We start from the raw sequence: 71901 nt of genomic DNA, 5'->3' as shown, positions 1-71901 counted from the left end.
AACTCAAAGATAAAGATAATATAAGATAACTAACTTATCTTATTTAGAAAGGTCACTCTACAACTACTATAAATACACTGGAGCACCCAGGTATAACTCATACTCTGATTCTACTAAAAACCTGCCTAATACCCGTGCTAACTTAAGCATCGGAGTCTCTTGCAGGTACCCCCCACCCTCCGGTGACGAAGGATCAGTAGTGCAACCAGTCAACAAGTCGGACACCACCGCTCCGGCCGCCACTCACCGGCCAGACACGTCGGCACCGACCGGTACAGAAGATCTCATCCGAGATCGGCCTACAGTTTCAGGGAACCCTCGGAATATTGGCGCCGTTGCCGGGGAACCTGGAAGTCATCCCATCACCATGGCGGACAACCATGACAACGATCACGATTCAGGTCTGGAGGATCGAACACCGCACAAAAACGCGAATGTCACGCTGCAAGACACTCCGGAGACCAACCAAGACAAAGACTCACCAAATTCAGGGGCCATAGAAGCACTCCTAGATCGCCTAAAACAACTGGAAAAAGAAACCCACCAACAAAGAGAAATCGGAAGAGATCTACAAAGAGAGATGCGGCGACGTCGGGAGTTGGAAGAAAAACTGCAGCAATTGGAAGCCGATCTCAAATCAAAAGCCCCTCGCGCTAATCTCGAGGAGAATTCACACAAAGAGCAAGACCCCTTCACTAGGAAAATCATGAAAACCAAAATTCCAAAAGACTTCAAACTCCCGGATATGGCCCTATATGACGGCACCACGGATCCTAACCACCATCTCAGTAACTTCAGAAGCAGAATGTATCTTACTGACGCCCCAGACGCTGTTCGCTGTAAATCCTTCCCAACAACTCTGACAAAGACAGCTATGCGGTGGTTCGACAACTTACCACCAAAATCCATCTCAAGTTTCGACGACTTAGCTAAGAAATTCTTAGCCAGATTTTCCATTCAAAAGGATAAAGCTAAGCACGCCCCCAGTTTATTAGGAATCAAACAAGGAGATCAGGAAAGCCTTCGCAACTATATGGAAAGATTCAACAAAACATGCATGGACATACAAAGTTTACCCACGGAAGCCGCAATCATGGGACTCATCAACGGCCTACGAGAGGGACCTTTCAGCCAATCTATATCAAAAAAATACCCGACTACCCTCGACGAAGTTCAGGAGAGAGCAGAAAAATATATCAATATGGAAGAAAACGCTCGTCTAGGAGAGTCCTCAAAATCGGGAGCTTCCTACCATGACAGAGACAGAGAATCCAAAAGGAAAGACGACAGACAAGGAGAGAAAATTAAGAAGTACCATAACTACACTCCTCTTAGGGCATCACTGGTCGAAATATATAAAGAAGTCTGCCACACGGAAAAAATCCCCCCAGCTCGGCCACTTAAAGGCAAAAAGGGAGGAGGAAACCGAAAAGAGTATTGTGAATATCATCGGGTCCGAGGACACTCCACTAACGAATGCTTCGATTTAAAAAACATCATAGAAAAATTGGTAAGGGAAGAAAAACTAGATCGATTCCTGGCCACCCGAGATGACGAGCAAAGAAAGAGACGAATGGATGATGATACCGAACGAACAGAACGATCACCTCGGACGCCAGAAAGACACGTCCATATGATACATGGCGGTTTCGCAGCAGGAGGAATCTCCAAATCCTCTCGTAAGAGATACCTCAAAGAGATATACCATGTCGAAGGAGAGGAAGAAGCACTCAGCATCCCAGCGATAACATTTACTAAGGAGGATGCAACCGGTATCATTACCGGACACGACGATCCCATGGTTATCACCATCATCTTGGCAAACGCCAACCTACACCGGACATTAATAGACCAAGGGAGTTCTGCCGATATTTTATTCAAAACAGCCTTCGATAAGCTCGGCCTAGAAGAAAAAGAACTTAAAGCATATCCAAACAGTTTGTTCGGGTTAGGAGACACTCCGGTTCGACCACTAGGATACATACCACTGCATACAACCTTTGGAAAAGGAGACCAATCAAGAACTCTCAAAATAGACTACATCGTAGTCAACGTAAGCTCAGCCTACAACGCTCTCATAGTTCGGACCACGCTCAACCAACTCGGTGCAATAGTCTCGACCCCACACCTGTGCATGAAATTCCCAACTCCAAAAGGAATAGCTACAATAAAAGCAGACCAGAGGATGGCGCGTCGCTGTTACAACAAGAGCCTCAACCTCAGAGGCAAAGGAGAAGAGTTCCACACAATTGAGCTGGGCGGAGTTCAACGACGAAAGGAGTTCCATCCCCAACCAGAGGGCGAGATAGAAAAAATTCAGATCGGAGACACCTCGGAAAAAACAACTAATATCGGCACAATCCTCAAAGGAGATCTAAAAGAACTGCTAATACAATTTTTGCGAGATAATGCCGACCTGTTTGCATGGAAAGCCGCAGACATGCCAGGTATAAACCCTAAGCTAATGTGTCACAAGTTGGCAGTCTATCCAGGATCTCGACCAGTACAACAGAGACGAAGAAAGCTCGGGCCAGAGCGATCCCAGGCTGTGGAAGAGCAAGTGCAGGCACTATTGGAAGCTAGATTTATAAGAGAAGTCAAATACCCACTATGGCTAGCCAACGTTGTCTTGGTGAAGAAATCAAACGGGAAGTGGCGAATGTGCACCGATTATACAGATCTCAACAAAGCTTGCCCAAAAGATCCATACCCACTCCCGAGTATCGACGCCCTGGTAGACGCTTCCTCTGGGTATAAATATCTCTCGTTTATGGATGCGTATTCAGGATACAACCAAATCTCCATGTACCCACCGGACCAGGAAAAGACTTCGTTCTTAACGCCAAAGGCAAACTACTGCTACATTGTAATGCCTTTCGGCCTTAAGAACGCAGGAGCCACTTATCAAAGATTGATGAATAAAGTCTTCTCGGAGCACATCAGGAAAATCATGGAAGTTTATGTGGACAACATGCTAATTAAAACGAAAAGTGAACAGACACTGTTGACCGACCTAGCCCAAGTGTTCGACACCATCAGGAAACATGGTATGCGACTCAATCCAGCTAAATGCACCTTCGCGGTAGAAGCAGGAAAGTTCTTAGGCTTCATGCTCACACAACGGGGAATTGAAGCAAACCCAGATAAATGCCAGGCCATATTGAACATGAAGAGCCCAACCTGCGTGAAAGAAGTACAGCAACTCAACGGGAGGTTGGCCGTCCTATCCCGATTCTTAGCAGGAGTTGCAATAAGATCTCTCCCCTTCTATGCAACTTTAAGAAAAGGAAAACAGTTCGAATGGACGACAGAATGCGAACAAGCGTTCCAAGACTTTAAGAAGTTCTTAGGACAGCCACCTATCCTATCCCGACCTCAAGAAGGAGAACCACTCATACTATATCTTGCAGTAGGAGAAAAGGCAGTAGCATCAGCATTGATCCGAGAAAGCGAAAACGGGCAACAACCCATCTACTTCATTAGCAAACCACTACAGGGATCCGAGCTAAACTATCAGAAAATAGAAAAATTTGCCTACACTCTCGTCTTAACATCTCGGTGACTCCGCCCCTACTTCCAGGCCCACACCATCAAAGTTCGAACTAATCAGCCCGTAAAAGGAATACTACAGAAAACGGATTTAGCTGGTAGAATTCTACAATGGGTAGTCGAGCTGTCAGAATTCGACCTCCAATATGAAGCTCGGACCGCCATCAAATCACAATACCTAGCCGATTTTATCGCCGAGTTCACAGATGCCCTAGAGGCCCCCATAGAGTGGAATTTGTATGTGGATGGATCTTCAAACAAAACAGGAAGTGGCGCAAGAGTGATAATAGAAAGCAACCAGGGAGCCCAAGTTGAGCTTTCCCTCAAGTTCGGATTCCCGGCTTCAAATAACCAGGCGGAATACGAAGCGTTGCTAGCTGGCTTGAAACTAGCTGAAGAAGTGGGAGCGCGAAAACTCAACATCTATAGTGATTCGCAAGTGGTCACATCATAGATAGCAGGGAGCTACCAAGCCAAAGATCCCATCATGAAAAGATACCTGGATAAAACCAAGCAACAGCTCGAACAATTCGGGGAATACGAGATCTGCCACACACCCCGCGAACAAAATGCTCGAGCTGACGCACTCTCAAAGCTGGCTAGCACCAAACCAGGAGGCAATAATAGAAGCCTCATCCAGAAAATGCTACAGAACCCATCAATCTCGGAAACAGAAAAAGTCCTAAACATAACAGGCCAGGACCAAGACTGGATGATCCGCATAATCAACTACCTCAAGTCAGGAACGCTCCCCGCAGAAGAAAAGGAAGCAAAGAAGCTAAAAAGGGAAGCACAATACTACACCATTATAAACAACACCCTGTACAAAAGAGGGATATCGGTGCCATTACTAAAGTGCGTGCCGACCTCCCACACCAGGGAAGTGCTAGAAGAGGTACACAGCGGCATCTGCGGCAGTAATCTCGGAGCGAGGGCTCTTGCCAAAAAGATACTCCGGGCAGGGTTTTATTGGCCAACTCTATAGAAAGAATCTACAGAGTTCGTAAAGACATGTCCACCATGTCAGAAGCATGCCAACTTCCACATTGCCCCACCAGAAGAACTCATCAGTGTAACCGCACCTTGGCCTTTTGCGAAGTGGGGACTCGACCTTCTCGGCCCCTTTCCCCAGGGATCGGGGCAAGTTAAATTCCTCATAGTAGGGGTAGATTACTTCACAAAGTGGATCGAGGCAGAACCCTTAGCCAACGCCACTGCCCAAAGAAGCTGGAAGTTTTTATACAGAAAAATTGTCACAAGATTTGGGGTCCCATATTCAATAACCACAGACAATGGCACCCAATTCACAGATGCCGGCTTCAGAAAACTAGTATCCGACTTGAATATAAAGCACCAGTTTACCTCTGTCGAACATCCTCAAGCCAACGGACAGGCCGAAGCCGCCAATAAAGTCATATTAGCAGGGTTAAAACGAAGACTACAAGATGCAAAGGGAGCTTGGGCAGAGGAGCTTCCACAAGTCCTATGGGCCTATCGAACGACGCCACATTCTACCACAAAGGAATCCCCATTTCGGTTAACATACGGAACGGATGCAATGATTCCAGTAGAAATTGAGGAAGGATCGCACAGGGCAGTCCATTATAATGAGGGAGCAAACCCCCAACTTCAGAGGGAAGAACTCGACCTACTACCTGAGATCCAGGAAAGAGCTCGGATCAGGGAAGAAGCGCTAAAACGTCGAATGGCTTCCAGATATAACCAAAGGGTAGTACCAAGGAGTTTCACTGAGAACGATCTCATCTTAATCCGAAACGACATAGGAACAACTCGATCCGGAGAGGGAAAACTGGCAGCCAATTGGAAAGGACCATACCGGGTCACAGAAGTACTCGGGAAGGGCTACTACAGAATATCCGAACTCGACGGACGGGAGCTTCCAAGGTCATGGCATGCCTGCAACCTAAGAAGGTACTACAGTTAGAAAGGGTAAAGGATCTCACCAGTGGATGCGCTCTTTTTCCTGAAAAGGTTTTTTAATGAGGCACCAGGTCGAGACCCAGACCCAACTTAAGAGGATGAGAAAAATCCCACATGTATATATTTGCATTTTTCTTTGAATAAAATATTACCTAGGTATCCTACAAAGATTTCAAGACACATTATTTTGAAGCATTCATCGTCCGATTATAAAGCTACAGGTCGGCAAAAAGTGAAAAACAATTTCACTGCACGACCACGATAAAGACAAATCGTCCAATAAAGGTGAAAACGCGATTCACCCAAAGGACGAGCTCGATATGCCAACCACTTTCTACAAATCGGCAAAAATGAACACAGAATAATGTAAGAAGTTATCGAAAGCAATCTAAAAAGAACCTGACGAGGTCTTACGGATAGCTAATATAATTAACTTAAAGAGACTGGCCGACATCAAAAAGTCGGACCAAGTCAATCCAAGTTATCAGCGAATCCCTGGAAAGAGGTCTGGCCAACCCTATTAAAGAGGAATTGCTATAACTTAGAAGAGATCGACCTAACGAAGTCGGTTTCCTACAAAAACAAGTTATAAAAGTAATCCCTGAAAGAGACCTAACAAGGGTCCAAGAAAGAGGATTACGAAATAACTTAGAAGAGATCGACCTAACGAAGTCGACCTCCTACAAAAGACAAGTTATAAAAGTAATCCCTGAAAGAGACCTAACAAGGGTCCAAGAAAGAGGATTACGAAATAACTTAGAAGAGATCGACCTAACGAAGTCGACCTCCTACAAAGGACAAGTTATAAAAGTAATCCCTGAAAGATACCTAACAAGGGTCCAAGAAAGAGGATTACGAAATAACTTAGAAGAGATCGACCTAACGAAGTCGACCTCCTACAAAAGACAAGTTATAAAAGTAATCCCTGAAAGAGACCTAACAAGGGTCCAAGAAAGAGGATTACGAAATAACTTAGAAGAAGTCGACCCAACGAAGTCAATCCACTACAAAAATCCAAGCAATCCCTGAAAGAGACCTCACGAAGGTCCAAGAAAGAGGATTACAAAAAAGGAGTCTATCAGGGGACCAACGCAAAGAAGTCGGTCACAAGGCACTAAAGAACACACGCAAAGCAAGAAAACTAAATTAGACCCCTACAGCTACAAAGAGTCAAAAACTCAAAGAAGTTCAAATTGGGAGAGTTCAACATCAGCAGGTTTTATATAAAGTTATAAAGGCCTCGAAGGACCACCAACACTTACTACCCAAAGGATAGCAAGCTACTTGTCTGTTTTTTAAATAAAAAGTTGCTAGGAAAGCAACTAAGAAGTCAACATCTTAATAAAGTTTCAAAAAAAAAAAAAAACGCCCACAAGCCGGGCCAACTACAATCAACAAACATCAGAAGTTTTCTCGGCAGCATCATGAGCTTTCTTGGCGACATCAGGACCAGGAGAAGGAGGGCGAGCTTGAATCGGCACCGCATCAACAGTCCCATCCTCCCGATTCAGGATCTGGCAATCCAGGTCAGGCACAACAGGAGGAGCGGAAGAAGCCGGCGCTTTGGTGGAAGACACAAGGGGAGGAACAACTTCATCATCATCACCCTCATCATCAGGGACAATCTTGCCATCTCTGACAACATTATCCAAGCTAAAAAGGGTGAGATCGGCCTCGGGAGCAATAATTCGGACTTGTTCTTTCAAGTTCTCGTAAGCAGCAGTTACACTGCCAACAAGATGACCTTGGAGCTCAGCATAATCCTCCCGGGCATTGTCAAGCTCTTCCCTCAGGCGCCTCCCCTCCCTATAAGAAGTCACATAGCTGTCCTTGTGCATCATGGCCGCATCCTCAGCCAACCTCAAGGAAGCAGCTAGCGCCTCAGAACTCGCCTTCTCATTTTCGAGGTCCTTCTCCAATTTGACCACCTTCACCTCGAGCTCCTCATTTAAACCCTTCATCCGGTCAAACTCTCGTTTCGCCTCCTCCATAAACGCCTTGGTAGCGTGGAGAAGAAGATTCTGGGCAGTACGATGAAGTGCAGCCGACATAAAGGCCATCCTCACATGATTCTGAGCCATAAACTCCAAATGATGGAGAATGGACACATCATCCATGAGAATGGTACCATAGGGCCCAATTTGTTGATCTATAAACTCAATGGCGTTGAAGTCAGGAGCGTTGAGGTCAAAAGGCTCAGAAGTCTTTTGCTTTTTACTCGGAGGAGCGGCGGATGGAGCGGCAGAAGAAGAAGGAGGATCCACCAAACGAACCCGAGGTATCGGGATCGCCTTCTTCACCCCGGGAGAGCTCGGCACGGCCGGCTTCTCGCGGGGCTGAGAAGACCCCTCCCCAGCAGCCCGAGCGGCAACATTCCTGGCAGCAGTCGCCTTCTGTGCCCTTTTAAAAGCTTTCATAGACTCATTGTTCTTCATTGCCTCTGCAAATAAAATAGAAGTCAAGCTACAAATCAAACAAGTCGAAAATACAGCTACAAGCATCATAAGACAAACAGCAAAGGAAACACAAGATACCCAGTTCAGATTGAAGAAGAGAAGGATTGGTTAGAAATTTCTTTGTGTCAAGATGGGGAGGCTGACCCCAACGCTCCTCTAAAATAGTCACAAAGGCTCGCTCAGCCTCATCCAACATGTCCCAAGAGTACCTAGAGACCCTAACATCCTTCTGCCACTCTAGGGGAAAGGCGGGCTCATCATTTTCATCCAAGAAAAAGGGCCGAGATCCTTCAACAGCTCGGACCTTGAAGAAATAGTTTTTAAAATCCCGAAATGATTCGTCAAACATGGAAAAAACTTTCTTTCCTTGGGTAGAACGGAAGGAGACCCAAGCTGACTTCTTTTTCACCACACCAGGCTTAGTCAAGACAAACAAATAGAAAAAGAGAGATTGGGAAGCAGGAATACCAAAACTATTACACAACAATTGGAAGATTTTAATAAAACCCCAGGAGTTGGGGTGAAGTTGAGAAGGGGCAACATTACAAGACCATAACAGCTCGATTTCAAATGGAGTAAAGGGAAGAGTAACTCCGAGTTGACCAAAGAAAAAATCGTAAGCATAAAAGAAAGGGCGATTGTCAACAACTCGAGTCGAGAAACAGACTCTCTCGTCAGAGGAAGGAGGAACAAGCTCATAATTCTTCTCATCACCAGAGTTACTACAGACGCTGTGAAACTGCCTAAGCTGAGAACAAAACTCAGAATCAACCAGCGAGACACACATGAGAACCATGGAGTCCACCCAATCGGCCATACCCACAGGGACATGGGAAGGCGTCGCTACGACGTTATTTCGGGAAGACATGAGGTCAACTAAGATCCTACAAAAGAAAAGAAGAGCGGATTACTCAAAAAAAAAAAAAACATCTCGGGCACGGGTCAAAACATCTCGACGGACGGATAAACAAAAGGAAAACCCCAAGACTAAAGCCAAAAAGTCCTGGGGCATCCTTTGGAGGCAATAACAAAGCAATATTTCTAGGAAAAACCTACACCCCAGTATCTCTCAAAACAAGGAAAAAAGACCTAAAGCAGCAAGCATTTCGTCCATCAAGTTAAAAAACGCAAAGTCATCAAAGCAACTATCTTTCTACAGTCTACCAACGAAAGCACTGTCAACGTCAACAATGCCAAACAGAAAACCATCAAAAAGCAGAAAAACAGCAAAGACGCAAACTTTTTCGAAATCAAGCAAAAAATCATCAGCAGAGAACAAGCACCAACATCGAACACTCCCAAAATCGTCAAAGGAGCAACATTTTTCAGAATCAAACAAAGTCATCATTCCAAAGCTTCAAATACAAAAGCATTCACAAAACATGCAAAGTATCAAGCAACAGAGGTAGAAACTACAAGACACACAATGATCAGCAAAAAGACAGAAAAACCCAAACTTTCTCAAAACAGACACAAAAATAGGCATAGAGAAAGGTAGAAAGAAAAATCGAACCTGGAGAAATAGAAGAAAGAAAAATCGAACCTGGAGAAATAGAAGAAAGACTGTAAAAGAAAGCCGAAGAGCAGAAGCAAAACCACCCTCGAAGCAGAAATTACGAAGATTGAAGGAGAAATCTGGAAATCGCCCCTTTCTCACAGAAAGCAGTAACAGAACAGACGTTGCAGGAGAAATTGCGAAAGAAACAGAAAATGAGATAGTAAAGGGAGAAGTTACGAAGAGGAGCGAAGAAGAGAAACCGTTTTTTGATTGAGAATTTCAAAATAAAAGCCAAGAGAGAACGAGGGCAATTAATAACCAATTAATGAAGGCATTAAACCCTCTCATGTTCCCAAGAACAAAGCGCTGATATAAAAGTGCGCGTTTTTAGAGGAAAACGTTCTACATTCAAAAGCTCTACGTAGAAAGGAATCGACAAAATTGCTCGAGTTCGGCTTCGCTGTAAAGAAGTTCGAAGTCAAAAAACTCGACTTCAAAGCAGAAGACCGAGCTCAAGCAGGGGCACTGTTCATACCCTGGGTCGAGCTATCCGACCTGGGATGATCGACGACAAAGCGACCGACCTCTTCAGGTCAAGCGGACCGACTTCTTCTTAAAATAACTCGGCCAAGTTGACAGGAAAGCCCATAAAGGGCCCAAGTAGAGGAACACGACCCAAGTCCAAAGGCCGTCCAAGCCTATAAGAGATAAGGGCAGTTCCCTTGAAGATAAGCTGACCTCAACTCAAAGATAAAGATAAGATAAGATAACTAACTTATCTTATCTAGAAAGGTCACTCTACAACTACTATAAATACACTGGAGCACCCAGGTATAACTCATACTCTGATTCTACTAAAAACCTGCCTAATACCCGTGCTAACTTAAGCATCGGAGTCTCTTGCAGGTACCCCCCACCCTCCGGTGACGAAGGATCAGCAGTGCAACCAGTCAACAAGTCGGACACCACCGCTCCGGCCGCCACTCACCGGCCAGACACGTCGGCACCGACCGATACAGAAGATCTCATCCGAGATCGGCCTACAGTTTCCGGTATCATTCTTGAAGAGGATACATAAACTATCATCTTTCCGGTGAAAAATCACCCTACTTTTTTTTTTCAACCTCCTCCCATAATAAATAATTCGGGCCTGCTACACATACAAGCAAAAAGGCCCTACAAGTCATACAAGCTCCCAGTCCACACTCCTTGCACATGCGCACTAAATTACTTTGAATGGAGCGTAACATTCACGCGCTCTACTCAACACTCACGCTTCACAAAAACCGCTCCTTAATGGCGCACTCTTCTACTTCTCCAAGCCATTCGAAGAAAACACAACCGTTCCATTTTCGAGCAACATTGCAAACGGCAGAGATAGCAATCGTCGCGAAGATTCGAACTCTCCATCAACACAACATAGAACTCTCGATCAAGAATCTCCAGAAAAAACAAAGTTATAATACTCAAGGTACGTTACGTTACTATTTTACTCATCCTGTATTTTTCACATTTCGAAATCGAAGAACTAGGTTTTACTGTTCTTCTACGTTGTTGTAGGTTTTACTGTTCTTCTAGGTTTTACAGTTTTTAATGTTCTACTTGTTCTAGTTTTAGTGTTATTCTTGGTTCTAGGTTATAGTGTTCTTCTTAGTTGTTCTAGGTGTTACTGTTCTTGTTGTTCTACTTCTTCTGGTAACTGATTTTTGGAAGTATATTGCTTGATTTGGTGGGTGTATATGGAGTATTTTGTTGGGTGTATATTTCTGAACTGATATACTGTAATATAGTGATCAATTGCAACTGTTCTAATATTTGCTTGTCCATGGGTGTATATTGCTTAACCTTGTAATGTTGCTTGACCTTGTATGTTAATGCATGTTTGAGTAATATCTGACTGATATCTATGGGTGTATCTGACTCATATGTATGGGTGTATCTGAGTCATATCTATGGGTGTATCTGAATCATATGTATGGGTGTATCTGAATCATATGTATGGGTGTATCTTACTGATATCTATGGGCGTATTTTTCATTTCAAAAACAATGGCAGGCAGAAACCAAGCTGGAGTAATGCAATAAGACTGTCCAAGCCATCCTCAGTATTATTGAGTCTATTTTGTCAGATAGATTCTAATGATATAGAAACTGAGTAATGTAACTGCTAGCTAGTTTGTAAATTGAACACATGGTGTAAAAATTTGCCAATTATAAACAACTTCTTTTCAATGAAATTTTTTTCCATAGTTAAACTGTCTGTGTTGTTAAACTGTCGGTGCTATATTCAAAAGCTCTGTATTACAGGTGGTAAAATATAAGGAAAACATCAAACCAGATATAAACACAAATTATAAAATTTTACACCCAAGGAAAGTTTAATATACACCCAAGATTGCTTAATATACACCCAAACTTCTATCCTCCTAAACCCTAAACCCAAAATCCTAAAAACCATAACCCAAAACCCTAAAAACCAAAACCCAAAACCCTAAATCCAAAACCCTAAAAACCCTAAAGACCTAAACCCTAAAACCCTAAACCTTAAAACCCTAAACCCTAAAACCCTAAAACCCTAAACCCTAAACCAACGAAACTACTATACACCAAAATCAGTAATTTTTTAACATAAACAGCAGATTGTGAAGTGTGTGTATATATATATATATATATATATGTAAAATGTCAAACATAAGAAAATTCACAAATACACCCAAAAGAACAGTTCCTTTACACCCATATTCTGTAACTATACACCCAAAGAGTTATCTGCTGCTGCTGGTACCCTGAACTGATAATTCATAACACGTCCTTGATATTGGCTAGAATTTGAATGCACCACTGATCCAGCATCAAAGAGGTTTAACTGAATGAGGCCTGCTACACATACAAGTCTTTTTGACTTACAAGTCTTACAAGTTGGTACAATCCCAACAAAAAACACGCATTACACTCCCACATTCAAGAGTAAATAAACGCACGTTATTCAACCACTTCCTGTTTTCAAAGCGCGCTACTCATCATGCATTATAAACGACTCTTCTTCTTCCTCCTCCATGAAAACGAGTTTCTTGCCAAATTTGAAGATAATGAAACTTCAGAAATACACCCAAACGATTACAGAAATACACTCAAACGATTACAGAAATACACCCAAAGGATTACAGAAATACACCCAAACGGTTACAGGAATTCACCCAAACGATTATAGAAATACACCCAAAGGATTACAGAAATACACCCAAAGGATTACAAAAACTACACCCAAAGGATTTAAGAAATACACCCAAAATTCGTTGAAGTACACCTTATGCATAATTCAGAACTCTTTCTCTTTCTCTTCCTCATCTTCTGCTGCTTCTTCTTCTTCAAAAACGATTTCAGAGCTTGATGTCAAAAAACAATGGAAATTGAGAATAACGAAGAAAGAAAATAGAGAGAAAAGTACGTAAATGAAGAAGGAGAAAGAGAAGGCAAGAAACGAACCATAAACTATAAATACACAGGCTGCAGAATACACCATGACAAAAAATAAAAATACACCCAATCATGTCTGATATAATACACTCGAACGACAACAACTCAGCTAAAATAACAAAAAAAATAATAAACTGTAAATACACATGCTGCAGAATACACCATGTCAAAAACTAAAAACACACCCAATCATGTCTGATATAATACATCCGAACGACAACAACTCAGTTAAAATAACAGAAAAAGCCATAAACTGTAAATACACCCACACTTCCCACAAAAATACACCCAAAAAGTTCTGATCTACACCCGAGCGTCTGCTATAAATTTTAGATAATCAATCAAAACTAATACATTAGATTCAATCCACAGATTTATATTCACGCGTTAGTTTCACAGTCAATGTTCACGAATTATTCAACTACACAATGCTATACAAATTACTGCAACAAAATTCAGAGTAATCGTATGTAAATCAAACCTCAGGAACTTCGTTAGATTCAAATTCATAATCCATTCCCCCTGATTTAGCTGACAATCTGAGGTTGAATCATCCATTATCTTCAAAACGAGTTCAAACTTTGATTTCAGAAAACAAAAAATCAAATAGAAAACGAAGCTGGAGTTACAGAGAGAGAAGAACGAGAAGAAGAAGAAGAACAAGAAGAAGAACGAAGAAGGAAATAAGGAGAACGAGCAAATCTAGAAAGAAAGAGAACGAAGAAGGAAACAAATATTTTAAATTTGGTAGTTATATATACGTGGGATCTTTATATAGCGCGTGTATGGGACGTAACCCTTGCAGCGCGTTTTGGGTTTTTATTCGTTAATTAACTTGTAAAGCATACAAGCCCTAATGGCTTGTATGCAGAGCTTTTCTGTAAATAATTAATCTTCTAATTTAGCTCAAAATCCAACCAATCTCTATTACATTCATTCAAGTAAAAATCCAACACAATCTTGATTACCCTGTTATAACAGGCGACAACAGTCATTCATAAATAAAATAGTCACTATGGCCTGGCTGTGCCTTCTTCCATTTCTGCAGTCATGTCTGCATTCTATTTAAGCAGTTGAATTTGCACTCGTTTTAGTAGTTCCATCTGCAGTCTTATTACGCTCCACGAGCCTTTTTTTTTTTTTAATCGCGCTCTACGCACCCTCTTTTATTGTGCTCTTTGCGCCCTAAAGACTACTTTTATTGCGCTATACGCGCCCTTTGAAGATCAACTTATTGCGCTCTACGCGCTTTTTTTAGATCGCTGCTCAAGCACAGCATCTCTTTTTATATTTTTTGCCGTCGGCAGCTGTAGCTCCGCTGCACGCATCTCCCTTTGCGTCACCACGTCAGAGTCTTCTTCAACAATTTCATCGAAAGTTATCCAAGCTGTGGATTATTGACATCTTTCATCCACCAACTTGCGGGAGCTTATTAAACTACTCTTCCACCTTAGACCATAACAACAATAAAAAAAGTCTTATGGTCCACAAATTCAACCCAACAAAATACACAAATTCAATTATAATTTTAGTCTTTATCTTTATATTATCTTTATTTGCTTTGGCCAATGTTCTATATTTAATTTTATCTTCATAGTTTACGATTACAATTTTATTATCTTTACTTACTCTTTATATACTCTTTCCGTTTTATTAAAATTCTTAGACACATTCTCAACAAACTGTAAAACTTCTGAGAAACACTTTCTTCTAACATTTGTTGATTGTGTTATTGTTGGTTATATCGTGGGAGCGTATTAATAGTTTTAAGTAGGGTGAATTCTGAGTCCATTAAACTAATCATGATTATATATGAGCTTGATTGAAAGTCATGATTTGACCACCAATTAAATGTTCAATTAATCAATTTCATCTTTCAAATTCATAACTATGATTCAACCCCAACTCCACTTACTTTTTTCTATTAACCCATCTATGTCCTAAATAACAAGGTTACATATAGGTTGGATTTGCCTTTTTTTTTTTTTTTTAATTTTCCCTCAAACTAGTTCCTTCTTTCCTATGTATTCAAAAATTAATATTTTTAGATACATTTTTATTTTAAATGCATTATTATTTTTAATAACATTAAAAAAATAAAAATAGACAATTAATTTTTTAAATATAATGTCTAATTTAGTAATTGATTTTTTTATGTACATAATATTTTTATATTTTTTTATATTATTTCTAATATAATTTTATTAATATTAAATAAAAACTAATATTTTTTGTAAACCCCGGTTAAATTAGTAGATAATTAGTTAATAAATTATTTTTTAATAAGGAGGATTAGAAATGCGAATATTATATCAAAATAGGGTAGAGCTCATCGAAACGAGAATTTTGACACTAATTTTGAAGAAAACGGTCCAAGAATGGACCGAAAGGACCGAACCGGTTGAACCGGACCCGAACCGGGCTATCGGTCCAACCGGACCAGCCCATTAAAAAGAGCCACGGGCTCTTTTTCCCTCATTTCCTCAAGGACGCAGCTGAGCTCCAGGGAGAGGAAAGGAACGCCGAACCTTTACGGCAAAGTTCCAAATCCCGTAATTCCTCCGTTCGAGCTCCGATCGCCGCACCGTTTGCGGCCACGCGTTCACCGCGTCGAGCTCTACATTTCTACCGGAACAATTTCATAGGTAACTTGCTATTTCACTCTCAGCTTCATCTTCCCCCAATTTTCGAATTTTAAGTGGGAATATTGAATTTCTTTGATTTTTGATGTTTTAGGATCCAATTAGCTTGAGAGAAACGTTCACTCTTGCTTATGTGAAGCTTGGGTAAGGTGAGGATATGATAATTCTATTTTAATTTCATTAAATTTGAGCTTTGAGTATTAAATTGGGTATATATGTATTATGAATGTGTATTAGGTTGAAAATAAATAATTGGAGCTTGAAATTGTGAATACTGGAACTTGGAGGAAGCGGATTAGTTGAGTTTTGAGGGGCTGTTTTGGTTTTGAATAAATAGCTTTGGTCGTTACGTGGAAATCGGCTAAGGTATGGTTTAGGTTTCTTACATTTAATATATAATGTTCTGTGAAAACTTAGGCTAGATGACCATAGGATAAGTTGGAATGCAGGTGTATATTTAATATTTAGTAATTTGTCGATGAATATATTTGGTTGAAGTTTATTGGATAATTAGTTTTTAATTTTGGATGGTGAATGTTGTTATGTTAATTTGGAGAGAATTATGGTTGAATGTTATTGTTGATTAACTAATGATTTGGTGAATTATTGATTTGAGGTATAACTATTATGGAGGTTGTTGTGATAATGAGGTATTTTGTGTTAAAAGCCTAGGATTTGTGAACTATGATCCTTAGTTGAATTTTGGTTGTTGGATTTGAATATTGTATGAGTTTAATTGTTGATTTGAAGTAGATTTATTGTGGTGATTGTTATGATGATGAGGAAGGGTATGTTGAATTGAAAAGAAAGCAGGTTTGGACCCGAAAAGGGTGGCAAAGTCCGAGTTTTAGAGGAGATGCTGCCGAAATTTTATAAAAAATTAGAGATTTTATTTAGATGATTATTTAAAAGAGATTTAGATTTAAAGGTTATATGGTTTGATTTTGAGTTATTAAGATAGTGAGTATGTTTTAAGTTTGAAGTTTGATTCTTAGAAAAGAATGAATTATGTTTTGAATTGAAACTATTGATGGATGGAATGGGAGGTGATATAATGAAGGATAAGGATTGAATATGTTTAATGTATGATGATGAATGAGATGCAATTGGGAATGATGTGGATGTTGATGAATTATAATTGAATTATTTATATGGCTTATGAATTTGAATAATCTGAGATACGAGATTCCCTGGATTAAGTGCCGTGGCTTGCCACCACGTGTACCAGGTTGAAAACTCGATACTCTGTTGACCCTACGACGTAAGTGTGACCGGGCACTATATAAATTCCCGGGAATGTTACCCCCATTGAGCAATATTGATTATTTGAGAAAAATCTATGCATAGACTCTTGGGGATGCACGTCGGGGGACAGTCTAAGGACAATTCAGACTTGTCGGGCTGGCTGGATAACCGACAGATGAGCCTCATCAGCCATAGGACAGGCATGCATCATATGCATATTACTTGAATTACTTGCTTGTGCTCTAATTGGGTGTGCCTATTTGTATTTGCCATGCTAAATGTGTATTTGTTACCTGCAATAGTTATAACCTTCTTGTGTTTGCCTTTAACTGTTTATTTGTCTGTGAAAATGCATGATGGAATTGGAGGTATGGAGGAATGGTAGTATAGGACTTAGATTTAAGGTTAAGTTAAGTTAGGATTAAATATTTCTAGGAAACCACCTTTTATGGCTTCTGTTTAATACTTTAAGCTCTACAATCTGAGTGTCGGCGTTCTAGGATTGCCTCTGGCATTCCCAGGACCTTATATATTATGTGTGTGGCACCTTTACCATACTGAGAACCTCCGGTTCTCATTCCATACTATGTTGCTAATTTTCAGATGCAGGTCGAGAGGCATCTCGTTAGGCGTCTGGACTCTTGAAGCGGAGTGGTTACTGGGATATTTTGTTATGCTATGATGTATATATATGTACTTAGTTTTCTCTCCGCATGACTTATTCTTTTTGATCCTCTTAGAGGTTTATGGAGAGGCAGGATTGTGTATATGTACTTTTGGGTTTTGGATATGTATGTATATATATGTGTAAATATTCTCCGGCCAGTCTTGACTTCGCAGGCTGAGTTAGGAGCTTGATATTTTGTATCTTTGGCACTCTATTCCTACTTCTGTTATCTTATGTTTGACAGTTACAGTTTTCTTAGCATGCAAGTTAACTCGTTCCTTGAGCGTTGCGCTTTTATCTCGCGATTTTTATTTTCCCTATCCTTCAAGGCTCCTAGCATATTATAACTCTTCTGCTATTATATGTACTTATTTTATTTTAGAGGTTGTAATACCACATCACCTTTGTTTTACGACTTAAGCGTAAAGCTTTGTGTGATAGGGTGTTACATTATGGTATCAGAGCAGTTCGTTCCTATAGAGCCTGAAAGACGGACTGATTGTGCTTCTGTGCATTCTCTATATCTGTGTTTATGTGCTATTAGGATATCTGATTGATATAAATGGCATAAACGTTTGTGAGCATGCATTTGGAACTTAAAGCATTAGACCTGCGATATTGAGACTGATCAACTTAATATCACTTGTTTGGTGTGTATAGGGACCAGATGTCGACTCGCGGACGCGGTCGCGGGCGAGGTAGAGGTAGGACAGGCACCGTTACTCCTGTACCCACAGGGACTGATCCAGTAGACTTTATGGCTGCCTTGGGAAATATGGCTGCAGCTATGCAGGCAACAGCTGAGGCACTGGGTAATCAGATAAATCAGGGTAATCATGGGAACAATAATGATGGAGACGGTCCTATGACACTTGCTACATTTCTGAAAGTTCGCCCTCCGACTTTTAGGGGAACCTCAAATCCAACTGATGCAGATAATTGGATTCAGGCTATGGAAAGGGCGTTACAGGCACAACAGGTTCCTGAAGAGCAATGGGTTGAATTTGGGACTTATCAGTTGCAAGGTGAAGCTCAGTATTGGTGGCAGGGAACACGACGTATCCTGCAGCCTGATGGTGCTGCGATTCCTTGGGAAGTTTTCCGGACAGAGTTCTATAAGAAATACTTTCCTAATTCAGCTCGAAATGCCAAGGAACTTGAATTAATGCAGTTAAAGCAGGGACAAATGACTGTTGCTGAGTATACCAGCAAATTTGAGGAGTTATGTCGCTTTTCTCGTATCTGTCAAGGTGCGCCTGAAGATTTTGCTGAATGGAAGTGTATTAAATATGAGGGAGGTCTTCGGAGCGATATTCTGAGCTTCGTTGCCCCAATGGAGATCAGGGTATTTTCTGAATTGGTGAATAAGAGTAGGGTGGCTGAGGATTGTGTGAGGAAGGCGGCAGCAGAGAAAGGGAGTTTGAGGATGCCTTTTCAGAGGCCTTCAGGGAGGAACTTTGCTCCGAGAGGTAGGAATTTCAAACGTGGAGGTTTTGTTTCGCAGCAGACTCAGGGTCAAGGTAATTACAGAAGGCCGAATACCAATGCTAGTCAAGGAAAAAGGTTTGGGAAGCAGCCACAGCAAGATCTGAATTGTCAGAAGTGCGGAAAGTATCATCCTGGAGTTCCGTGCAGACTAGGACTTGGAGTGTGCTATTCCTGTGGACAGCCCGGGCATATAGCCAGTAATTGCCCTGAGAAGAAGAAGTATGAGACTGGTAGGGTGCAACAGCCGGGGAGAGTATACACTACTTCTACCATTGGTGCTGAGGGATCTGAGACACTTATTAGAGGTAATTGTGAAATGGCTGGTAAAATCTTAAATGCTTTATTTGATTCAGGAGCAAGTCATTCATTTATTGCATTTGAAAAGGCCCATGAATTAGGATTGAGAATGGTGGTTCTAGGTTATGATTTGAAAATATATAATGCTACTCATGAAGCTATGGTGACTAGGATAGAATGTCCACAAGTTCCTTTTCGAGTGCAACAGCGTGAATTTGTGCATGATTTGATTTGTTTGCCTATGACTGGTCTTGATCTCATTTTGGGATTGGATTGGTTATCCAAGAATCATGTTTTGCTTGATTGTTCTGAGAAGTCAGTACAGTTTATGCCAGAAGGGTCAGAAGCACCGGTTGTGGTGAATAGTTACTATTTGAACTTTATGATAGTAAACTGTTCTGGAACCGAATGTCAGGGTATTATGTTATTAACTGCGGGAGTATCAGGTGATGATCAGAGTTTAGAGCAAATTCCGGTTGTATGTGAATTTCCAGATGTGTTTCCGGATGATATTAATGAATTCCCACCTAACCGAGAGGTTGAATTTGCAATTGAGTTGGTACCTGGATCCGGTCCAATTTCAATTACTCCTTATAGGATGTCGCCTTTAGAAATGGCTGAACTGAAAGCTCAGCTGGAAGATCTGTTGGGTAAGCATTTTATCCGACCAAGTGTTTCTCCGTGGGGAGCGCCAGTGTTACTGGTAAAGAAGAAGGATGGGAGTATGCGGCTGTGTGTCGATTATCGGCAATTGAATAAGATCACTGTGAAGAATAAATATCCCTTGCCTAGAATCGATGATCTAATGGATCAGTTACAGGGTGCCGGTGTATTTTCTAAGATTGATTTGCGATCCGGATATCATCAGATAAGGGTTAGAGACGAGGATATTCCGAAAACTGCTTTTAGAACCCGTTATGGTCATTATGAGTATACAGTGATGTCTTTCGGGTTAACTAATGCCCCGGCAGTATTTATGGATTATATGAACAGGATTTTTCGACCGTATCTGGACAAGTTTGTTATTGTCTTCATTGATGACATTCTTGTTTATTCTAAGACTGAAGAGGAACATGCTGATCATTTGCGAACTGTGCTGCAAATTCTGAGAGACAGGAAGTTATATGCTAAGCTATCTAAATGTGAGTTCTGGAAGAGTGAAGTGAAGTTTCTTGGCCACGTGGTGAGTAAGCAGGGGGTAGCTGTGGATCCTGCTAAGGTGGAAGCAGTGATGAATTGGGAGCGACCAACTTCAGTGACAGAGATCAGGAGTTTCTTAGGTTTGGCAGGGTATTATCGCAGATTCATTAAGGGATTTTCACAGCTCGCCTTACCTTTAACTAAGTTGACTAGGAAGGATACACCTTTTATCTGGACTCCGGAATGTGAAGAGAGTTTCCAGGCATTGAAGCACAGGTTGACTACTGCACCTGTATTGGTATTACCTGAACCAAGTGAATCGTTTGAAGTGTATTGTGATGCATCTCTGAAAGGGTTGGGGTGTGTTTTGATGCAGCACCAGAATGTTGTAGCATACGCCTCACGGCAGTTAAGGCCGCATGAGATGAACTACCCGACACATGATTTAGAACTTGCTGCTGTTGTGTTTGCTTTAAAGATTTGGAGGCACTACCTCTATGGCGTTAAGTTTCATGTTTTCTCAGACCATAAGAGTTTGAAGTATCTTTTTGAGCAGAAAGAGTTGAATATGCGTCAGAGGAGGTGGATAGAGCTTCTGAAAGATTATGATTTTGAATTGAATTATCATCCAGGAAAAGCGAACGTTGTGGCGGACGCTTTGAGTCGGAAGTCTTTATATGCAGCTTGGATGATGCTACGGGAGGAAGAGTTACTGAAGGCATTTCAAGGTTTGAATTTGGGAGTTAGAAAAGAATCTGGAATCTTGTGTTTGAGTCAGTTACAGATTTCAAGTGATTTTAAATCAGAACTTCTGAAGGCTCATCAAGATAGTGAAGCGTTACGTAAGGTATTACCAGCAGTTGAACAGGGAAAACAGTGGAGAATGTCAAAAGGTCAGGATGGTTTATGGAGGTTCAAGAACCGGATTATTGTGCCTGATGTTGGAGACCTACGACAAAGTATCTTGAAGGAAGCTCACAAGAGCGGGTTTTCAATTCACCCAGGGAGCACTAAAATGTATCAGGATCTGAAAGCAATGTTCTGGTGGCCAGGTATGAAGAATGATGTGGCATTGCATGTATCTAAATGTTTAACGTGTCAGAAGGTTAAGATTGAGCATCAGAGACCATCAGGGACCCTTCAGCCTTTGGAGATTCCACAATGGAAATGGGAGAGTATCGCAATGGATTTTGTGATAGGTTTGCCTAGAACCCGATCTGGTTGTGACGCTATTTGGGTGGTTGTGGATCGACTGACAAAATCAGCTCACTTTCTTCCTATCCGAATAAGTTGCACAATGGAGGAATTGGCTCGAATGTATATCAAAGAGATTGTCAGGTTGCATGGTGTGCCTTCTACTATCATATCTGACAGAGATCCTCGTTTCACATCAAGGTTCTGGGGAGCTTTTCAGCGTGCATTTGGGACTCAGTTAAGCTTGAGTACTGCGTATCACCCTCAGACAGATGGTCAGTCAGAAAGAACTATTCAGACCTTGGAAGATATGCTAAGAGCTTGTGTTTTGGACCAACCGGCGAGCTGGGACCGGTATATGCCATTAGTAGAGTTTGCTTATAATAATAGCTATCATGCGAGCATCGGAATGGCTCCATATGAGGCTCTATATGGCAGGAAATGTCAGTCTCCGTTGTGTTGGTATGAAACTGGAGAAAGGAGTTTATTAGGGCCTGAGATGATAGCCGAAACGACTGAGCAGATAAAGAAGATTCGTAGTCGAATGCTTATAGCCCAAAGCCGTCAAAAGAGCTATGCTGACCAGAGGCGAAAGCCTTTGGAGTTCGAAGAGGGAGAACATGTCTTTCTGAGAGTTACACCAACCACTGGCGTGGGAAGAGCTATTAAGACCAAGAAACTGAATCCTCGTTATATTGGACCGTTTGAGATTCTGAAGAGAATTGGACCAGTGGCTTATAGAATTGCCTTACCGCCATACCTTTCGAATTTGCACGATGTATTTCATGTATCACAGCTTCGGAAGTATACTCCTGATGCAAATCATGTTCTAGAACCAGAACCAATTCAAGTGAGAGAAGATCTAACACTCCCAGTAATTCCGGTGAGGATTGATGACACCAGTGTTAAACGATTACGAGGAAGGGAAGTATCATTGGTAAAAGTAGCTTGGAGACGAGCTGGTATCGAGGAACATACCTGGGAACTCGAATCAGATATGCGAAAGGACTATCCACATCTCTTTTCAGGTAACTATATTTGAATTTTGAGGGCAAAATTCTTTATTAGGTGGGTAGAATGTAAACCCCGGTTAAATTAGTAGATAATTAGTTAATAAATTATTTTTTAATAAGGAGGATTAGAAATGCGAATATTATATCAAAATAGGGTAGAGCTCATCGAAACGAGAATTTTGACACTAATTTTGAAGAAAACGGTCCAAGAATGGACCGAAAGGACCGAACCGGTTGAACCGGACCCGAACCGGGCTATCGGTCCAACCGGACCAGCCCATTAAAAAGAGCCACGGGCTCTTTTTCCCTCATTTCCTCAAGGACGCAGCTGAGCTCCAGGGAGAGGAAAGGAACGCCGAACCTTTACAGCAAAGTTCCAAATCCCGTAATTCCTCCGTTCGAGCTCCGATCGCCGCACCGTTTGCGGCCACGCGTTCACCGCGTCGAGCTCTACATTTCTACCGGAACAATTTCATAGGTAACTTGCTATTTCACTCTCAGCTTCATCTTCCCCCAATTTTCGAATTTTAAGTGGGAATATTGAATTTCTTTGATTTCTGATGTTTTAGGATCCAATTAGCTTGAGAGAAACGTTCACTCTTGCTTATGTGAAGCTTGGGTAAGGTGAGGATATGATAATTCTATTTTAATTTCATTAAATTTGAGCTTTGAGTATTAAATTGGGTATATATGTATTATGAATGTGTATTAGGTTGAAAATAAATAATTGGAGCTTGAAATTGTGAATACTGGAACTTGGAGGAAGCGGATTAGTTGAGTTTTGAGGGGCTGTTTTGGTTTTGAATAAATAGCTTTGGTCGTTACGTGGAAATCGGCTAAGGTATGGTTTAGGTTTCTTACATTTAATATATAATGTTCTGTGAAAACTTAGGCTAGATGACCATAGGATAAGTTGGAATGCAGGTGTATATTTAATATTTAGTAATTTGTCGATGAATATATTTGGTTGAAGTTTATTGGATAATTAGTTTTTAATTTTGGATGGTGAATGTTGTTATGTTAATTTGGAGAGAATTATGGTTGAATGTTATTGTTGATTAACTAATGATTTGGTGAATTATTGATTTGAGGTATAACTATTATGGAGGTTGTTGTGATAATGAGGTATTTTGTGTTAAAAGCCTAGGATTTGTGAACTATGATCCTTAGTTGAATTTTGGTTGTTGGATTTGAATATTGTATGAGTTTAATTGTTGATTTGAAGTAGATTTATTGTGGTGATTGTTATGATGATGAGGAAGGGTATGTTGAATTGAAAAGAAAGCAGGTTTGGACCCGAAAAGGGTGGCAAAGTCCGAGTTTTAGAGGAGATGCTGCCGAAATTTTATAAAAAATTAGAGATTTTATTTAGATGATTATTTAAAAGAGATTTAGATTTAAAGGTTATATGGTTTGATTTTGAGTTATTAAGATAGTGAGTATGTTTTAAGTTTGAAGTTTGATTCTTAGAAAAGAATGAATTATGTTTTGAATTGAAACTATTGATGGATGGAATGGGAGGTGATATAATGAAGGATAAGGATTGAATATGTTTAATGTATGATGATGAATGAGATGCAATTGGGAATGATGTGGATGTTGATGAATTATAATTGAATTATTTATATGGCTTATGAATTTGAATAATCTGAGATACGAGATTCCCTGGATTAAGTGCCGTGGCTTGCCACCACGTGTACCAGGTTGAAAACTCGATACTCTGTTGACCCTACGACGTAAGTGTGACCGGGCACTATATAAATTCCCGGGAATGTTACCCCCATTGAGCAATATTGATTATTTGAGAAAAATCTATGCATAGACTCTTGGGGATGCACGTCGGGGGACAGTCTAAGGACAATTCAGACTTGTCGGGTTGGCTGGATAACCGACAGATGAGCCTCATCAGCCATAGGACAGGCATGCATCATATGCATATTACTTGAATTACTTGCTTGTGCTCTAATTGGGTGTGCCTATTTGTATTTGCCATGCTAAATGTGTATTTGTTACCTGCAATAGTTATAACCTTCTTGTGTTTGCCTTTAACTGTTTATTTGTCTGTGAAAATGCATGATGGAATTGGAGGTATGGAGGAATGGTAGTATAGGACTTAGATTTAAGGTTAAGTTAAGTTAGGATTAAATATTTCTAGGAAACCACCTTTTATGGCTTCTGTTTAATACTTTAAGCTCTACAATCTGAGTGTCGGCGTTCTAGGATTGCCTCTGGCATTCCCAGGACCTTATATATTATGTGTGTGGCACCTTTACCATACTGAGAACCTCCGGTTCTCATTCCATACTATGTTGCTAATTTTCAGATGCAGGTCGAGAGGCATCTCGTTAGGCGTCTGGACTCTTGAAGCGGAGTGGTTACTGGGATATTTTGTTATGCTATGATGTATATATATGTACTTAGTTTTCTCTCCGCATGACTTATTCTTTTTGATCCTCTTAGAGGTTTATGGAGAGGCAGGATTGTGTATATGTACTTTTGGGTTTTGGATATGTATGTATATATATGTGTAAATATTCTCCGGCCAGTCTTGACTTCGCAGGTTGAGTTAGGAGCTTGATATTTTGTATCTTTGGCACTCTATTCCTACTTCTGTTATCTTATGTTTGACAGTTACAGTTTTCTTAGCATGCAAGTTAACTCGTTCCTTGAGCGTTGCGCTTTTATCTCGCGATTTTTATTTTCCCTATCCTTCAAGGCTCCTAGCATATTATAACTCTTCTGCTATTATATGTACTTATTTTATTTTAGAGGTTGTAATACCACATCACCTTTGTTTTACGACTTAAGCGTAAAGCTTTGTGTGGTAGGGTGTTACATTTTTTTTTTTTTTGTGACTAATTTGGAAAGATAGGAGACTCGAACCCGCAACCTCTTAATATGTTTGATATCGTAACAAATGAGAAAAAATGTTTACTATCTTCTTATTTTATACTTAAAAGGTATTTGAAACTAAAATTTGATAAAGAAACTTAGAATTATTCTTCGTAATCTTATCATTCTTCTATTTTTTTTACTGTTTTTTTAATTACCATATTTTAAATGAGAGATTGTGGAAGATGCTAGCTTCATTCACAATTAACAATTAAAGACAAAAATGACACCCCCTCCAAAAATAAATAAATAAATATGAGCTAGGGAAACTTAATAAATGTATTATCTAAATTTGTTTTTATAATATTAAAGTAATTATTATTTTTATATTTTAATAATTTATTAATTAATTTATACATATTATATTATTATATATTTAAAATATGTATTAAAAAGATATACTTTAATTAGTAAAAAAATTAAATTTTTAACTATTTAATAAAATTTATATTTATATTAATATCTATACACACTTAAAATTACTTTAAGAATGAGTGATACAATTAACTTAAATTATATTGATATAACACGTTTAATGAAAACCTTATAAGTTATTAGTGTATATATATATATATATATATATATATATATATATATATATATATAATAGTTGACACGTACATTATAAAAATAGCATAATTTGGTGGTAAGGCATGCGATTTTTTAAGAAATGAAATAGTGATTTGAATTAGGGAATGAACCGAAATCTATCTTGTCCACTCGTGTAATTTGTTAAAATAAAAATTTTAAAATATTCAATTTTTTTTTTTCAACAATTCAATTTTTTCATAAACATACTTAAATTTTTATTGACTTAGATATCGGAATCCTTTATAAGGATCGCCAATCATTTCATAATTAACGTAAAGACATTTTAGACTCATTCCGTACTACTTTCGATTTCTTTACACAAGTCCATTTACACCAATTAGTTTCATGTACATTTTGAAACAATTATAATTTACAAAATATACACGTATTAATTATTTAATATATATGTTCATACTCTGTCCCAATGCTAAGATCCAGGTCCAAAGAAAATAAAAAGACCCAATCCATATATTGGCCTCTTCACATAACCGACCTCCTCAGAAGAGGTCGGATTCAACATAGACCTCACTCCAAGGAAGTCGGGACTTAAGGATAGCTGACAGATAATACTTATTCAAATAAGTAACTGCATCTAAAATCTGTCAACCCACTTCCAGGTGCCATATCTCAACTCCCATAAGATAAAGGGACGGTTATCCTCCTTAAAAGGTGGAACTACTTCAACGGTACTTATTGGTTCACCACTATAAATACACTGACACCCCTCAGGTATCTCTAAATTCCAATACTCTCTAAACCTGCTAAAACCCTTTGCTGACTTAGGTATCGGAGTGTCTTTGCAGGTACCACCCCCCATTCATCCACACACACAAGTTGGACGAGGACTCCCTGACGCAAACCTAGTCGGAGACTTCCTCCTTCAGATGATTGGGCCAACCTCATCAGTCCAGCCCACTAATCTTCGGTTACCCATCGTAACATTGGCGTCGTTGCCGGGGACCCGAGAGATCAACCAGTAATGGCGGACGATTCACACGAACTGGAATGACAACGAGAGGGAGAGAGAAATTTGAGGAACGAGATTGAGCGACGAAAGGAGCTTGAGGAAAAGCTCCTGAAGTTAGAGTCTGCTCTTAAAGGTCGAAACTCTCGCAGCGACCGAGAAGATTCTCCCTTAGGAGGGGAAGACCCGTTCAGCGAGGAAATAATGAGGGCAAAAGTTCCAAGGAACTTTAAAAGCCCTGATATGGACCTCTACGATGGTGCCACTGATCTAAAACATCATTTAAGCAACTTTAAAAGTCGGATGTATCTGGCTGACGCTTCTGATGCTACTCGCTGCAAGGCTTTCCCGACCACCTTGACGAAAGCAGCGATGAAGTGGTTCGATAGTCTTCCCTCAAGGTCGGTCACTAGCTTCGACGACCTCTCACGAAAGTTCTTGATGCGATTCTCCATCCAGAAGGACAAAGTAAAGCACGCATCGAGCCTTCTGGGAGTAAAACAGGAGGTCGGAAAACTTTTGAGGGACTACATGGAAAGGTTCAACAAAGTGTATTTGGAGATTCAAAACCTGCCCACAGAGGCAGTAATTATGGGCCTAGTAAATGGACTCCGAGAAGGCCCCTTCTCCCAATCCATCTCGAAAAGGCATTCGACCTCTCTCAGCGATGTACGATAAAGGGCCGAGAAGTACATCAACATGGAGGAAAATGCTAGGCTCCGATAGTCAATTTGGAGATCCGGGATCTCTCACTCATCAAAAGAGAAAGAGAGAGAGCCCAAGAAAAAGGAGGAAGTCGGTCCAGAAAGGCGTCGGAGATATCATTCCTATACTCCTCTGAGAGTTTCTTTAGTAGATGTCTATAGGAAAATTTGTCATACTGAAAGGCTACCTCCCCTTAGACCCATCAAAAACAAAAAGGGGGAAGTAGTAGCGACTACTGTGAGTACCAGAAGATATATGGTCACTCAACGAATGAGTGTTACAACCTGAAAAATATTATAGAAAAGCTGGCCAGAGAAGGTCGGCTGGACAGATATCTCGTGAAAAGGTCGGATCATCATGGCAAGAGGAAGCAAGATAACGAGGACCGAAGAGATCCACCACCACAGACCCCGGAAAGACATGATCTCGGGGGGATTCGGTGGAGGCGACCTCATAAAGTCATCTCGCAAGAGGCACTTGAAGCAAGTCTACCAGGTCGGGGGTGAAGCTCCCGACCTCTCTACCATCTCATTCACTTAAGAAGATGGAGGCAAAAAAATTTCTAGGATTTATGCTTACACAAAGGGGGGATTGAAACTAACCCTGACAAGTGCAAAGCAATTCTAGAAATGAAAAGCCCGACTTACTTAAGGGAAGTCCAGCAGTTGAATGGCCGACTTGCAGCCTTCTCCAGGTTCTTGGCAGATTCAGCATTAAGATCCCTACCACTTTTCTCCTTACTAAGAAAATGGTGCCAGTTCGAATGGACTTTTGAATGCGAAGAAGCATTCTAAGAGTTCAAAAGATTTTTAAGCCAACCTCCTATTCTGAACCGACCTAAAATTGGGGAAGAACTCATCCTGTATTTGTCCGTAGCCGACAAAGCTGTAGCATCAGCTCTAATACGGGAAGATGAGGTTGGACAGCATCCTGTGTACTTCACCAGCAAGGTTCTACAAGACCCAGAATTAAGGTATAAAAAACTTGAGAAGTTTGCATATGCCTTAATTGTAGCCTCCCGAAGGTTACGACCTTATTTTCAAACTCACACAATAAGAGTTCGAACGAACCAGCCAATGAAGCAAATCCTTCAGAAGACGGATATTGTGGGCAGAATGGTTCAGTGGGCTATAGAGCTATCCGAGTTCGACCTTAAATACGAATCTCGGACGACAATAAAAGCCCAATGCCTCACCGACTTTATGACAGAATATTCAGGAGATCAAGAGGAAGCCTCCACTACATGGGAACTATACGTGGATGGATCCTCCAACAAAGTCGAAAGCGGTACAGGAATAATCTTAGTCAACCAAGAGGGAACTCAAGTGGAAGTCTCCCTCAAGTTTGAATTCCCAGCCTCCAACAATCAGCCAGAATATGAAGCCTTGATTGCAGGGTTAAAGCTGGCAGAAGAAGTGGCGCGACCAAAGTAGTCGTGTTCAGCGACTCTCAGGTGGTGACCTCCCAAATAAACGAAGAGTATCTGGCCAAAGACCCCAACATGAAGAGGTACCTAGACAAAACCTTGGAGTATCTTGGGCGTTTTGTAGAGACCGAAAAACCGTTGCCGTAGATTGAAAAACCGTTCCTAAAACTTTAGGCAACGCTTTGGCAACGGTTTTTGACCTGTGGTATATGCGGCCGTTGCCAATGCTCAAAGGCAACGATTTTTTACCTAAGGCAACGGTAACAAAATAACCGTTGCCAAAGTTACTAGCATAGACAACGGTTTTGAAAGAAAATTTTATACAACGGTTTTGAACCGTTACTCGATAAGCAACGGTTTTAAACCGTTCTCTTTCATGACATAACGGGTTAAATCCATAACTGGATAGGCAACGGTTTTAAACTGTTGTAGTTTTATTATTCACAAAGCCAACGGTTTTAAAGCATTGCCAATAGTATCATTTTTTGGCAACGGTTTTAATACTATTTTCATTTTTTAGTTGTCTTTGACAACGGTTTTAACACTATTGCCTTTTGTGACTTTTAACAACGGTTTTTTGTAATATATAATTCTTTATTTACAATAGTTTTCTCATGAATAAAAATAGTTCTAACTTTTTTTTTAATTTAGTGTCAATAAATAATCTAAACTATTTAAATCAAATTACTAAAAAAAACTAATTGAACATTTACCAACAAATTTGACTTATAAAAATTGTTATAAGATCCACAATCACAATATATCATCATTGCAAAATAACATCATACTAGTCTAGGTCATAACTACTTTTACTTATATCATCATCATTTTTCAAAATACAAAAATACTATAGCCTAAAGGTGACAATTTCTTCATTTTTCTTCAACAAAGTTGGTGTGGTAACCCAGCTTGAGTGGACTCTCTTGACTTTAATGGTAACTGCTCCACATAAAGAATTAGAAAAAATCTTAAATCTGATCTTTATCTGTATAAACATTTTTGGCAAATTAGAATACCTGAATAATAAGCATTAAAAAGACAAACACAAAGTTATGTACCAACCTTGTCTGGCGAATTTAAAGACAGTATATACTTCATGCTATAAAAGTTCTGACTTGAACCCAATGAGCAAAGGCTAAGTTAGAAAAAACTCAAGTATATTAGTATCTTCCTTAATTATGAATTAAGAAAAAGAAAGAATGAAAAGGATGGGAGCAGAGACCATGTTCTTTGCTTGAAAAGCTAGAGTGCTTTGGTTGAAAGAACTTACCTACATGAAAGAATAAATCTCTTGGTTAAAATAAAAATGCATAAACTAAGAAGTTCCACACCAGGTGAGTTAATAACCCAAAAGAAATTGAGGTTAATTCACGTGATCCATCAATAATAACTAATAATAATACAATCTCACTAAACTAATTAGTATAGCATAATAAGCAATAATAAGTATATAGCTATGCTCCTCACAGTAATTACAACGAACTGAACTAGTATAGCATAATAAGCTAAGAGAAAAGACGTAGTATTATATAGTTTCATTCGTTCAAGTATTTGTTAATAAGTATATAGCTATGCTCCTCAAAATCGACTTAAACCAGCAGTTTTGGAGTAACTTGCAAATATAAGCATCAATGCCAACTAAAAAATCACAAACAAAATGTAAGATTTGAAGATAATTTGATACCACAAACAGATTTGTCAAATGTCAATACACAAACAATGCTCAAATATATCATGAAGACAAAATCATCCTTGCTGGTGGCCGACTAACAGGTTCTCCTCTAGCAGCCTTCACCAGCAGAGGATCTGAAGACAAAATCACCACAAAAATCATGAATTTCTCTTGCTTAAATGAGTATAATCAAGATAATGAAAGAGTAATCAAGAGAAAGAAATGCTTATAACAGTCTCCCAAATTTGAACAGTATTACTCATTTCTGTAAAACATACAAATGAATGTTAATTGTTAACAGAACTTTTTCCCCTCTTTTTCCATGCTTTCAATCAATCAAATTCAACAATCTCCATTAATTGATTCATCTCAATGACTCAAAAATACCTGAATTACCCTCTCCTAGAACCCTATAACAATTTGCACCACTATCTAAAGCAACAAATTTATTAAAACTGAATGCTATTAGGAACCAGCAATGTCACCTTTATTATCACACAGATAAAGTAGCTACATTACCACTTCAAAAAATAAATGAACTGAAAGAAAAATAAAAAAGAAAAAGAAGCTAAATTGAACAAAATGAAGAGCATAATGAGAAGAAAGAAAAAACTGTGGTACCGGAAAAAGAGGCAGAGCAAGTGACGGAGAAGTGCAGTTTTGGGTTGAAAGGGAGTGAAAGTGTAGCGTTTAAGGCATTAGAATGTGGAAACAAAGAAGATGATTTCCATGAAACAAAGAAGAAGATTTCCATCCAACAAAACCAGTGAAAGTGTTAATGGAAGTAGAAGCCAGTGTAGCGTTTAAGGCATTAGAATGTTTGTTTGCTCAACTAATAAATGACGTTTTTTCTCTATTTTATTATTTTCCTTTTATTTTTATTTCTTTCTTTCTTTCCTACCCAGATTCCTTCAATATTGTACCACACAAATCACCTTGTCCTACTTGTAAAAGAAAAGAACAAATTGAGGTTGCAACTTGTACCTGAAAGGAGCTTTTGAAGAGTAGCACAAGCTTCCTTCCACACTGGCCTTCCAAGGAATACAAACTTATTTAGATTAGGCGGTTTCAATTACAACACAACATGGAAACCAATTATTGTCCTATGCAAAATTTAGCCATATATTCGTCCTTTAAAAAAAAAATTCTCATCATCAGATTGCACAAGCAGCGGTAGATTCAAAGGAAAAAATGCACAAATTATTGTCCTATGCAATGAATATGAAAGTAAAAGAACTAAACCACAATGTCAAGCTACTAATAATAATGAATAACTGACCTTTGCCAATGATCAGACCAAGCTGCTTCAGGGTAAGTGTATGAAAAGGTTCCAGTTTGGTAAAATTGAGTATGAGGGCAATTGGAATTAAAATAAGAATATTAAAAAGTCCAAGAAATCCAAGCAACCCCTTACTAACACAACACAGTCTTTCTCAAAACAAACACTAAATAATAAGTTAAGGGACTAAATCAAAAGTCATATTTGAGCCATGTTCCATTTCTTTGAAAGAAGCTTATTCATGTAGAAGCTTAACTATAACAGTAGGGTTCTACTTTGTTAACAAATTAATAGAAGCTTAACAATACAGTAGGACTTTTCATTATACAAATATTGAGTGTAGATGATAAATAAAATAATTTGGATCAAGAATGTTAGAGTATTGCAATGGTTAGGTTCCTTCTGCACTTCTAATCTGTAAAATTCTTCAAATCAAAATAGAAACCAAATCAATTAAACTCACAGAATAAGAGACATTTGAGTTATCTAAACAGAGGTTGAGCCACAATGAGGAGGCAGAGAACCAGTGACAGGGGATTCAGAAGCAGAGAACTAGTGACAGGGGATTCAGAAGCAGCGATATCTAGAGGGACGACGGCGTGACAGCAGAAGCAGCAAAGCAGAAGTAGAAGCTTCGATGGCGGCAGCTCGCAGAGACAGGGACGCTCCTCCGCTACAGCGATGACAGTGCTGGCGCAGACTCCACGAACGACGACGATGAGGGTTCCCTCCCCCCTCGCGTTCGGCCTCTCTCTCTCCTTTTGAACTCTGCGCGCCTCTCTCTCTCTCTTCCCATCGTGACCCGCGGCTCGGTGGCAACATGGCAGCGGTGATGGGCTGAACGGTGGCGACACGACGGAGGCTCCCTCTTTTCCTCTCTGTTATCTTTGTGTATGTATGTGGTGTGTGTTACGTGAGGGGGGTGAGGGAAGTGCTGAGGGCAGTGTGTGAAATAGAAGTAGGGTTAGATAAAAATTAGGGTTAGGTTATGGTTTGATTTGGGTATTTTTGAATTAAGAGTGCCTAATTTTAATAAAATTAGGATATAATTAATTTTTTTATTCATAAATTTTAAAGTATTAAATTATAAAAATATTAATTATTTAAATTAAATTATATAAAATTTTTATTATTTTATAATTATTAATTTTTATAATTAAAATATAAAAAATTATTTAATAATTAAGGACTTAGAGCTAGTAGAGGAGGAAAAACACTAAAGTTCCGTGTTTTGTTCTATAAAGAGTTTTTCAAAAATTTATTTAAAAGTAAAAAATATGTTAAATTTAAAAGTGAGAATGAAACAAAAAATAATATTTATTATAAATTTATTTTTTTTATAAATAATATTTGTTATTTATTTATAATAATAATTTTTGAGTATTCTACTAATTTAATATTTATAGATAACTATTTTTATATGTATCTTTTAATTTGTATAATTATTTAAATATTAAAAAATTGTTGCTTAATAAAAAATTATTGTAATGGTTATAAAACCGTTCTTTAAAATAGTCAAAGAGAATGGTTTTATTTTATTGCTATAACTTGATGAAAAATTAAACTTCAACAGCAACACTATAAAAATCGTTGTCTAAAATCATCTAAGAGAACGGTTTTAAAGTGTAGCAACTTTGGCAACGGTTTTTAAGCGTATCTTTTGTATAATTATTTAAACAACATTAAAAAACTGTTACTTAAAACCAAATTCTAGTAACGGTTATAAAACCGTTCTTTAAAATAGTCAAAAAGAACGGTTTTATTTTGTTGTTATAAAATAATGAAAACTGAACTTCAACAGTAACACTGTAAAAAACCGTTGTCTAAAACCATCTAAGAGAACGGTTTTAAGGCATTGCAGATTTTGGCGTTGCTAAAGCCCATATTTGTTGTAGTGCAGTTCGAATGGACTTCTGAATGCGAAGAAGCATTCTAAGAGTTCAAAAGATTTTTAAGCCAACCTCCTATTCTGAACCGACCTAAAATTGGGGAAGAACTCATCCTGTATTTGTCCGTAGCCGACAAAGCTGTAGCATCAGCTCTAATACGGGAAGATGAGGTCGGACAGCATCCTGTGTACTTCACCAGCAAGGTTCTACAAGACCCATAATTAAGGTATAAAAAACTTGAGAAGTTTGCATATGCCTTAATTGTAGCCTCCCGAAGGTTACGACCTTATTTTCAAACTCACACAATAAGAGTTCGAACGAACCAGCCAATGAAGCAAATCCTTCAGAAGACGGATATTGTGGGCAGAATAGTTCAGTGGGCTATAGAGCTATCCGAGTTCGACCTTAAATACGAATCTCGGACGACAATAAAAGCTCAATGCCTCACCGACTTTATGGCAGAATATGCAGGAGATCAAGAGGAAGCCTCCACTACCTGGGAACTATACGTGGATGGATCCTCCAACAAAGTCGAAAGCAGTACAGGAATAATCTTAGTCAACCAAGAGGGAACTCAAGTGGAAGTCTCCCTCAAGTTTGAATTCCCAGCCTCCAACAATCAGCCAGAATATGAAGCCTTGATTGCAGGGTTAAAGCTGGCAGAAGAAGTGGCGCGACCAAAGTAGTCGTGTTCAGCGACTCTCAGGTGGTGACCTCCCAAATAAACGGAGAGTATCTGGCCAAAGACCCCAACATGAAGAGGTACCTAGACAAAACCTTGGAGTATCTTGGGCGTTTTGTAGAGACCGAAGTTAAACACATAACTCGGGATCTCAATAGTCGAGCAGACGCCCTCTCCAAGCTAGGAGGGAACAATAGAAGCTTGATACAAGAAACTTTCCAGGAGCCCTCTGTCGCAAAAACAGAGGTCAAGCAAGACGTCCTTGAAGTATCCGGATTAGACCTCGGATGGATGAATCCACTAATCGAATACATGAAATTCGACATCCTACCCAAGGAGGAAAAAGTGGCCAAGAAAATCCGAAGGAAAGCACAGAACTACACCTTGGTAAAAAATATCCTCTATAAAAGAGGGATATCCACACCATTATTGAAGTGCGTCCCGACTTCAAGGACGGTCAAGGTATTGGAGGAGGTCCACAACAGTATCTACGGGAATCATCACGGAGCAAGGTCATTAGCTAGGAAAGTTATCCGAGCAGTATTTTACTGGCTGAGATTACAAAAAGATGCCACCGAGTTCATGAAGAAGTGCCAGCCATGTCAAATGCACGCAAACTTCCACGTTGCTCCCCCCGAAGAGCTCATTAGTATAACTTCTCCATGGCCTTTTGTAAAATGGGGATTGGACCTACTAGGACCCTTTCTCCAAGTGCCTGGACAAGTAAAATATCTAATAGTGGGAGTAGACTACTTCACGAAGTAGATAGAAGCAAAGCCATTAGCCACCATCACGGCCCAAAGAAGTCAAAAATTCCTCTACAAGAAAATTATCACAAGGTATGGGGTACCTCACTCCATCACCACTGATAATGGCATTCAGTTCACCGACTCTACCTTCAAAAACCTAGTAGCCAGTATGAAGATCAAACATCAGTTCACCTCGATAGAGCACCCACAAGCAAATGGGCAAGCTGAGGCGGCTAACAAGGTCATACTGGCTGAGTTGAAGAAAAGGTTGCAAGACGCAAAGGGAGCATGGACTGAAGAACTCCCTCAAGTACTATGGGCTTATCGGACCACACCTCAGTCTGCCACAGGAGAAACACCCTTCCGACTTGCTTATGGCATAGAAGCCATGATACCAGTTGAAATCAACGAGCAAAGTCCAAGGGTGAGCTTCTACGACAAGGTTGGAAACATACAGGGGTACAAAGAAGAGCTCGAGCTACTCCCTGAAGTCCGAGAACAAGCCTAGATAAGAGAAGCAACATTGAAACAAAGGATGACAAACAGATATAACAAGAAAGTCATTCGAAAGAGCTTCACTCCAGACGACTTGGTTTTGATCAGAAACGACATAGGAGTTAACAAGTCTGGGGAAGGAAAGCTTGCTGCTAACTGGAAAGGACCATACAAAATTAGTGAGGTCTTAGGAAAAGGCTACTACAAGGTGACCGACTTAAACAGCACCGAGTTACCTAGGTCGTGGCATGCTTGTAATATGAAAAAGGTACTATAGTTAAAAGCGAACTCCACTCCCTGATATGCTCTTTTCCCAACTTCATGGTTTTCTCCCAAAGAAAGGGTTTTTCTGAAGGGGGTTTTTAACGAGGCATCAAAGTGGAGACTAAGGGGCAATAGTTTTTAAAACCCTTATTAGCAAAAAAAAAGTACCTTTGATAAAGCAAATAAAGATCTTTTCCTACATCTCTTTGTCAAATCCATTAAGTTATTTTTTCTACGAAACGCACCGAGTTTAAGCTCGACAAAACATGAAAATTCCATGACCGACCTAAGTGGTCGTCAAGATAAAACGACGAGGTACAAGTCGGTGTAAAGAGGTTATAAAAGCAGATCATGATAAACTCGGAATCTATCGACTTATAAGTCGGCCAAACCGAGAAGAATGCAAATGCATCGCGAAAATAACCTAAGTTACAAACAATTCAAATGAAGAAAATTTGAATGAGTAAGGAATGTCAAAAAGAGATAAAAGAAAAACCATCAAAAATGAAAGGCAAAAGCTGTGTCAAGTCTTTAAAAATCCAAACATAACTCAGGCAAAACACAGCCTACCCAAATAAGAGGTTTTTCCAAAAAGCAAAAGATCAAAAAGGTTTTTACAAAAAACGTAATAGAATAAAAGTCAAAAGCATGCACGCACCAAAGATATACTAAACCCTTATCCAAAAAAGGGTATTTCTAATTTTGTTAACGGCCATAAAAGGCCAGAAAATGTCATGAACAAGCCACAATCAGAAGACCAAATATAATATTGTTTAAAAACAAGAGGCCCACAGGCCGGGCCCCAATAACCAAATATCAGTTGGAAGGAAGATCAGCACCGCCAGAAGGAAGACCACGGCCACCAGAAGGAGGATCAGCAGGGAAAGAAGTTGGAGCAGCAAAAGGGGAGGACGGGGCAGATTGTTCAGGACCTTGAGAGGAACCCCCGAAGAACTCGGGAGGTCCCCAAGTTGTCGAGGAGGAGACTTCATTATCCTCTGCCCCCGGATCTTCATGTCAGAGGCAGTCTCAGGTCGGGGAGGGGAGACAATGGCCCCATCCATCACAATCTTGTCAGGGTCCAAAGGAGAAAGGTCCAGGTCGGGAGCAATAACCCCGACTTGCTCCTTAAAGACCCTCCAGGCCTCCTCTGCACCCTCAGCTATCGAGTCCTCCAGATCCTGGAAAGCATCCCGACATCCCGCCAACTCCTTCTTCAAATCAAGGTTCTCCCCAAAGAGCCTAACATAATTCTGCTCCGGCTTCTCCTTAAGGCCCTCTGCCATGGCGCACTGGCCCATCAATTTCTTCTCCCTCTCCCGAAGCTGATCCTTCTCCTCCTTCAACTCGGTGACCTCCCCCTTCAGCCTCTTCTCTTCTTCTTGATAAAGGAAAATCTTCCCCTTAAGCTCTTCCACCTTTTGGGTAGAACCCAAAGAGCTAAGGGGAGTCTTCTCCAAAATATCGAGGAGCTTCGTACATACCCCCGCCGCACGAACACTCCCCTGAACTAGGCAATTAAGATGGTTTCGAACGGAAGTATCATCCATATTAATTCGAGTATAAGGATAGATATGGTTTCGAACGAACTTGGGACCATCAAAATTAGCTTCCCCAAAGAAAGAAGAACCAGACTTAGAAGTCTTGCGCTTTTTCTTCTCGGGTTCAGGAGAAGATAGGGGCGGAGGAGAAGGAAGAGAAGAAGCAGAAGATGAAGATACCACAATGGAACGAGAGGAGGTCCCCAAGTTGCGAGGAGGAAGAGGGGGAAGAGTGCCAACAGCCCTAGCGGCGTCAACTCGGGCCCGAGACCTCTTCTTGGCATCTCGGACCTTTTGGTAAGAGGAGTTAGAAGCTTTCTCCACCATCTCTGAAAAAAAAGGATAACAAATAATTTAGTTTTTCAAAGCAAAAGTCTACAGGTTGGAAATAACAACTCAAAGATTTCAAAGTCGGAAAGCAACAAACTCAGCAAATCTACCTATTTGGGACCGAACAAAGCTCGGAGACCCTTGGAGGAACTCTAGGTAAGGGGCCCTTCCCCAAACTTCCTGGAAAAATACCACAACAGCCTCCTCGACCTCATCTAGGTCATCCAGGCCATACTTGTCCACAGGTGAGGCCTCTAACCAGTAAAGAGGAAAGCGGGGAGAAGAATTTTCATCCAAGAAAAAGGGATGGTGACCCTCTACGACTTGAACTTTGAAGAAAAAGTTTTTGAAGTCATGAAAGGATTCATCAAAAAGATTGAAAATTCTCTGACCTTGAATGGCCCGGAAAGAAAGCCACTGTTGTTTATTATTCTACCCACTGAAGGGCTTGGTCATATGAAAAAGAAAAAAGAAAATCTTCAAAGAGGTCGGAAAGTCCAGTTCTCGACTGACGAGCTGGTAAATTTTTAAGAAAACCCAAGAATTGGGGTGGAGTTGAGTTGGAGCAACTCGGCAATGGTTCAAAACTTCTATCTCAAAGCTAGAGAAAGGAAGAGACACCCCCAGGCGGGTGAAAAGACTCTCATACATGAAAAAGAAATGAAGGTCAGCATCAGCAGCCCTCCCAAAACAGACCCGATCTTTAGGACCCAGGGCAACTAGTTCGTACTTAGGTTCATCCTCCTTTAACAGGCAAATGCTATGATGAACGCGAAGTTCAGAGAGATAGTTGGTGTCCAATAAGGGTTCTTCCCCGAGAACAGTAACATCCACCCACTCAGAGAAGGGAGAAGACATCTTTTTAGTAAAAAAGGGGGTGACGAAACCTACAATAAAAAAGAGAAAGGATAAAAAATAGGGTCTCTAAGGGGTCAGAACAGGTTCCTCAATAAAGCAAAGTCACTAGGTCTACAGCCAGACTCGCTATAAACACTCCTCTAAACAAAACATGCAAACAATAGCATTCATTAATAAAAGAGGATAAGAGAAAGAACTGACCTTTGCTTGTGAAGAGGGACAGATGCGACGACAACTAAGGCACTCAAAGAAAGAAGAGTTTTCTTTCGAAACAGAGTGTAGGCAGAAAGTTTCTTCAGAAAAGAAACAAGGCAATAAGAGGAAAAAGTATTTATAAACACGTTAGAGGCATAAAAGTAAATTAGCGCAATCATTTAAGGAACGCGTCGTTACCAATATAACTGCTCCCCACGTGTAAATACGAAAACTCTAACGGACGCGACGCTTGATTAGACGCGACTGTTGAGAAATTTGAATCACGTCGGTTTTAAATCACGTCGACTACAGGTCCAAGTTCAAATACTCGAATCCAACTCTTGAGTAAAAGAGATCAGACTCGAGTAGGAGCACTGTTCATACCCTGGCCCAACGCTAAGGCCAAGTCCAAAAAAGATAAAAAGGCCCAATACATAGATTGGCCTCCCCACATAACCAACCTCCTCAGAAGAGGTCGGATTCAACACATACCTCACCCCAAGAAAGTTGGGACTGAAGGATAGCTGGCAGATAACACTTATTCAAATAAGTAACTGTCCCTAAAATCTCTCAACCCACTTCCAGGTGCCATATCTCAACTCTCCTAAGATAAAGGGACGGTTATCATCCTTAAAAGGTGGAACTACTTCAACGGTGGTTATTGGTTCACCACTATAAATACATTGACACCCATCAGGTATCTCTAAGTTCCAATACTCTCTAAACCTACTAAAACTCTTTGCTGACTTAGGCATCGGAGTGTCTTTGCAGGTACCACCCCTTATTCATCCACACACACAAGTCGGATGAGTACTCCCTGACGCAAACCTAGTCGGAGACTTCCTCCTTCAAACGATTGGGCCAACCTCATCAGTCCAACCCACTAATTTCCGGTTACCTATCATAACAATATATATAAGTTCTTTTTTATTTTGACTCTTAAGGAAACAAATATTAGAGTGTTTTGATTTGTATTTTTATTTTTAATATTTTTAATTTTTAATTTTATAAAAAAATAAAAATATTATTATTATTACTGTTTTTTTTTTTACAAAATTTTAAAAATAAAATATACTAAAAACAAAAACAAAAAATAAAATTACAAAATAAATACATTTTTATTGCTTGGTACGAAAATAGACGGATCCATCTGTTTCGTGATGGATGAACAATAAGCAGGTTTGGGCCAAAAAAAAAAAAAATAGTCTTGAGAGAGAGAGAGAAGGGAAAAATTTGTCGGAGATTGAGAACAGGCAGCGTGTGGGTCTGAATATCTGTCTCCGATGGGTATTGGAGGAACCACCTCCGCCAGCTGCAGCGATGAAGGCAACATGCCTCCCTACTATGGAACCTTTCAAGGCGTCGCTAACTTCTATCCTCCTCAGCCCTCGTCCTCCCATAATTCTTACCAAGGATACACCCTCCTTCCCGGTATAACTCCAAACAATGACATTTTTTTTTTAATTTTTCTTAATTCTCATTAATTACCTTGTTTTCCACTCTTAACCATAATAATAATAATTTCATATACGATCTTCATTGGCATCAATATCTGAATTTACGACTATCGTTTTCCCGTTTTCTGCTCATCGAAGAATGATAGTAGCTGCACAAAATTATTTGCTTTTATTTTAAAGAGAAGAATAGTATTTATATTTAGGTGCTGGAACATAATTTTATTTTAATTGCGATTGAATCTCATCACGTACTAACTGATTTCACTTATATCTCATCACTTATTTTAATTGATTTCAAGGCCTCACTACCTTTTTTTTCCATATTGTGCAAGTTTATGCTGTTCTTGAGGGACACCCCATAAGAGAACGCCGTCTTCCTTGCTGCGGACTTGGTCTGGGTTGGTGCATGTGAGTTTTCTTTACCCTTACTTAATCGCTCTTTACTCCAATGCAATGGCATTGGAGTGCAAATCACTGCTTTTGTGTATAGATTTAGTACTTGTCTTCTTCATGATTTGCCTCAACTCTGTTTGTTTGGCAAGTGTCTCAGGACGAACCCAATGAGATAGACAAGTTGTGTCTCTGTCCCTATTCCTCTGTCCTACTTTCTGGATGGACAAAAATATTGGGCAACTTTTTGTCCAAGAATAGAGTGTCTATATTTCTGTCTTGTTTCAACTACCAAGCTTAGCCTTAGATACCTTCATTCTGCATTCTTGTTACCTATGGGACAAATGGAATCGAGCGGTCTGCTATATCTTTTATAGGGCAATGACGAATAACTATAAGAGAAAGTCTGAGGGCCAGCACTTTTATTAAAATCTGGCCAGCATTTAACCAGCAAAAGAAAAGTGAGTAATCCCGCACCATTAGATGTAATCTCACACTATTAAAAATACCAATAATGGTTAATTGATGGCTACAAATCACAAAACCTGCTGGCACCCTAGCACTCCTCTAAGTATAATGGGACACTTAGTTGTTAAGAAGAAAAACTGAAAACAATTTAACAAGTTATGTTATTGCCTTGCAATGCTTTTGGGTAATCAAATAAGATGGAAAATATTTTGGCTTCAAGGAGCAGATATATTATAACAAGTTAATTGGATGCCATTTGGTGTGATGCTCAACTGCCACTGCTCTAAGTTTTCTTGTGATGATAATGTTGGAAATTTAATCGTCTAATATACTACCTACCCTCCTCCCGTTCTTCCTAAATGCTTTAACCTTGAATGCAGAAATTCAAAAGAATATAACAACATCTGAGCTAATTTTCGTAGGCTGTACTTTATTTTCCCAATGATTTTAATTATTTGACTTGTGTATTATAAGGTTTATACTGGGATTCTTTCTTGGGGGCATTCCCTGGTATTTCGGAACTTTCTTGCTACTATGTACGCGGGTGGATTACCGAGAAAAGCCTGGATTGATTGCGTGCACAATTGTTGTAAGTGTTCATTGGTATTTGTTTCATGCTCATTGTTTTATGGTTGTCTGGTTGTCTCTAATGGCATAATGGTTGATAGTCATGCCTTATGAGTTATGATAATCTGTAGGGGGCTAAGAAGACTTCTGAAGTTGATCGTCTTGTTTCACTTTTAATATCTCAAAAATATCCACAGCATTTTCCGTTTTGCTCGGCTATTCGTTATACTTTTAAAGATAAAACCATTCATGTGTCTCCTTCTATTAGCTTATGTTTTTAGAAGAAATAACTTCATGACATGGTATAAGAGCTTCTATGATCTAAAGGTCTAGAATTCGATCATTAATAAGTAATAACTCTAAAAGAAAGAATTTCAGTATAAGGTAAATAAAAAGGGAAAAAAAGACCTATGCAAAAAATTTAAGTAAATCCAGAAAAGGCTATTGCTTAAAGGACATGTTAGAGATATAACCGTTCATATTTTTTCCAATTAGTTTAAGCTTTTAGGAAAATTGATTTCATGACATATACTAAGCAGCATAAAGACGAGTAGCGAAGATTACATTTTGCTAATATGTTGGGGGTAATAGGACTATGATGTTAGATGCCAAACACCTAATTTCCAAAAGAATGCTCCTAGGTTTTTAATTCTATTTTGTGAAGAACATTCTTACAACTATTGATATGGAACCCATGCTGCTAGTATGTCAAATTAGTTGTCTGATCCTATGATGAGTCAAATATTTCCAATTTTTTTAAATTGTTACATGAATTCGCCGTTTGTGCAGTGAATTTATTTCCAAGTATTCGTTTCTCCTTTCATTGAGTATTATTTGGAGTTGATCTTTCGTGTGCTCACTTGGACTATTTACTTGATTTACAGTCCCTCATAATTGTGATAGCCATTACCCTTGGCTCGAGTCATCGACATTTTGTTTGGTGGACATGAAGCATAAATTTCACTGTACAGCATGTTCTGCAAAACCTGTGGAACTTTTCTTCTTGTAATTCATACTCTTCAACTCATGCGAAAGTTGCACTTAGCAATTGGCTGCTGCGCCTGTAAATTGCAACTCAAAAACATTTTTCCATGTTGACAAAGTTTGGAATGAAAACAAAAACAAATATATCCAACTTCTTCTAACTTCTTTCCCTAAACTTATTTGGATTGCTTAGTGCATTATCTAATTATTAATTAAAAGGCTCACAACAAGAGTTTCTAGTGGTTTTTCATTTGGTTGGGGTTAGATGGAAATGGATTGTTCACATGTTTTAATTTAATTTAGTTTTTTTTATATGGATAAGAATTCAGCATAATTTTCAAGGTATTTTTTTTCCTTGGAATGAAATTTTAAGTGCCTAGAATTTTTACTCGGAACTTAAATTCGAAGTAATTAGTTAACCGTTGGTAATCAATCCCATGTTGGTAGATATTTAGGTTCTTGACAGAGTAACTGTGTCCTAATTATTAAAAAGTACACTATATTTTTTGTCTCTAAAATTAATTAAAAATTATAAAAATATATCTAAATTTTATTTTATCTTAAAAAGGTTTCAATTTTTATCAACTAATTTTTTAAAAAATTTAGAATCTATTCAAAAATAATTTTTCAAGGACAAACACAACATTTTGTTACCGACTCTTATTTGCCAAGCATTATTGCTGTCAAGTATACAATTAATGATGCAAATTTTTTTTTTTTTTTGATAAAATTGAATAAAATAAAACTTACGAGTATTTTTTAAATTTTTTACAAACTTAAAAAAAAATATCATTTTCTTTAAAAAATAAAAAGATACTACTCTAAATATGCTTGAACATATCCAAATATAATTATGTGTCGACGTATTCAACTTTATTTTTAATATATTTTTTTAAAATAAATTTAAAAATAAATATATATTATTAATACAAAAAATTATCTAAAATATTTTATATAATAGAAAAACATTAAAACCAATAAAAAATTGATTTATACTTTATATCATTTTTTTTTGTGTCTAATAAAAATTTAAAATTAATGCGTCGATGATGCCATGTCATATCTTAAGCATGTGTTCGTGCTCTTCATAGTTTAGATTCATATATATTTTTTTTATGTGGATACTAAAATGAAGATGGCAAAAATATCTTCTCATGAAAATGTTTTGGTTAAAAGTGTGGTTTATTTATTTAACCACACTTTAAACAAAAACAACACTTTTATAAATATCAAAATCTAACCATACAATCCATCATCCAAGAGTAAAAAAAAAAATATTCACATGAAGACAATTATAAAATCTTCATTGTAGTATTCACCTATTTTTTAAAGGTATTTTAAATTGTGCTGTTTTTGGTAGTGATAAATTTAATATTTAAAAGGGTTTTGTTTCTGGTCACAAAAGAGAAGAAGGCCATTGTTATGAAACAAAAAAAAAACATTTGGGCCTGGAAAACGGTCCAGCGGAGCTCCGAGTCAATGTGTTCTGAATTAGGGTTTCTTGGCGCCTCATATATAAAAAGCCGAAACTAAAACCCCCTTGTTCCTTCGTCTTCCTCACACCACAGCCAGAAAGAGAGTTTCTCGCGTTCATCACGTACTCTCAGAAATGGTTACCTTCAGGGTGAGTCAAAATCGCACTATCTATATTTCGATATCAACGTTGCTCGATTGAGTTGATTTTTGATCCTTTGTTGCTTTGCAGTTCCACCAATACCAGGTCGTCGGGAGGGCTCTCCCTACTGAGTCAGATCAGCACCCTAAGATTTACCGCATGAAGCTCTGGGCTACCAATGAGGTTCGCGCAAAGTCCAAGTTCTGGTAACCTTTCTCTCTCTCTCTCTCTCTGTTCCTCCTATCTAGATTTTTGCATGATTATTTCTCCTGTTAGATTTTTCGGGTTTGGATCATGGTTTAGATCTTTCTCCTGTTGATTTCAATTAGGTATTTTCTGAGGAAGCTCAAGAAAGTTAAGAAGAGCAATGGTCAGGTCCTTGCCATCAATGAGGTAAAATCTCTCTTAGGAGTCAGTGTAAAATGTTCTTAGATGTCGAAACTGGATTAGCTGTTTTTTGGAGGTAGAATCGCTTGTCATTTTGAAAGAGATGTATGATTCTGCTAAAACGTGTTTCTTTATGACTTAAAAATAACCAAGAAAGTTCTCTACTACTGCTTAGGAAAAATATCTTAGTTCCAGATGCTGAATTATTGAGTTATACCAGTTCTTTTTTATGTTAAATGTAGCGAATATATATGTTTTCTTTTTTAACTATTTGCAATGCACAAACATTGCAAAATTATCCTTTGATTGCCTTTATATCTCAAAAATGCATGTAAGGATGTTGATCCCTTGAAATCTTTATGCTCATCCACTGTAGGGCATGCATTTCTGATGAACAGAATTTTTGATGTGTTACATTATTTACATCTATGGTGGTAGGATACTTCCACTAGGTTTCATAGGTTCAAATTCCTGTTTTTATAACCTCTCATATACAATGAAGCTTAGATCATTGTTATTGCAATATATAAAATGTACTCTTTGAAAGATGTATGCTACTTCTAGATGTAATTTTCCGAAAGTGGAAACACACCTATTAGCAATGGCCTGTTTATTGTTCAGTCTTTGTTGCATTAAGTATATGTGTGTGTTAATCATCTTTTTGTTCTACAGATTTTTGAGAAGAACCCAACCAAGATCAACAACTATGGTATCTGGTTGCGCTATCAAAGTCGGACAGGGTACCACAATATGTATAAGGAGTATCGTGACACCACTCTAAATGGTGCTGTTGAGGCGATGTACAATGAGATGGCTTCTCGCCACAGGGTTAGGTTCCCCTGCATTCAAATTATCAAGACTGCCACCATTCCAGCTAAGCTTTGCAAGAGGGAGAGCACCAAACAATTCCACAACTCCAAGATTAAGTTCCCATTGGTCTTCAAGAAGATTAGGCCACCAACAAGGAAGCTAAAGACCACATACAAGGCCAAGAAGCCTAACTTGTTTATGTAATGTGGGTGACAAACGAGTTTACAAACTATTCTAGTATTTTATTACCAGATTTTGTTTAAGAAGATTTAAAACTATTGTTGGATTCAAATCTTTTATGTTATTTTGTTGGACGTGATCTTTTTTGATTATTGAGTAGAATCAAGCAAGTATATATTGCTGTCTATGGTACCACTTGCATGAAATTTATTCGATCTCAAGCCTTAAAGAAATTTCTCATACTTCTTTTAGTTTTGGTTTGGTATTTGGAGTCGGAAAGTTTCCTTTGCTTAAAAGTTAATAGCTCTCATAGCCTTCAAGGGATTTTTGTGAAGAGAAGTTTTTGTTGCATTAATATCCGAATTAGTTCCAAACGTTTTTATATTAAGTATTAACCACATTACTCAGATTATTTAATTAGCCCTAGAGTCCCCAAAGCCCAAAGATTACGTGCACCATGCGTGCATTCACCATAGAAAATGCGCGATATTGGTCCTCCTCAGGCCTCACCCCGAAGTCCCAAATGCAGAAACCACGTCGTGTCCCCACTGTTAGTATTGCAACTGTTAGTATTGCAAGTGTGAGGAGTGTATGGAGTTAGTCCCACATCAAAAAAAGTAAGGAAGAGTGAGGAGTTTATAAGATGAGAGACCCACTAACTTGACACCTTAATGTTTTAAGTTGGATGTAAGTTGTGTTTTTTATTAGTGTCTTTTTTCCTGGAGTGTGCCACCTTACGCTGGACAGTTGAATATCGATCACAAATTCACAATGCTACTTTGTGGCAACAATGTGATGATATCTTTTTCCCTTAATTCATCGCATGGGGTTTTGGGCCAATTAAACTGCCCGGGGACTCTACCAATACCATGCACTGTAATCGATACCAATATCATTTTTTTGGGTGATCTTAGAAATATCAATTGAAGTGTACATAGCCTAATTTTTTGAGTTATGGAAGTTTAAAATGTGTTATATTCAATTATGGAAAAATGGTGTGTTTTCTATGAATACGGAGATAAATTTTTTTTAAAAATTGAAATTCACAAATTTTTGGAAACAAAACTTAGGGTCAAATTTGAGATAATAGAGAAATCTGAGTCTCAGATTTGCGTGGACTGAGATTTTTTTTTAAAGAATAAGCAAATCGATAGGTTAGTTTTGGGAAAAAAAATTATAAACCACAAATCTGACTCTCAGATTTGTATTTTTAAAAAAAAAAAATTTTAAACCACAAAACTGTGTGCCTCAGATTTATAATTATCCATAAAAAAAAAAAAAAAAACACACCAACTTTTCACATTATTTAAAAACATCACCATAATCTCAATAATAAAAATAAAAAGTGGTGTACATATGGTTTTTATTTATACAATTATTAACTTTGTTCCCTTCTTTGTGTAATGGCATGGTATGTATGAGCATGACAGATGGCACACGTCATATGGCCATGACTTCCTTTACAATTTCAACACATGAAATGCCAATGTCAACCAACCCCACCTTTTGAATTTGTGATAGGATCCGTCCCCATCTTTTGAATTTTCACTTCTGCCGAATATCAATCTAATCTGTTATCAACTATTCAACTACCTTGTGTTGGAGATGGTAGTGCCCATGGATTAACATTTTATTTATAGTAATACTCTTTCTAAGCTCCTTTTTTTTATATTAAAAAAGTTTATACAAATTAAAAACCCTCCCATTTCATCAACTTTTAAAAGTTTTCTATCCAAAGAACTATCATTGGCCTTAAAGTATATTTAATTAGCTTGAAAACACAGGTGAAGATAGGGTAGTAATTAGGTTTAGGCCTGGTCTTGCTCCTCTAACATTCTGATTCTGTTGGTACCTTCAAAAATGCATATTTATTTCAAGCATGCACGCTTTTTCATCGTTTTGTTTTATGTTACTGCTCTTCCATTCATTGACTGCACTACTGCTTCTAAGGGGGGTGAATAATCAGTTTAGCAGTCACAACAGTAATAATGATCTCTTCATTTTCATCTATGCTGCTTCTTGCATTTTTGCTCTTTATCTTTCATTTCACACCTTCTGAGCTAACAAGTAAGAATTTTAGCTGCCAATAATTAGTTACTTTGCTCTTCCTTGCTTTCTTTAATATGGGACTAACTTCAACACTCCTCAAACTTGAAAACTAACAGTTTCTTGTTGAGAAATAATGTATTCATTAATAACTGCTTTTTCTTTTGCTGAACCATTTTTGTTATGTTTCTTTAATTTTCTTTTTGCAACGTAATCATTCAAGTTTTGATCTTTGCTCATAATGTAATAATGATCACTGTAACTTCAATAGTGGAGTCCTAAACCTTTTTCTTATCCTTAACTTTGCTTTTAGACTACAAATTTGGCATTATTAAGATTTGTTTTTTAGTAACTGATTAACTATTATCAGATCATTTCAATTTTCAACTAGTGATTATTAGCACACCATTTTTTGTGAATGTGAACTAAATTAATGGACCAAGTTGTTTGAAATATATAACTGCCTGCTGTTATGTGTCGTCTATCTCAAATTTGCTGTTGTCTCTTAATTTTAGAAATAAATATTATTTTAGAAATAAATAATATATTATATTATATTATATTATATTTAAATTTTAATGTCGCAACAACAAATATAGGCTGATTAATTTAGATATGCCATGCATGTGTGTTATGCATTGATATGGATGATGGGAGTGCTATACATAGATGTGGGACAACTTTTGACTGAAATATAATGCAAGAAATCGGACCATCCAAAAAAAAATGGGTTACCAAATCGGATAGTCCAATTGTAAAGGTGAAAAAATTTAAATTTTACAGTTAACTAATCGGACCGTCCGATTAGTTTTTGTTTTTTTTTTTGTAAAAAAAAACGGATCCTCCAATTAGAGTTTTTAACTTTTTTATTTTTTTATAAAATGAAAACAGACCGTTCGTATTTTTCTCTTCAACTTCCTTGGTCCGAATTGTGTTTTCCTAATATCACATGCAGGTAAGACTCCTGTGCACTCCATAACGCTGCAATACACCACCCCAAATATCGGTCGACGGTTCCAATAAATTATTTTTTGATGGAGTTACACCATAAAATGTTAATAATATTAATACTTACTCTAATATTTTGGAATAAAATACGGTTTACACCAATACGTTTATACTGTTTATGATGCCACAAATACAAATAGTATAGCCGAATCACATTTTCAAAGAAAGTCAAAATTAGAACACTAGAAATAATATACACAGAAAGTCAGAAACGTTATTCTCTGTCCGAAATAAAGAATTTCGCGCTAGAAAAGGATAAAATAATAATTAAAAAGAAAACTCCAAAAAGAAGTTTGTAATAGGCTAATAGCATTAGGCCATATTTTTTCACACACGTGTTTTTAGAGGAGAAAGTGCTCTTTTCACTAAAAGGTAGGTCGCAACTCGCAAGAGTGCTTTCTCTCAGCCAAGTAACCAACCACTTCCATCCTCATTTACCCATCACTCAATTTTTTTACCGTAATTTTTTTAATTTAATAATATATATAAAAAATATAGAATACAATTAAATTCAATTACAGATTTAACAATAAATTCGTCAAATAAAAAAATATCATCAGATTCAATTTTTCAATAATAAATTTACAAATAATAATTGAAAAAAAAATTGGTACGATTATTACGATCAAATTTAAAAAAAAAAATCCAACTATAAAGTAATTAAATAAAAGTATCTTTTTGATTACAGGATGTGTATTACCGACAAATTTTTTTAATGGTAAATCTGCTGATAAAATTGATCCTATTCAATTTTGCAAACATCTTCTCTTCCATATTTATCGGTAAAAGAGAGAGAAAGATTAATAAAAAGAATGAGAAAAAAATTTGTTAATTTTGGATGAAAAAATTAATTTTAATTGTAATAAAAAATATTCCGTGATATATTTTAATTTGTCAAATTACTAATATAAAATACAAAATATAAATTATATATAGAATGGAAAGGATAGAGAGAAACAGAAAAAGAAAGAAATGTAAATAAGAGAATGTAAGAAGAGGGTTTACTAATTTTTGGAGAAAAATATTTTTTTTCAATTTTAATAAGAGTGTCATGTGACACATTTTGGTTATTAATTTAGTTAATAATATATAATATAGCTATATTTAAAGTTTAATTTTAATTTAATTTGAATGCCATTAGAGAATGTTATGTTGTATATTTTAGTTGTGAAATTTGTAATTAGTCATTGATAATGATATATATGAAAGATAGAAAGAGTGAAAGAATGGGAGAGATAAATAAAAGGAGAAAGAAGAGGGAAAACTCTTTAATTTTTGAGAAAAATATTTGATTTCAATTGTATTAAAGAATTGACATATGACACATTTTAGTTGTCAAATTAGTAATATATAATAAATTATTCGAAAATTTATATAAATGATAGTACTGTTACAGTTGCTTGAGTATTTGATACAAGTTATTTGTTAGAATTTTGAGTTTTAATGACCTTAATGTTAGTTTTATGTTGTGGTTAGTTCACATTATGCTTGTGATTTGTTGTGTGTTGTTTCTTTGGTTTGTCTATAAAACATATTCTAGTATTACAATTGATCCGAGGTGCATTGCAAATTATATATATATGTGACACATTTTTTTTAGTCTAGACTAGTATTTTGCTGTTGTATTTTTTATTATTGTTGTGTTGTTGCATTTTTTATTATCTTATTGTTTCACTATTTAGTCTTTTAAGAATTCAAGTGTGTGTTATATTTTTTATTATTGTTTTTTTTAATGAATGATATGTTTTTTGAACTTGTTTGTGAATTATAGATAAATTTTAAGAAATTATAAAATTTTAAATTTTGTTAGTTTAAAAATTATTAAATTTAGATATTTAAAATTATATACTCAATTTTTAAATAAATTGTTTAAAAAAAATTTAAGTTTACCGTCGAATTTAACGGAAAAAATTTTGAAGGTAAAAAGCTTTAGAATTTTGCCAATTAAAAATTTATATTCACCGGTAATTAACAATGGACGAAAAAATTTGTCAATAGACAATTATCGACGAGATGTATACCATCAGATTTATTCTGCTACTAACTCCAACGGTAAACAAGTTATCAACGGATTTTTTTAGTAAATTCACCGGTGAATCCGACGGTATCCGAAGACTTTTTTATAGTATACATTTAAATATTGATGGCTAACTCATGGCCAAATATAATAACTTCTAATTTCTAATAGGCCTCTAGTATTTCTCAAAACACATCATTTAGGTATAAATGACACATGAATTTTCGATGAATGGCACGAGAATTTTTGGCGAATGACATCGATATTTTTTGTAGATAAACAAAGATATTCAAAGGACCACAAGTTCAAAATCGACTTAGTCAACAAACAAAATATATTCAAATGTGTTTTAGATTCAAAAGACACGTTAAATTATTACAAATGACACATAAATGACTACATTTCTTATCAATAATAATAGAGAGACAACAATCTAAAATTATTTTGTTTAACTTGACATCTATAATTTCATGTATATAACATCTAAAATTACATACTTATTACATCTAATATTTTTATTTATTTCAAAGTAATTAATAAATGTAAAATAAGACTACTTTAGGTTGGTTTGTATTGTCTCCGACACATTTTCGATATCTTATATATTAATTTAAATCACACATGAATGACTAGATCTCTCGAGTTCAATACCACTCAATCAGTTCAATGATAAGAAAAATTAGTTAAGAAAATTTCTATGCCATAGTTAAAAAATTTCGATGTCAAAATTAAGAAACTTCTTAGATCACGATTAAAAAATTTTGGTGCTATTTCTAATAAATTTTATATAATTCAAAACTCTCATTCCTCATCTGTTTTATCATCGTCGTCGTCATCATTTTTCTTCTTCTTGTGTTACTGTTAAAAAAATTCGATGTTATTTTTTTGATAAATTTTGCACAATTTAGAACTCTTTCTTCTATTCTTCTTTATCATTATCATCTTCTTTTTTTTTTTTAATATTCTCTTTCTTATTTCACCTTCTCATAATTCAATACCACCCCACTAGTTCAATGATAAAAAAATTACACCGTTTAGATAAAAATGACACAATTAAAAAATTTCTATGTTACGGTTAAAAAATTTCGGTATCAAAATTAATAAATTTTTTGTATCACAATTAAAAAATTTTGATGTTATTTTTTAATAAATTCTACACAATTCAAAGTTCATCTTCATCATTATCATCATCACCATCGTCGTCATCGTCATCATCTTTCTTTTTCTTCTTCTTTCATATTCTCATAGTTCTTGTTTCATCATTTTAACAAGAACCTGTATCACAATTAAAACTTTTGATACTATTTTTTGATAAATTCTACATAACTCAAAATTTTTTCTCTTCCTCTTCATCTTTATCATCATTATTTTCTTTTTTTTATTTCACCTTTTCATATTTTTTTGTTTTATCCTATTAATAAAAATAGAAATAAAAAAAATTAAACAAAAAAAATAGGTAATACTATAAAATTATCCAAAAGAGAGAAAGAAAAGAAAAAAAAATGTACATCAGCAATAAAAAAATAATGAAAAAATAAGCAGAAAATAAAAAATAAAAAAAGAATTGCATAATTTATATGTTTGTTGTGTGAATTATTTTTGTTAAATTTAAACTAACTTAATTAGATTTAGTTGACGAAAATGTTTAGATATGTAACGGAACAAACCGTTAATTAATAATCGGCAACAAAACTTAACTAAGTTTGGTATGATTTAAGTTAAAAGTAGTGGCCATTTTATGGGATGCATAAATGAACTTACATGCTCTACATTAATTTATTAAATCCGTAACATATGAAAATTAATAATCAGAGTGAATTATTATAAAGAAACAGTGTGTGAAGAGGGTATAGTTAGGAGTTAGGTTGGGAAGTTTGCATAACCGAACTGAAAGTTTTTTGTGTCTGATCTGTTTAGGAGAAAAAGATCCCATAATCCTCGTCACACAGTGAATTCATGTGACCTTTTTACCACTTTTAAGGAAGATCCTCTTTTATATGCCACGCGTAGCCAACACCGTCTGTCTGATCTCATGCTCTCCTTTTGGCCTATGCTGTCATCACCTCATGCCCACACCAACACAACACTATTACATAATAAGTTAATAACAACTTAATTAATTATTAACTAATCTGCCCATTATTTGTTTCCAATTTAACTACTATAACACCACAAGCGAAAGGACAGCTCTGTCATGTCATAGAAATAAATGATATCAATATTTTTTTTTTCTCAATTATTGTAAAGTATAATTTTTAAATTAAAAAAAATATTAAATAATATAAAATCTTAGTTAATAATATCGATTAAAATAAAAAAATTAGAAAGATGTATTCTTGTATCTTATAAACTGTTTGTTTGTAGATATACGATGCTAAAACATAAATAGTGAAATATAAAATTATATTTAATATATAAAATATAAATATAAATATTATATTTAAAGATATTAAATTAATATAATTTATATTTTTAACATAATATTATTTTTTATTATTTTTATTATTTTTTATAATTATATATATTTTTAAAATTCTTATATAAAATAAATTAAATTTTTATAATTTATTTTTTATATTTAATTTATTATTAAATAAAATATAAAAATACTAATTTTTATATTTTTTTTTACATCTTGTTTTTAATACAATGTATTATCTTACCAAATGCAGCCATAATGTTGTTGTCTAGTAAGTAATAACTCTTACTAGTCAATGAATAATAGCTTAAATGGCATAGTCTTTACATATTTAATTAAGAGGTTGCGGATTCGAGTCTCATATCTTTGGTAAAAAAAAAAAAAAAAAAAAGCAGTAACTGTTACTAGGAGAAATTTAAGGGCACTTTAGCCTTCTCAAAATTTCATTCTTTTTTCTTTTTATCTTTTTTTTTTTTCTTTTCCCATCTGTCTCTCCCCAAAAATTCTGACACTAGCTTAGCTTGTTACATCACGGCACCCATTCAGCCAATCCAAAACACACACCGAGTTTCAACAAAATTTCCATTCTAAAAATTTAAGAGAAGATGTTAGTTATTTAGCATTTTTTAAATCAAATTATATTGGATTAAAATAATAAATAAAACAAATTTATTTATTTATAATTTTATTCTATTTATAGTGGATTAAAATAGCAAATATTATTTTCTATAAAAAAATAAATTATTAAAATAATATCTAATAGTTTATACTATTAAAAAATACGAAAAACTTAAATAATTTAAAAGGTGACAAAAAATAATAATAAAACTCAATTTTTCAGAAGTGTGAACTACCAAATAACATTGATATATTGGAAATAATTTATCTATTTTATTCATTTTTTTGAATCTTTGAATAATTATTTGGAAGTTACATACAAAATATCATATCAAAATTAAATATTTAAACCATTTTATTTTTTTAAAATATCTAGTCATTCGCAAAAACAAATAAAAAAAAATTCACTTAACATAAAATTATTAAATCTAATGATAAAAATATCTCATTTTACAATAATAATTATAAAAAATCGTTTTAATATGACCTTTAAAGCCTTTTGAAAATATATATTGAATATTTGATTATTTTTATCACATTTTAAATCTTTTAAATTTAAAAATTTTTTAAATTTATTTAGCACTCATATCTTTTGAGATTATTGTTTTTAACAATATAAATTTCTGATATTATTTTGATATTTTATCCTAATTATTATTAATTCATAATCTTGGATTTATGTTCTAAATATGAAAAATTGATGCCAAAAACTTTTATCTTCTATGATATTTTTGTTAATTAGAAATAAATAATTCTAGCAGGAAAAAACTGAAATTTTATAAAAGAAAATAATACGAGTTGAATTCAATCTTTTTTAATAAATTTAATAGGATGATTTGGTGAGTTCGACCGATTTTACTATTCATATATAATTCTCTTAACTAAATTAAAATGTAAAATAGTATAATATTTTAAATAAATTCTTATCAAATTTTAGTCACTAAACCACTCTTTAAATTTTTATTTGCTGGACAAATAAATTTTTATATCAAATTGTTTGTTTATATGAAAAATCTAATAGAATATTTTAAAATTATTAGAAACTATTATATTTTTATTAAATAACAATAGAGACTGATTTATTTTTTTAATCAAAATTTAATATAAAGATTGATTATATCTAATAAAACAAAAAACTCAAAATAATTTTTATGATTAAAATTTGTTAAAAATTAAATTATCCGATTAAAAAAATTTTGAAAATTAATTTGGGAAATTAACAAAAAAATGATATTAATAGTTTCGGTGGTAAAAAGTATAAGGTGGAAACTCAGGTAAAGTTGACTTCACGTGAAGTTGATACTTGAGAATCGTTAGATGATTTGACTGATTTAACTAAATTTTCATCAAACGGCTCTTAAGTATCAACTTCACGTGAAGTCGATCTCACCTGAGTTTTCACCAAAGTATAATAATATCGTGGAAGTGTGTTGGCGGGTGCATATAAATAAAAGCAACCAACAAACTCACAGACCAAAAAGAAGCCCCCCTTTCACACACACTCAGAGTAAAGAGCATAATAATCAGCATATACAAAGAAAGATCGAAAACACAAAAACGCTTTGAAACTGAAGGAGAGTGAGGAAAAAAATAAAAATAAAAAATATATATATATAGAGAGAGAGAAATATAGAGAGAGAGGGAGAGAGGAACCAACCTACCTTAGTAGTTGTTAGAAGAAGCAGCAGTTCAAGTCGCTGTCTCTGTGTGTGTGTGAGAAAGAGAGTGTGTGTGTGTGAGAGAGAGAGAGAGATGAGAGAGAGAGAGAGAGCACTCAAGAAAATCTAACCCCATTTTTTCTCTCTCTACTTTCTCTCTCTAGAATCTGCACTCTGGAGCAGGGGAACACACCCCATTTCATCGGAAGAACCTTTTCATTCTCTGTTCCATCAGCTCCGGTTTCCTTGTGTCCGCGCAATGGAGCGGTACGGCCGGTCCAGCGAGGGTTCCCGGTCTGATCCATCGCCGGAGTGGACCGGAACTGGCCTCGAAGGTATGATATTATATTTGATATAATGCCCCAACCGCTCTGTTCTTTTCATTTTTGTTCCTAAAATAAAATATGAAAATCGTTTCCCTTTTTGCCCAAAGTTTGTGGCTTTCTGCGATTGTGATTTGTGTTATAGGAGAATGTGGGGTGTTGTGAAGTGTGTCTGATCCTGATTTTGAAAAATGCAGAGCCGGTGTGGCAAATGGGATTGGGTGCTGCAGAGGAATCTTATCCCCAAAGGCCTGATGAGGCTGATTGTATCTACTATTTGAGGACTGGATTCTGTGGCTATGGTTCCCGCTGCCGTTTCAACCATCCCCGTGACCGTGCCGCGGTAAAATTTATCGTTCGTTTGATTTTTAAGTTTGTGGAGGGTTTTTTGTTGTGTTATTTTTGCGCTTGATGTGATCATCAGTTTTTCTTAGTGTAGTTTGATTTGATATTGGCTATGATCAGTGTGATAGTGTTGAATCAAAAGGCTTTTCGTTTGAGGGGTTCTCCTTTGAATCACTATTTTTTTTTAATCAATTGAACTCTGAGATTGATATATTTGGAGTGATCTAATGATTTGGTGATATGTGAATGTTTCAGGCTGTTGGTGCTGCTGCTAGGACTGGAGGAGGGGAGTATCCAGAGCGAATTGGCCAGCCTTTGTGCCAGGTGCTTAATATGGTTCTGCTTATACTTTTGATATGCATTGAATTATTCCCTTTGACAATTGACCCCTGTGATTCCTTGTTTTATATGAAATGATGTGCTCTGTGGTAATCTATAATTCTATTATATGTTGAGGATAGAATAAGCTTGAATTTCTGTTTTGACTCATCTTTGTAGTTTAAGTTTCCTTTTGTGTGTTGATTATATCTGCTGATGCTTAAAAATGCAGTATTACATGAAGACAGGGTCATGCAAATTTGGTTCTTCCTGCAAGTACAATCATCCTAGGCAGGCTGGAGGCTCTGCTAGCCCTGTGTCACTAAATTATTATGGTTATCCATTGCGACCGGTCTGTATTGATATATATATATTCTGCATAGAATATTATTATTATTATGTGAACCTTGGTTCTCATTTTTAGTCATAGGTCATGTCATATGGGCTTACTTTGAACTGACATTTTCAATTTTTTTTGACAGGGTGAGAAAGAATGTTCCTATTATGTGAAAACTGGGAGATGCAAGTTTGGTGGAACTTGTAAATTCCATCATCCCCAGCCTGCTGGCATCCAAGTTCCAGCATCATCACTGGTTCCTCCAGTTTCACCTTTACCTGTACCAGTACCTTCACCGTTATATCAATCTGTACAGCCTCCATCTGGTCCTTCATCTCAACAAATTGGTGTACTGGTTGCAAGACCACCGCTTTTACCTGGTTCACTAGTCCACAGCCCTTACGGTCCTGTGGTTCTGTCCCCTGCCATGGTCCCTTTTTCTGGCTGGGGTCCATATCAGGTAGGCTAAGCATTTCTTGTCAACTCTTTTTCAGGTTATACTTGCATTTGTTTACAAAAAATACATTTGAAGTTTGTGTGGTCTATTTGGATGTGCTTTTGAAAAAAATAAAAATTGAATAAAAAAATAATTTGCTTCTGTGTTTTCTGAGAAGAAAATAGACGGCAGCCTTGGCTTTATAGTACATTTTAGAAGGTTATCTGAATATATCATCTATCTGCATTGGTTGAAGCTGTTGACTGTTGAGCTCTTTGCACAGGCTCCTGCAGCAAGCCCCGTCCTTCCTTCTAGTACTCCATCTAATGTTGGGTCAGCACAGCTTTATGGGATAACTCAGGTGCCTTCATCACCAGCTGCCTATGCTGGACCTTATCAACCTTCCGGTTCTTCTCTTGGTCTTTCAGGCAGTAGTCAGAAAGAGCAGTCATTGCCAGAAAGGCCTGATCAGCCAGAATGTCAGCATTACTTAAAGACAGGGGAGTGTAAATTCGGTCCATTATGTAGGTATCACCATCCACCAGACATGAGTGCACCGAAAGGGAATGTAATTCTTAGTCCTGCTGGCCTTCCGTTACGTCCGGTAATTGTTACCTCTGAACTTCTTTGCACTTAATATTGAGCTATGAATGATACATATTTTGTCTTCCCATTTCTACCTTGTAGAGAAAAAAAAAACATGGCTTTCTCATTGATCCATCTTAATGTTTAGGCCAGATTGACTTATAATAATTTTGTTTCAAATAGCTCTATGTAGGATTTGAAACATGGTTTATTGAACCTGAGATTTAGTTTTGATTTTATCATAGAAAAGAATGTCCCAATAGGAGCAATTCTCCCTTGTTCTTGTTCTTTGATTAATATTTTAAGCTAAAGTTTGCATGAAATAGTGTTGACAAGGCTTTATTGTTGTTGTTGTTGTTGTTGTTTGCATGAAATAGTGAGCTTTTACCATTGTAGTATCTTGTTTAATGCATTTATGTTGGGTTAAAATAGTAGGAATTTAGTGAATAGTAAGAATTTGATGATCTTGACTAAGGAACCTTTAAAATAGTAGGAAGATGGTTTGCCAAGATTCCTGTTCCTCCATTTTCATGGAAGTGGTTCAGTTAAGTATATGGAATGATGTTACAACTGCCTTCTGTATGAGTGTTTTAATCATAAGGTTGGGTATCTTTAAACTATTATGGCTTTATTCTATTGGGGATTCTTCTAACAAAAGTTTAAAGCATGAACATAAACTTTTGGTTTAGGAGTGCCACTTTGGGATTGGTTTTACCGTTAATGAGTGGAATTCCCTTGATGTCGTCTTAGGTGTGCATCTTGTTTCTTTCTGTCATGATACCACTTCTCTCAAAAATTTAAACTGAAAAGAGGAGATACATGAATGATTATATCTCTAATACGCCTTCTCACACAAGGGTCTCTTGGATTTACATGACGTTTTTTGCATAAGCTTTCTTTTCTCTTTTTATTTTTCTTATGCTATTTTTTTTCTCTTTTGGGAGATAACAAGGATCAAACTTTAGATTTCAGTTATAAAAGCTCTGGTATCATGTCATGATACCACTTCTCCCAAAAGCTTAAAGGAGGAGGCACATGAATGATTATCTAACACTTTCTTTAGGTGTATACTCGATAAATATTAAGATCTGATCAATTGACTGTATCGAAGGGTTAAGTTCTCTTAGCATATCACCTAGAAGAAATGGAATGGAGCAGCATCTGGATAGGATGGAGTAATAGCTTTAGTTCTCTACTAAGCTTTATGGATTGTCGAATATGTGGATATGTTATTGTGTACTTTAAACTGTTGAAAAGTTATTCTGTACTATAAATGTTTGAAACTTATTGACACTTTTTAAGTATGTTTATATTACATTTAAATGCAATGCTTCTCTGACTTGTTTCTACTGCATAATTTTTAGGGATTTCTCCCATTAATGTATTGTTCATGAAGGGATATTTTAATCCCAATGTACTCCCTAAGGTAATTTATTTAGTCCTGCATATTAAAGTTGGACCTGCTACCATTAATGAGTTTTTGTATTCCATGTATATACTTTTTCGTCCAATGCACACCTTTTTTTTTTTGTAAAATATGGGAGTTCATTTTTGGTATCATATTTTGTTTAAATCATCATGAAGAGAGGAAAGTTAAATGGAAGATTTTGTCTTTCATGTTAAATATTATTTCCTCTTTCGGTAGCATGCATGATTGCATGCCCTTGTACCAAAATTTATGAACTCTTGTGTTTCATGAAAAAAATATTGGCATTGATTACTGGTAATGTTTTTTAAGATTTACAAGATTTCAGCATATGGACATTGACATATAGTTTTTTTTTTTCTTTTTTTTTTCCCGCTTATCAAAGTATATGAATAGAATTTTAATAACATATATAAATGTGGCTGAGTAGGTACTGGCTATTGAAGTTCACTCAGGTGACTTGAACTTGTCAGAGGGTATAACAACTTGGGTGTATTTGTTATGATTGATATGTGTTACTAATTGCACCACAACCACAACCACTATCACCTCCTTGATCCTCAACTTCACTAACAGCAAATGTCCCTCTGTCATCATCATCTTTCCCCTCTAACTGCTCCAAAACTGCATCTGTCACCTTTGATATCCAATGTCTACTCATGATCAAAGTTTTAGTTGATATCACATGAAGTCCTGAATCCATTGAAATCTGTGCTTTGCCATCTCTGACACAGTGATTCTGGTTGGTGTGCGTGATCTAGGTAATATAATAATGAATGAGAGAGGAGGTGGGGGAGGGATGAGCTCTTCAGAATTTAGAGAGAAGGGGGTCACTGAAATATAGGGTTGGGAGTAGGGGTTGGGCCGTTGGGGCATGCGAAAAGTGCAGCTAGTTTGGACTTAGCATCTATAATTCACCCTTGAAATATTACTTCTCCAAATGCTATTTTTTGCCCCATCCTGTCTTTTATTTATTTATTTATTTCTGTAATACCAAAAGAAGCCTAGAACTTATGATTGAGTGTTTGAGCATTCATATTAATTATTTACTTAGTTTGTCTGCCTGAATCTGATTCATATCATGGGGTGCCTCTTGGGTTAAATATGAAAAACTTATGCATGCTTTATTTGGTCTGTGCACATCAGTTGCTCAGTCATTAACATTTCCTTGAAAAGTTGGGCATAGGAGCCTTGTGTTGTGTGATTATTCTAGAGATGGTCTCATGCTTTGTCATCTGTTTTGTCTTAGTTCTTCCCATTGTAGCTTAATTATTCAATGCCCAAACTGTCTGTGGTTAGATTTTATGTCTCCTTTGGATTAGAAGCACTTCCAATTCTCCATATTATAGACAGATGGCTGTGGTTCAAGAAAAGTATTTAATTTCTTAATTTTTTTTTGTTTGTTTTTGTTTTTCATTTAACATTCCTTGGTTTGAACTAGCACTTGGTGATGATAGGTTCGTCTGTTCATTTAAAGTATTTTTAAAAATATTTATTTGACTGCATTCTTGATTGTCAAGCATCCAATCTTTGTGTTTGATCAGGGGGCATCACCTTGCACACATTACACACAGCGTGGAGTATGTAAGTTCGGTTCTGCATGCAGATTTGATCATCCTATGGGATCATTGAGTTATAGTCCATCCACATCATCCCTGGCTGACATGCCGGTTGCACCCTATCCTGTTGGTTCTTCGGTTGGTACACTTGCTCTGTCATCTTCAACATCAGAGTTGCGGCCCGAGCTCACCTTAGGATCCATCAAGGAGTCTGTTTCATCTCGGATACCATCTTCAATGAACACATTAACCGGATCAGTCGGCTTGACTTTGTCAACGGGTGAACCTGTTTCTCAATCAAGCAGTCAACCATCTGCTCAGAGTTCCAGTACATCAGCAGCTGCTGATACTGCCACAACTAGTACTGTCTCTTGCACCACCTCAAGCTCGAGCTAAGCAATGTGAATGCATACCTCATCCTTACCCCTTTTTTATATCTAAATTCTTCAACTGGACATCATTTTCAACGAGGTCCTCAGATACATTCTTATTTTTTGGTTATCCCAGTTCCAGATTCAGGTCTAGCACATGTCTATCCAATTACCTTCATGTTCATATAAACTTTTTGTGGCCATCCCATTGAACTTGAATAAGCCATGGCCAACCTTGAGAATTTCATCAAAAAACCATACAGTCAAGTTGCTTTTGAATAACACCAAAAGAATCTGCAAGACCATCCACATCTCCAGTTTCTCTGAAGTTTGTTGTGCTCATTTATGCTTCTAATCTTTTGTTATCAGAAAAATTTTCTCCAGAATTAAATTGACCACATGTTTATTTCTCTTCGGCCAAACCCCTTTTCGAATTCAATATCATCTTTTGGTTCAGCTTCGGAAAGCCTTGTTCAGTCTTATTCCCAACTTGTGTCTAGGGTTTGCTGTGAAGAGCGGTAATCAGGAGATAAAATGAGGCTTCACATTGCTCTCTTATATGGTTTTGATGTTGTAAGAATCAAAAGCTTGACTTGGTACTTAAATTTATTACAGAATACATATATATGAAGAAAACACATAAATTGACACCTGAGTGTGCAATAACCTTTCTTTTCTCTTTTAATATTGGTTTACTTGATCAAAGCTTTGATCAGGTAATTTTTCAGAGGGGTTCCTTTTTTTTTTTTTGGTTTTTTCACCCCCTTCCACCCTTGACTGAATATTTTGATATTTGTAAGATGATTGTATTATAAATACAGTACCACTTTGCTTAAGTAGAAAAGGTAACATGCAGCATGATGCACAACATCCAATGGAATTATGAGACAAATGAAATGCATATCTTCATTGGACAAGTTACCTGCGCGATCATTAGATAGGTAAGAGTAGCCATTTTGTTCAGGGACAGGGCTATGATGCACCGGGATAAATATGATATATCATGCATTAAGGATAAATATGATATATCATGCATTAAATATAACAGGGTAAAGTATACTTTTTGTCTTTAAGATTTTCGAAAATTTTCTAAAAACATCCTTAATATTTAATTCGATTTAATTTTGTCCTTTAACGTTTGAAATAACTTTCAATGATACTTTTACTATTAAATTTTATATGATCAACTGTTAGTCAACATTTTAATTCCAAAGAAAGAAGATATTAGGAGGCCGGCGGTGGCCAAATCTGGAAGGTGATGCAGAGGCGAAGGTGGCAACGCGAGTCAGATCCAGAAGGTGACATAAGGTGGAGGTGAAGAGAGGAAGAGGGAGGAGGAGGATTGGCGACGACACTTGGAAAACGAGGGCAAAGAGGACGAGGCTGACGAAGGAGGTAAAGGTATGCGGAGAAGGAAGTAGTAGTAGTGGTAGTGGAAGAGGAGATATGGTGAAGAAAGAAAAGAAAGCAGTGACCAAAAAATAAATTCTATTAGATCAACACTGTTAAATTATTTTCGTGTATTATATCCAAGTTCAATTTTATGTCCTCCTAGTGGGATTTTTTTTAAAATAAATAAAATAAATCTTTTATTTACGGATATAGGTAATTTGTAGCGTTTTTATCGATTTGTACTCTAGAAGCGTATTTATCTCGTTTATATTGTAAATGATATATACACAGTGTTATTTCGTTTACACTGTAAACAAGATACAGTACGCCAAATTTCGAGCAACTATAAAAGGATTTGCAACTATTTGTATTCTCTACAAACATTTCACTTCTTCTCCTTTGATTTTCTTACAAAAGTTAAGAAAAAATGTCTAGTGGTAGTGGATATGTGGTTGTAAGTGTGTATCCCAATTGTCATATGAGAAACAGTGATACTGTGGTGATATTTGAGTGTGATAATCCCATTCTGTTGTGCACTTGGAGAGTAAGTGCTTTGTCCGAGTTAAAGAGTCTAATATTGAGGAGCATTGGTGCTAGCGGGAGAAAAGAAGTTGGAAGAATTGGGTATAGGTTGCTAGTACCGATGGAAAATAGATTTTTTTTATTTCGTCTGTTTTGGCTCTATGGCGATGAGCATGTGTGTCCCATGTTTGACATCCACAGGAGAATCATGGTGGAACAAGTAATAGAGCTTTTTGTGGAGGTTGGTATGTTGGTGGCGGTAGATCTGGCCACTCGAATTTTGTACAAGATGACCCACTTCTTGCACCACCACCGTTACACTGTACTAGTCCAGTGGAAGACATAGATGTGGACAGTAAAGAGGCCAATGAGAAATATGTTGCCAATAGTAATGATAGTAATTCTTTTGAGGATGATGAGGAGGAGGAGTTTGTACCAGAGATTCCGGTCGACACATTAGTTCAGTATCTTTTTTCTGTCCCGCAACCAATTCCGGCCTTATCAGTTGTACCCAATCACTATCATACATTGCATCTGGACGCGATGCACGAGGAAACTCTATTTTCTCATATGGGTGGGGACGATTACAACATAGATCGGGGTGTGGAGTTTAGGATTGGCCACAGATTCAAAAGCAGAGAGCCAGTATTGCAAGGTGTGAATAATTACAGTATTCGTAGAAGTGTTGAGTACCGAATCGTGGAGTCGGATCAAGTTTATTTGTAGTGTATATTCTAATTTATCATGATTATTTTGGTTATAAATGCCTACCGTGTATATTTTATTTCGTTAGGGAGGTGCGTAGATTTGATGGTGCGCATACTTGTTTAGCCTCCACCATGTCTTAGGACCATCGATAGTTGGACAATAACCTCATTTGTAGTGTTATCCTACCCCTCATACAGTTTAGCCCATTAGCCAATATCTATGTTCTACAAGATGCAGTTAGACAAAGCTATTACTTCAAATCCTTATACATAAAGGTCTGGATGACAAAGTAAAAGGTAATTGTGTAGATATATAGTGATTGGGAGTAGTCTCCAAACATTGCAGAATTATTCTCCCAGAATCGTGTAGAAACATGATACGTGCAAATAGAATTGTACAAACATAATACGTGCATATAGAATCGTGTCTTATCTCGTTTACACTATAAACAAAATATATATAATATTATTTTGTTTACACTGTAAATAAGATAAGTAATAAAGTACAAATCAATAAAAACGCTATAAATTACCTATATGCATAAATAAAAAAATTATTTTATTTATTTTAAAAAAATCTCTCTAGTGTAGAGCACAGCCAACCAAACTACCACATGTATTGCGGCACCAAATCAAATTTTCAACGTAAAGTCGTAAAGTTCAAAAGTGAAATTCTAAGTTTCCAACCATCAGCAGTGCATACTTATCTCTCGACTTTCAGGGTCTAATGTGTATGAGAAAATAGAAATGTCTTAATAAGATGGTACTCGTAGTAGTGATGTTTTTTTCCTGCGTGGTTTATGTAGTGTACAGCTATTTTTTCATATATATATAATGAGTTTAGTGTCGTGAACCTTCATCAATTACACTCCCATTTTAAATGGGTAAGCTACTAAAATTATTCTGAAAAAAAATTTTGAACGTAATAAAATTATTTTTAAAATATTACATGATAACTATATTTTAAAATTTCAAAAATATATTATTTTTTATAAAATATTCCTTAAGATTTAACGTGATTATCTTTGAACCCTTCTAAGTTCCAAGACCTAAACTAAGATTAGTATTTTTATTAAATAAAAATTAAACATAATAATTCGGTCCCCAGCAAATCATAGAATGATTAATTAAGAGAAGGGAACAGAAGTCAAATAAAAAAAATTAAAATAAATTTTTTATTTTTAAAAAATTTATTAAAAAATTTAAAAATATTTATAAATTTTATTTTATTTTAATTTTATTCTAAAATTTTTTTATTTACGTCAAATGCTTTCTTAACAACTAAATTTTTAAAAAAGATTTAAGAACAATGAACAATTTCAGATCAAATAAATCAGATATAAAATTCTATCATTGACTCCTATTTGTCAAACATTGTCATTGGCTCCTATTTATTAAACATTATTGCTGAATTGATTATAAATATCAAAAAAATATTTGATGCAAATTAAATATTTTTAAGATAAAATTAAAAGAAGATAAAATTTTGGAATATGTTTGAGAAAAAAGACCACTTGTGTAATGTAAAGTAAAAGTATATTTTTTTATTTTTAATATTTTTAAAAAAATTTGAAAATACTTTTAATTTTTAATTTGGTTATATTTTTAAAATATTTTAATTTTACCCATTTCATTTATTTTTTAATTGGGGGATGCTTCCATAAAGACGCAGAAAACGTTTTTTTTTTAAAGATATTTTTTAATAATTAAAATTTAACACATATAATCATTTAAAATTTTAAATTATGTTATTTTTATCAAAATTAGGTCAGACAAATTAATTTGACCGAAAAATAGTGAATCAAATTTTGAATCTGTCTAAATTAATATTATTTTTTATAAAAAATTACTACAATATCCCTATTATATAAAATGATTAAAATACTCTTATTATATATATTAATTTTGAGAATCTTAAATTCTAGTCCTTTTCTTCTTTATTGTAATAAGGTTAGAATTTAAAATTTTCAAAAATATATATATATATATATATATATAATAGGAATATTGTAGTAATTTTTTATAAAAAATATTAATTTATACCGATTTAAAATTTAATTTATTAATTTTTTTGCTAAACTGATTTGTCTGGTCTAATTTTAATAAAAATAATATAATTTAATTGATCATATGTGTTAAATTTTAATTTTTAAAAAATATCTTTAAAAAAAAAGACGTTTTTAACATCTTTATCTAAATGTCTCCCTTTTTAATTTTACCCTCTCTAAACCCTTTTCATCATCATCATCATCAAAACACCCCATCTCTCTTTCTCAAACCCCCCTTGCCTAATCCCCAAACTCCACTTCAAAGTAACCACCATGTACCACCATCATCTCCTTCAACTACCGTTGCTGCTGCCACCTCCACAGGCAATCACTGCCACCTCAACATATACAAAAAAATAATTATTGTATTGAAATAAGAAATTAGTTATTGTGTTGCTGTTGCTGCTGTGTGAGTAGGAAAAAGGGACAGTGATCATCAGGTGAGTAAGGAATAATTTGGAGATGATAATGAATTAATGATAAATGAGATTTAGAAAGGACAAAATTAGAATAATAAATATTGATTAATAAAAAATAAATAATATATATAAAAATTAAAATTCCTTTAAAATATTAAAAATAAAATTAAAATAAATTAAAATTAAAATTAATTAAAATTAAAATTAAAATTAAAATTAAAATTTTTTTAACAATATTAAAAATAAAAAATATACTTTATTCTAATACCAGAAAAAATATCAAAAAAAGAGGATGTATAATATAATGTAAGCAAGCAATAGTACGGGCACAACTGCACAAGTACTCTCTTTCCTTTTTTGTTTGGTTCTTTTCAAAAAAAGTTTATTTTTTTTAGAAGATGGTGGTCTTAGAATACAAGTATCATTTTATTTCCATGGAAAATTAAGCACCGGTAATCATTCCTTTGTTAGATAATTTTGCCAAACTAATCCAATGTTTTATGTGATTTACTATTTAGTTACTTTTTAACCATTAGAATTATCTATACTGAAATTTTTCATAATAAAAGTAAATTTTTTATGTGTATTATTTACTATTTAGTTACTTTATATATATCTCTCTCTCTTCATGTTTGTCTATGTTGTTCATTTGTTCATAGGGTACTTCTTGCTGCCAAAAGTTCAGGCAACTAGCCGAAAAGCAGCACACACTCACCCTTACATTATGTGTCTCTATATAGAAAATACTAATGTAACTAAATACAATTGTTACATGACTTAACACTTCTACTAGTTAGTTAGTGTAGTGAGCTTATGTGTATAGTGTTGGTTACAAAACTTATCAGTGACTTAGTTACTTTGTACAAGAGAGAAGAATTAGTTAGCAGTAGAGTAATTAGTGACTATATATATCAACGGTATTATTTTGTATGGATAGTTTTGCATTCCCATTTTTCAAGTGGAATGGTGATTGAGATGTGAATAAGAAACACACTCTCCCTTCTCTGAGTTTCGTGAAGTCGCTCTTTCATCTTCCAGAACTCACCACTTTCACATGGTGCGGTGAGCGTGGATGGAAGGATTGAGAAACTTCGAAAGAAACTTGAATGCAACTTCGATTTCGTCTCCCTGTTGATTCAATTAACCTGCATGCAGTTTCAATTCCTTCTTCTTGCAAATTCAATTTCATCTTCTTCTTCTTCTTTCTTTCCTCTTCGATTTCATCTTCTACTCCGTTTCTTCTTCTTCTTTGTTTCTTCTTCCTTCTCCCTTGAACTCACACAATAGAGACTGATGAGAGCTACTTTGTTCTGCACAAAACTGATTCAGACAAATAGTGATCCGATCAGCGAGTTCTAGGGCGAAAATTCTACAAACCCATCAGTTCTTGAAATTTCTTTAAAATTGAATCCAGAGCAAGAAATTGAAGAAATGGCGTCAGATAACAATCCACCGTTCTCTTCTGTAGACATCCAGGCTCTTGCAAGTTTGGTTAACCAGATCAATCTTATGCAATCGAATGCAACAAGAACGCAATCAAATCCTGCATTGGATCCAGTGAGTCCCTATTTTCTGCATCCCGGAGAAAATTCAGGTTCTTCTTTACTTTCGACTCCTTTAGTAGGAAACAATTACCAAATTTGGGAGAAAGCTATGTGGAGAGCACTTACATCAAAGAATAAACTAGGATTTGTAAATGGATCAATTAAAAAACCTGAAAGAGGAACTGCATTGTTTGAAGCATGGGAACGATCTAACACATATGTGGTTTCTTTGATTAATCACTCTTTAAGCCCTGAGATAGCTAAGAGTGTAGTGTGGATAAATTCTGTTGAGGAATTGTGGAAAGAATTAAAGCATAGGTACTGTCACGGAGACATATATAGAATTGCAGAACTAGAGGAAGATCTATTTGCTACAAGACAAGGAGAGTTAACAATTACTGCTTACTATACAAAATTGAAAGAGATTTGGGAAGAATTAGATAATTTGCGCCCGATCCCGATCTGTTCAAGATGTTCTGAAAACTGCACCTGTGAATTGAATATATTGAGAGGTTATAAGGAAGACTCAAGTGTTGTAAGACTCTTGCGTGGATTGAATGATCAATATTCTACTGTACGATCTCAAATCATGCTGATGAAACCATTGCCCAAGGTAGATGCAGTTTTTTCTGATTTGCTTCAGCAAGAAAGGCAGTTTAACATGAATGAAATGGTTGAAGGGAAGGCATTGATAACCAATGCAAGAACTGATGGTGGAATTATTAGAGGAAGGGGTAGAGGCAAAGGAGGTAGGGGAGGCCATGGCAATTATCACAAGACTGGAAGAGGTTCAAAGCAGTGCAGTTATTGTGGCAAAAATGGCCATCTAATAGACACATGCTATAAAAAGCATGGATTCCCTCCTTCATTTCAAGAATGGTGGTGCCTCTATCAACAATTTGGTTGCTGAAGAAAGTGATGATAACAACAATCAGTCTCAAGAAGCATTCGGCAATTCTGAGCTTGGCTTTACTTTAGAGCAAAAGGAAGCATTATTAGCTCTCTTGAATCAGCAAGATGCACAACCAAAGCATAGCATAAATCAAATTGTTTCCACCACACTTCCGTCAAACCAAGGTATATCTTACATAATGTCAATGTCCATTTTCAGTCCAAAATCCTGGGTCATTGACTCAGGTGCTACAAATCATGTTGCCTATTCAAAGTCATTTTTTCAGTGCCTATATCAAATAAAACCTGTTCTTATTAATATGCCTGATGGTACCAGTACAATAACCCAATATGCAGGAACCATAGTATTCTCGGACCAGTTTAAATTGTTTCATGTGTTTTTCATTCCAACATTCAAATTTAATCTAATATCTGTGTCTAAATTGACTGCCGATTCAAAATTAAAACTTACATTTGATGAATTTGGTTGTGAAATTCAGGAAAAGATTACCATGAAGACAATTGGTGTAGCTGAACAGAGAAGAGGCTTGTATGCTTTTGAAAACCTCACACCTGTTCAAGCTGCATCTTCATCTGTTCTTCCATCTACATCTGCACTGGCTATTGAGCCTACACAATCTGCATCTTCATCTGTTCTTTCATCTGCATCTGCACTAGCTGTTCAGCCTGCACAATTAGATAACTCTGAGCTCTGGCACCTCAGATTAGGACACATACCTCATGATAGGATTGTTGTAATGAAAAAAGAATACAATGACTTGAATTTTTCTGCTTGTAATAATCCTTGTGACTCATGTCACTATGCAAAACAAAAAAGATTACCATATGCAACTAGAGTTTCAAAGAGTGAAAATAAATTTGACATTGTCCATATGGACATTTGGGGACCTATAAATACAGCTTCAATTTCTGGTTTCAAATATTTTTTAACTGTGGTTGACAACAAAAGTAGATTTACATGGCTGTATTTTATGGAATCAAAAGGAGAAGCCGCTGATTTGGTCAAAAATTATGTTAAAATGGTTGAAACTCAGTTTGGCATGGTAATTAAAAAGGTTAGAACAGACAATGGAAATGAATTTAAGCTACCAAATTTCTATGCATCTAAGGGTATAATACATCAAACTACCTGTGTTGAGACTCCTCAGCAAAATGGCATAGTAGAGAGGAAACATCAACACATTTTAGAAATTACAAGAGCATTGATGTTTCACTCAAACATGCCTAAAAGGTTCTGAAACTTTGCAGTAGGACATTCAGTGCATCTAATAAACAGAATTCCTAGTACTCTACTGCAAAACCAGTCACCCTACTACATTTTGAAACAAAAATTACCTGATATATCATACCTCAAGGTGTTTGGATGTCTCGGATATGCATCAACATTAACAGCACATAGAACAAAACTAGATCAAAGAGCTCACAAGTGTGTATACTTGGGGGTCAAAGATGGAGTTAAAGGACACATTCTTTACAATGTTAAGAGTAGAAACATTTTCATTTCTAGAAATGTTCAATTCTATGAAAATTTTTTCCCATTTGCATTACAGGAATTTTCAAGCAATGATAAAAATAATAGACAAATGCAAACTGTCCCAAAATTGCATCATGCATCTTTATTTGAGGATCCATTTCTAGATTTGGATGAACCTTCTTTTTCCCAAGGTTGGTTAGATACCATGCATCTATCATCTCATTTAGATTCTACCTCACATACTCAAACCAATTCTAATAACAATTTACATCCATCACCACATTGCCACACTAACTCAAACATGCATCCATATCCTGACATAGCATCACAACCTAGAAGACCCTTAAGAGAAAGAAGACGTCCCACATACCTCAATGATTATCACTGCAATAGCATGAATGCATCAGCAAATGATTTTTCTAACATTTCACACAATTCATCGTGTTCTTCTCAAGAATTTTTTGAAAATTACACAAATATGTTACTAAACCAGGCAGATCAAATTTTTGACAAGTCTTCCATTCTTTTCTTTGAGTCTGAGTCCCCAGTTCCTCTCCTTCCTTTATCACCTGAGTCAATCACACAAAAATTCAACCAGGCCAAATACAAAGAACCAAAAACCTATGTTGAGGCAGTTTGTGATCCAAACTGGCAAGAAGCTATCAATGCAGAATTAATTGCTCTAAAGGAAAACCAGACTTGGACTCTTACCAAGCTTCCTCATGCTAAAAAGGCAGTAGGGTGCAAATGGGTGTTCAGGTTGAAATTGAATCCTGATGGATCTGTGGAGAGATACAAGGCAAGATTGGTAGCTCAAGGCTTCACCCAAACAGCAGGGGTGGATTACTTTGAAACCTACAGTCCCATGGTAAAAATGAGCACACTGAGGATAATTTTGTCAATAGCAGCCGTAAAGAATTGGTTTGTATACCAATTAGATGTCAACACTGCATTTTTACATGGAGATTTAGCTGAAGAAGTATACATGCGACCCCCTCCAGGTTTAACATTGCCTTCACCAGACTTAGTTTGTAGATTAGACAGATCCTTGTATGGTTTGAAGCAGGCCAGTAGACAATGGAACACCAAATTATCAACCACTTTGATCGATTTTGGCTACACTCAATCTCAAAATGATTATAGTCTCTTCACAAAATGTCATGGTTCACAATTCACAGCCATCTTGGTATATGTAGATGACTTAATCGTTGCTGGAAATAACATGGATGAAATTGAGTCCGTCAAGAAGCACTTGCATGATTTGTTTAAGATCAAAGATTTGGGTGACTTAAACTTTTTTCTAGGCCTTGAAATAGCTCGAAGCAAGAGGGGCATTGCAGTATGTCAACGAAAATATTGCATTGACCTATTGAAGGAGTATGGATTAATGGATGCAAAGGCAGCAACTACACCAATGGATT

At 36.4% G+C, this 71901-nt stretch overlaps 5 protein-coding genes and 1 long non-coding RNA gene across 7 annotated transcripts; 5 read left to right on the top strand and 1 right to left on the bottom strand.

The window, feature by feature from the left end:
* Nucleotides 1–15657: 15657 nt before the first annotated feature.
* On the top strand, nt 15658–25136 carry LOC148578936 (uncharacterized). The gene is made up of 3 exons (XM_088484294.1): nt 15658–15928; nt 18135–19267; nt 24930–25136. Exons 2-3 carry the CDS (start codon nt 18142–18144, stop codon nt 24953–24955), a joined length of 1152 nt encoding a protein of 383 aa, XP_088340420.1. The 5' UTR covers nt 15658–15928; nt 18135–18141; the 3' UTR covers nt 24956–25136.
* Nucleotides 25137–27257: 2121 nt separating this feature from the next.
* Nucleotides 27258–27731, top strand: LOC148578935 (uncharacterized). The gene has a single exon (XM_088501953.1). It carries the CDS (start codon nt 27258–27260, stop codon nt 27729–27731), a length of 474 nt encoding a protein of 157 aa, XP_088358079.1.
* A 2161-nt stretch (nt 27732–29892) lies between these two features.
* On the bottom strand, nt 29893–33039 carry LOC148578934 (uncharacterized). 2 transcript variants are annotated; one of them, XR_015902702.1, is made up of 5 exons: nt 32599–33039; nt 31841–31882; nt 30407–30454; nt 30247–30319; nt 29893–30123 (listed from the first exon to the last, which is right to left on the bottom strand). It is a non-coding gene; the product is annotated as an uncharacterized LOC148578934 (long non-coding RNA). The 2 variants fall into 2 exon arrangements; XR_015902701.1 differs by lacking the exon at nt 32599–33039 and having other exon boundaries at nt 31841–31979.
* Nucleotides 33040–40276: 7237 nt separating this feature from the next.
* Nucleotides 40277–43165, top strand: LOC107622441 (large ribosomal subunit protein eL20z). Its single transcript, XM_016324321.3, has 4 exons — nt 40277–40569; nt 40928–41003; nt 41928–42042; nt 42905–43165. The coding sequence occupies exons 1-4, from the start codon at nt 40422–40424 to the stop codon at nt 42968–42970; spliced, it is 405 nt and encodes a 134-aa protein (XP_016179807.1). The 5' UTR covers nt 40277–40421; the 3' UTR covers nt 42971–43165.
* Nucleotides 43166–44402: 1237 nt separating this feature from the next.
* On the top strand, nt 44403–46183 carry LOC107622440 (large ribosomal subunit protein eL20). Its single transcript, XM_016324320.3, has 4 exons — nt 44403–44628; nt 44710–44825; nt 44949–45012; nt 45679–46183. Exons 1-4 carry the CDS (start codon nt 44614–44616, stop codon nt 46018–46020), a joined length of 537 nt encoding a protein of 178 aa, XP_016179806.1. The 5' UTR covers nt 44403–44613; the 3' UTR covers nt 46021–46183.
* A 9364-nt stretch (nt 46184–55547) lies between these two features.
* On the top strand, nt 55548–62306 carry LOC107622439 (zinc finger CCCH domain-containing protein 58). Its single transcript, XM_016324319.3, has 7 exons — nt 55548–56097; nt 56283–56428; nt 56686–56754; nt 56981–57100; nt 57231–57545; nt 57805–58125; nt 61077–62306. Exons 1-7 carry the CDS (start codon nt 56022–56024, stop codon nt 61485–61487), a joined length of 1458 nt encoding a protein of 485 aa, XP_016179805.1. The 5' UTR covers nt 55548–56021; the 3' UTR covers nt 61488–62306.
* The last annotated feature ends 9595 nt before the right edge of the window (nt 62307–71901 follow it).

Source organism: Arachis ipaensis, chromosome B10 (genome assembly GCF_059453495.1).
Source record: "Arachis ipaensis isolate K30076 ecotype BB chromosome B10, ASM5945349v1, whole genome shotgun sequence".
NCBI lineage: Eukaryota > Viridiplantae > Streptophyta > Magnoliopsida > Fabales > Fabaceae > Arachis > Arachis ipaensis.
This window is presented reverse-complemented; position numbering and strand designations above follow the sequence as displayed.

What these genes read in the sequence shown, in the direction of transcription:
- LOC107622439 (XM_016324319.3), top strand. Translation starts at nt 56,022, where the DNA reads ATGGAGCGGTACGGCCGGTCCAGCGAGGGTTCCCGGTCTGATCCATCG. An exon ending in TTGGCCAGCCTTTGTGCCAG is followed by an intron (nt 56,755 to 56,980) that starts GTGCTTAATATG and finishes TTAAAAATGCAG; the next exon opens with TATTACATGAAGACAGGGTC. An exon ending in ATGGTTATCCATTGCGACCG is followed by an intron (nt 57,101 to 57,230) that starts GTCTGTATTGAT and finishes TTTTTTTGACAG; the next exon opens with GGTGAGAAAGAATGTTCCTA.
- LOC107622440 (XM_016324320.3), top strand. An exon ending in CGCGCAAAGTCCAAGTTCTG is followed by an intron (nt 44,826 to 44,948) that starts GTAACCTTTCTC and finishes GATTTCAATTAG; the next exon opens with GTATTTTCTGAGGAAGCTCA. An exon ending in AGGTCCTTGCCATCAATGAG is followed by an intron (nt 45,013 to 45,678) that starts GTAAAATCTCTC and finishes TTTGTTCTACAG; the next exon opens with ATTTTTGAGAAGAACCCAAC.
- LOC107622441 (XM_016324321.3), top strand. Translation starts at nt 40,422, where the DNA reads ATGGGTATTGGAGGAACCACCTCCGCCAGCTGCAGCGATGAAGGCAAC. An exon ending in AGGATACACCCTCCTTCCCG is followed by an intron (nt 40,570 to 40,927) that starts GTATAACTCCAA and finishes ATATTGTGCAAG; the next exon opens with TTTATGCTGTTCTTGAGGGA. An exon ending in TGATTGCGTGCACAATTGTT is followed by an intron (nt 42,043 to 42,904) that starts GTAAGTGTTCAT and finishes CTTGATTTACAG; the next exon opens with TCCCTCATAATTGTGATAGC.
- LOC148578935 (XM_088501953.1), top strand. Translation starts at nt 27,258, where the DNA reads ATGAGGGCAAAAGTTCCAAGGAACTTTAAAAGCCCTGATATGGACCTC.
- LOC148578936 (XM_088484294.1), top strand. Translation starts at nt 18,142, where the DNA reads ATGTCGACTCGCGGACGCGGTCGCGGGCGAGGTAGAGGTAGGACAGGC. An exon ending in ATCTGAGACACTTATTAGAG is followed by an intron (nt 19,268 to 24,929) that starts GTAATTGTGAAA and finishes GCTAATTTTCAG; the next exon opens with ATGCAGGTCGAGAGGCATCT.